General features: G+C 33.2%; 9 protein-coding genes and 1 non-coding gene across 15 annotated transcripts; 3 read left to right on the top strand and 7 right to left on the bottom strand.

Annotated features, from left to right (window-relative positions):
• Positions 1-777: 777 nt before the first annotated feature.
• LOC114754880 (uncharacterized) lies at positions 778-6,093 on the bottom strand. 2 transcript variants are annotated; one of them, XM_028943717.1, is made up of 9 exons: positions 6,033-6,093; positions 4,597-4,733; positions 3,535-4,502; positions 3,301-3,407; positions 3,125-3,201; positions 2,684-2,750; positions 2,106-2,196; positions 1,970-2,029; positions 778-1,491 (listed from the first exon to the last, which is right to left on the bottom strand). In XM_028943717.1, the coding sequence occupies exons 3-9, from the start codon at positions 4,372-4,374 to the stop codon at positions 922-924; spliced, it is 1,812 nt and encodes a 603-aa protein (XP_028799550.1). In that variant the 5' UTR covers positions 4,375-4,502; positions 4,597-4,733; positions 6,033-6,093; the 3' UTR covers positions 778-921. The 2 variants fall into 2 exon arrangements, with proteins under 2 accessions (XP_028799550.1, XP_028799549.1); XM_028943716.1 differs by lacking the exon at positions 6,033-6,093 and adding an exon at positions 5,919-5,999.
• A 13,255-nt stretch (positions 6,094-19,348) lies between these two features.
• LOC114754898 (auxin-responsive protein SAUR71-like) lies at positions 19,349-20,064 on the bottom strand. The gene has a single exon (XM_028943745.1). It carries the CDS (start codon positions 20,004-20,006, stop codon positions 19,599-19,601), a length of 408 nt encoding a protein of 135 aa, XP_028799578.1. The 5' UTR covers positions 20,007-20,064; the 3' UTR covers positions 19,349-19,598.
• Positions 20,065-25,957: 5,893 nt separating this feature from the next.
• On the bottom strand, positions 25,958-26,539 carry LOC114754886 (protein EPIDERMAL PATTERNING FACTOR 2-like). The gene is made up of 3 exons (XM_028943726.1): positions 26,440-26,539; positions 26,295-26,344; positions 25,958-26,155 (listed from the first exon to the last, which is right to left on the bottom strand). Exons 1-3 carry the CDS (start codon positions 26,537-26,539, stop codon positions 25,958-25,960), a joined length of 348 nt encoding a protein of 115 aa, XP_028799559.1.
• Positions 26,540-29,566: 3,027 nt separating this feature from the next.
• Positions 29,567-32,054, top strand: LOC114754878 (transcription termination factor MTERF4, chloroplastic-like). Its single transcript, XM_028943715.1, has one exon. It carries the CDS (start codon positions 29,800-29,802, stop codon positions 31,336-31,338), a length of 1,539 nt encoding a protein of 512 aa, XP_028799548.1. The 5' UTR covers positions 29,567-29,799; the 3' UTR covers positions 31,339-32,054.
• Positions 32,055-32,425: 371 nt separating this feature from the next.
• On the bottom strand, positions 32,426-32,499 carry TRNAV-AAC (transfer RNA valine (anticodon AAC)). Its single transcript has one exon. It is a non-coding gene; the product is annotated as a tRNA-Val (tRNA).
• Positions 32,500-33,876: 1,377 nt separating this feature from the next.
• On the bottom strand, positions 33,877-34,694 carry LOC114754877 (uncharacterized). Its single transcript, XM_028943714.1, has one exon. It carries the CDS (start codon positions 34,674-34,676, stop codon positions 34,053-34,055), a length of 624 nt encoding a protein of 207 aa, XP_028799547.1. The 5' UTR covers positions 34,677-34,694; the 3' UTR covers positions 33,877-34,052.
• Positions 34,695-37,064: 2,370 nt separating this feature from the next.
• On the bottom strand, positions 37,065-39,911 carry LOC114754894 (protein unc-45 homolog A). Its single transcript, XM_028943738.1, has 3 exons — positions 39,590-39,911; positions 38,393-38,581; positions 37,065-38,013 (listed from the first exon to the last, which is right to left on the bottom strand). The coding sequence occupies exons 1-3, from the start codon at positions 39,800-39,802 to the stop codon at positions 37,561-37,563; spliced, it is 855 nt and encodes a 284-aa protein (XP_028799571.1). The 5' UTR covers positions 39,803-39,911; the 3' UTR covers positions 37,065-37,560.
• Positions 39,912-41,730: 1,819 nt separating this feature from the next.
• LOC114754891 (cyclin-T1-5) lies at positions 41,731-48,432 on the top strand. Of its 5 annotated transcripts, XR_003741264.1 has the most exons (9): positions 41,731-41,926; positions 43,120-43,431; positions 43,821-43,902; positions 45,306-45,440; positions 45,862-46,037; positions 46,115-46,266; positions 46,594-47,693; positions 47,780-47,835; positions 48,190-48,432. XR_003741264.1 is itself a non-coding variant. In XM_028943733.1 (8 exons), exons 2-7 carry the CDS (start codon positions 43,205-43,207, stop codon positions 47,670-47,672), a joined length of 1,851 nt encoding a protein of 616 aa, XP_028799566.1. In that variant the 5' UTR covers positions 41,731-41,926; positions 43,120-43,204; the 3' UTR covers positions 47,673-47,693; positions 47,780-48,432. The 5 variants fall into 5 exon arrangements, 3 of the variants coding, with proteins under 3 accessions (XP_028799566.1, XP_028799567.1, XP_028799565.1); XR_003741263.1 differs by having other exon boundaries at positions 46,594-47,835; XM_028943733.1 differs by having other exon boundaries at positions 47,780-48,432.
• Positions 48,433-54,135: 5,703 nt separating this feature from the next.
• On the top strand, positions 54,136-55,809 carry LOC114754882 (zinc finger protein CONSTANS-like). The gene is made up of 4 exons (XM_028943721.1): positions 54,136-54,603; positions 54,706-54,846; positions 55,010-55,165; positions 55,492-55,809. The coding sequence occupies exons 1-4, from the start codon at positions 54,136-54,138 to the stop codon at positions 55,573-55,575; spliced, it is 849 nt and encodes a 282-aa protein (XP_028799554.1). The 3' UTR covers positions 55,576-55,809.
• A 6,516-nt stretch (positions 55,810-62,325) lies between these two features.
• Positions 62,326-67,086, bottom strand: LOC114754895 (LOB domain-containing protein 4). The gene is made up of 2 exons (XM_028943740.1): positions 66,688-67,086; positions 62,326-63,053 (listed from the first exon to the last, which is right to left on the bottom strand). The coding sequence occupies exons 1-2, from the start codon at positions 66,865-66,867 to the stop codon at positions 62,679-62,681; spliced, it is 555 nt and encodes a 184-aa protein (XP_028799573.1). The 5' UTR covers positions 66,868-67,086; the 3' UTR covers positions 62,326-62,678.
• Between the last annotated feature and the right edge of the window lie 3,502 nt (positions 67,087-70,588).

Here is a 70,588-nt window from a genome sequence, read left to right as displayed (position 1 = left end):
CTAGAGGAGCAGCGGAAACATGAGCAGGGAGAAATAATTTTACGAGAATCAGGCCTTGCCGATTTGCTTGATTAAATCGGTCCTATGTCTAACTCGGCCATAACTCAGCCCAATCAATGGGCCAATTGGTCAAATTAGTCATGTTTTATTTATCAAGTATTACGGCCTCTTTTTAACTGCATATTATTTTCCTTTGAATTTAAATGACAATTTTTATTAAAAAAAAATGACAATCGTATGCCGGAAAAAATGCTCATTTTTATGACTATAGATAATCATTTAGTTTTATATTAAGCATACATTATTTAAAATATACTACCTCTTGTCCTTAATATACGACTTTTTTATTTTTATTTTAGTCCTAAATATAAAACCCCAATCCACTTTATCTCTCATATTTATCTATTTTTTTTAAAGATAACTCTTCTAATAATAATAGTTATAATCAATACATTTAATTAACAAGGATATTTTAAGAAAGATAACACTTATTTATTATAAATAACTAACTTAACTTATTTCATTAATCTCCTCAAATTAATCAATTAACTCTTATATTTAAGAGCGGAGGTAGTATTAATTTACTCGTACCCTGTTCAACTACAATTTTAAACTCTAGCCTTACTATTAAACTGAGTCGGTGCTTAGACTGGCATAACGGCCAACCCAATTTTCTTAAACCCTATGAATTCCCTATGTTATTTTAAGCACTTTTTTTTCTTTAAAAAAAAAAAAAAGATTCTATATTTACGCGCACCTATCATAAAATTCCAAAGGTAGACAACGAGCTGTTCATGTCCCTCCAGGCAAAAATAGAGAGGTGTTCGAGATATGAAATCTACTAAACTAGATGAACAATATATAGCAGAGCTTATAGTCAAAATCTTTAATGCTAGAACCAAAGATATAGCATCATGGAGTTCAATCTACAATTTCACCTTCCTCTTCAGATTCTTCAAATTCTCCATCAGGACATTCCTCTTGCGGATTGACTTGCTCTATACAGTCATTTTCATTATCATCACAATCTCCATCTTCAATAACATCACCGCGTTTGTCATTTATCAAGTTCACAAGGTCTTGATCACCACCTTCAGGACCATTTTCTTTGACCATAACAGATGGATATCTAAGTGGCTTGTCAGGCCATTCTTGGAAAAAGGAATTCATTACCATGAACCTGAAAGCCTGAAATAAATGGCTCTTATCCCTCTTTATATCTGCACTCAATAGTTTTTGCAACAAAGTTGGACTTCTCTTGTCTGATGAAGGGTCTGGCGCCACATCTTTGTTTGCAAATTTCTGCTTCTTGGAATACCTACCTTTTCTGTCTGTTCTTTTGTCAAACTTGTTTTTGAATTTTCTTTTGTTAGAGGAATTCCTTTTCTCTCCACCCTCAAAACCCTTTGTTCTAGAATCCTTCAGATAGTAAGATGGTATTTCAGCAACTTCAACCCCTAACTCAGCTTGCTTTGCTAAAATCTCCTTGAGCTGCCACAAACAAAAATTTAATATATTACCAACGAGTTCAAATACTACTTAGGAACCAGGAAAAGATATGTCTATTTTCACTTTGATTTCATGCTAGAAATGGAGAAAAGCCAAACCAAGGGAGCGTTAGCTACAAAACAATTCAGTTGAACCACACTATTAAATTTGGAAATATCATTTCCCTGGAATATTGTCTTCAGGTGAAAAAGCTCGACTCTTCTGGGAAAAGGGATCTTCATTTGCAAATTTTATGATCCACAGTTGATGCCTCAGATTAATATCTTCTGGTTTTCGGTGTAAAAATTGTTTCTCTGTTCATATGAATCAGGTAACATAGCTAATCTTTAACAATTAGGCATGTCAACTGGGAAGGACTCGCGAAATCACAAACTTCTAGGTTAGTCGCTGAATGTGAGACCAATAATGTAAATGTAAAAGAGCACCAATAATTTGCGCATATAACTATGAAACAATATACCTCTCTTCGGAAAACCTCCCTATCAGTGACCTTCAATGCACTTTGTTGCTCCTTCTGCTTCTGCAGGTAGTATTTCAAATCTTAGACAACAGCTTTCGATAAATAAAATTGAAATAAATAAAGAAGTTCATTTAACCTTTTGAATGTTGCCTTTGGTAGGGTAGTTCTTCTTCCTTGCTTCACGCCACTGCTGGATTTCTTGGTCAGTGTATATCACTGACAAAGATCTAACAATTTGAGAAACAACCCAACATTGATCAGATACAAAATCAAGGTTCGAGAGTCAGATGATGTTAATAGAAAATGATGTGTCATACACTAAGAAACACAATGTTTTAGAAAGTTGTTGAAAGAGAAAATGAAGTTGTCAAACCAAGAGAGAAAGCAGACTTGATTTCTAATCTTTAAATTTGTTCCCAAAAGAGAACAAATATTTTTCATCTTCTATAGGAAATGAAGGCATCTGAAATCTTAAAATATACTGCCAACATCAAGAATGGTCTAAACCTTATTGATTGACTAGATATTGGAATGAAAAATTTTATTCGATTTCAGGACTTGATATGTAGCTTTTCAAGCTTGTGGACAGATTCAAATGGTAGTTAGAGAGCATAATATAATAGACAGTGAACTTATATGTAACGTGCAAGCATAAAAATTTTGATTTGGTGGTTCTGCAGATGAATATAAATTAAAAAGACTGGCAACAACTACCTTTTCAGTTCCTTGTTCTGTTCCTTATAGTTAGAGCCAGAATTTCCCACCTTCTCATTGTTGAACCCTGTTTGTTCAACCAATATTAAGTTAATTGTTCATACTAATAGCACCCTTGGAACACGAAGGACTAAAAACCAATCATAAATTCAGCACATCATATAAAACCACAGCTTAAGTGACCGTCTTTAGTTTTTTAATATAACTTTCAAATTTCCGCTCCATTATTGACATTGAATAATTGTTGAAATTTGATGAAAAGCAAACAACAAATTGATAAAGTAATTACAGAAGAATACAGGGGAAGTTGGAGTCTTACAACCTGTAGCAGAGCTATATTTGCAAGGCTCTGCATGCAGCATGGCAACATAGCAGGCTATTAACAACCATCTCAAAGCAAAATAGGCATTTGCCTTTGTAAGAAGGTAAAGAAATTCAAACCTTTGGGCCGATGTTCTTTTGGAGTCCCAAATTTCTTCTTTCCTTTGTTGATATCATGAAACTTGGACTTTTGAAACCTACATCAAAGGGATGTAGATTTTCGTTTGGTCAAATGATGCATATCATCATGTGTAAACAAAATAAATTAAGAGGAATGAAAGAAGACAGCTGCGTACCCTCCTTGAAATCTCCCTCGATTTGGATTATTTTTTAAGTTTTTGCTCAGTGAACCTTTCCAATTAGGGTTTGGAGCATTAGCTTTGACATTGTTCATAGGATTTGCCTGCAATAATCAGATTCATACTAAAAACAATAGCCACCACTATTTTACTATAGTACATGCGGCTGAGCAGAATATATGACTGGAAAAAAGTGGTGATTATTGTATTTAATAGAGAGAAAGAGGCTACCTGAGAATTTGAAAATGCAGGTTGGGAGTGTTTTGCATGCAGTTGCTTCAAACCATTAGGATTAGGTGGTGCCCGAGTGTTCCCCTCCAACTGCTGAGATGCAAAAGGCGATGATGTGAAAGCATTTGTTTTTCCAGGTGAGAACATGTTTTTCTCATTCTGGTTAAACTGTGGCCTAACCTGGTTTCCAGGCACATGATTTAATGGCAGATTTGCGGAACAAAATGGATTTTGAGGAACCATAGCCTGAGGCACTTGGTTTCCAGGCACATTATTTAACTGCATAGGTGCAGAAGAAAATGGAGTTTGAGGAATCATAGCTTGAGGCACTTGGTTTGGAAAGCTGCACATAGGATGGGAACCTGGAGGCATACCATATGGAATAACTTGAGCTGGGTTTGAGACCTGCATAGGTAACTGTTGATTCATATTTTGCAGGGGCAACGGAGCACAAAATTGTCCATTTTGCATATTCATGTTATTTTGCTGAAGCAAACTCGCAATATTTTGTGCTAAAATATGCCCCTGGGCCTGAGACAAATTAAATTGACCTCCATTCACCATGTTTTGTCCCTGAGCGGGAAACAGTGGATTGCAATTCATATTGCCAACACCATTCTGCTGACCAAGCAAGGTCAAATGAGGTGGAACCAGCTGATTGTTTTGCAATGGATGAAAATTATTAGCAGCTTGCATGAAAGGAAGTGGATTGACCATTGGCTGCATATTGGTCATAAAGGGATTCATGTTTTGGAGGATTCCTGCACCCAATGGAGGGCGGGTTTGTATGCCCAGATTATTGTTTGGCAAGGGAAGCTGTTGCTGGTTACCGTTAGTCATGAGACCAGATTGACCTATGGATCTTGTATTGTCAAAGCATGACAGGAACAGAAACTCAGAACTCTTACACCTCAAAGTCCAGAGGGAATTGCAGAGGCACAAAATGTTTTATGTTTGGAAGATATAACCTGTACATTGACAGAGCATTGTTCTGGTTAAAAAATTTACTTATCAACACAAACAAGTGTGTGCACGCACGCACAAGGGAAAGAGATAACTTACCAGATGTAATTGAGGACATAATGAGAAAAATCATGGTGTTGCAAGGGAAAGAAAGCTCTAGAACCAAGGGTGAGCTACCAATGGACCTATATGAAGATCATCATGTAAAGTTCAGCCTAAACACGTACTCAGTAATCCTGAAAAGCAAGAAGATCAGCTCAGTTAGAGCAACTTAATAAAACTTCAGAGAAAATAAGAAAGCCTGACTGTGAGAAATTGATTAACAAATTAAAAACAAATGGCATAAGCATGTTGTTGTTGAAAAATCAAGCAAGGAAACCATAACTTGGCCACAAATACAAAAGTTATTCCCCAAATTTTCAACTCAATTTACGTTAAAGGATGCTGTCGCTACAAAATCAGAGGCATAACAAGCTCAAGCAAATAAGCAAAACCCATCATTAAGTGTTTATTTCATAAAGTGGCCAATAAAAAATGACACATCAACACTTAAAACCATCGCACCCCAATAAGAACAGGACCAAGATCCAAAATTGACAGACCCCGCAAATTCATGGACAGCATTCTGAAAAATGAATTTCATGAACATATGCTGAATGTAAACCCAGCGTGTGCATTCACACACATATATAATAGCTTCCTACCCCATGCACAGCAGCAAGAGTGACAAGGTTGCTTTATAATTGTCAATAACGTTGGGAATAACCCATAAGATATGTAAGGCCAAAGAAACAAACTTGAAAATGTGTACAACTGCTCCAATACGATACACTAAAGAACAGCAGGAACATCAGGATTTGCAGAAATATTTACAGTAGAGTGTCACAACTTATTTCCAATTAGTTAATCAACTCTGAAGAGAGAATTTATAGAACTTAGGAGAATTGCAATTATAATGACTAAAAAGTAGCTCCTCAGTTGTTATAGGGACTTTTGGTAATTATTTTTCCTTCTTGGGACCTCATAGCAATTCTTCTTGGATCTTATTCAGACTCACTTATACCTCACCTTGAAATCTAACACCTCAAACGGAATAACCGGGGCCGGGCGGAGGATTCTATACCAAAAAGCATGAACTTCTTTCATCATTAATGGATTCACACATAGAAAGCAACCTATTTACTATAAAAACTCCAGTCAACAAAGCCGGGTCAGCAATGCAGCTCTCTCCCTCCCTTTCTCCAATATTTCAACTCTCTTCCGGCCGTTTCGTTTCATTCTTATGAAGCCTTCATAGAGAGGACAAGAGAAGAAACCCACAATGATCCCTGATGCTGCTAAGCTCAGGGTTTTACATATTACTGTATGCTTAAAATGTAATCCAGTAGTAACAAATACATGAACAAAACCTCAGACAATACCTTTTGAGCTTTCCTTTATTTCCTTGAACAAGACTAAAAGAAGCATCATCTGTGAGTAGGATGGCATGGAGTGAGAAGAAGAAATAAAAAAGACGAGACTTTGTGATGTTTTACCTGATTCTGTGAGTTTGCTTCCCTTGCTGTGGCGAGGCGAGCTCCTGAGGCATAAACCCTCCGTATTTTGGTTTCGTGGCAGCTCGGGGAAAAAAGATCCCGTAGTGGATGGTCTTCCTGGAGTTTCCCAAAGAATTAATTTTGGACCGTTAGATTTAATGAATGGCCCGGCACGTTAAAAATAAAAATTGTCTTCTAAATAAAAGGCGAGCTTGAACTAACGGAATTGAATCCAATAAAAAGAATTAGTTCCTCACAAAACGTGAAAAATCAAAATTTGAATCTCTATTAGAAGAGGTGCCTATATTTAGTATTTGATAGTATCTCAAATATGACTGCTTCTAATTTAAAAAAAAGAGAGCTTAAGCTAAGGCATATTTAAACTATAATATAATGAATTGTTTGGTCCTCAATTTGAGAATTAATGAATGAATCCATATGGCTTAGCAATTTCTTCTTCTCCCTTCTCAATAGGAACTTTCCATTTTTTTTCCAGGCACGTGTATTCAACATTTTTTTATTAGAGTCAATTTTATTCAAAACATTATCAAATACTAAATGTCAGTACGTTTTTTAATACAAGAAACTAAATCCTTCCCTTAGGCTCAGCTCTATCAGTAATAGGAACTTTTTTTTTTTTAAGCTCAAATTCTGATAGGCTTTTTATTGAGCCCAACAAGAATAATCTTGGACTAAACCACTCACGCATTGGGTTACGTATGAGCATGGGCTTCTCCCACTTGGCCAGACAGAAATCGAGCGAAAAGAAAAAGGAGCCACTGCTTGAGTCCCTTGTAGAAGATTTGCAAGTTAAATGATGATATTTAAGAGGTGTTTGACAACCTAAAAAGTACTTCTCAGAAACACTTTTTTGTAAAACGAAACAAACTCCTTCACATATTTACTTCGTAAATCGTAAAAACACTTTTGAAACCATGGTTTGGTTTCTATCCAAACACCCTCTTAAATAAAGCAATAAATTACTTAATTTAAAACTACTTGAATGTTATATAGAATTTTTTTTTGAAAAAATTGTAAGAAATTAATAAATTTTTAGGTCAAAAAAATAAAAGCATTTACATAGAGAATTCATCAGTAAAGAGGTGTGGCAATTTAATTTATGTGAATAACCCCAGCTGCGAATTTGACCCTTCACAGCGAAAATTAAACCATTCCCCCTTCTTTGTTTATCGTTTAAGAGAATATCATAATTATGCCTAATTTACTTCTTTTTCATAGTTTTCTAAAGCGTGATTATGTCAAATCGGTCAATATTAATGTGTAGTCTACATAATTTGATTGTTATTACTATCTTGGATTTTAAATATAAGGGCTAACTAGAAAATTAAGTTTGATCCCTAAATACAAAAATTCAATCCGTTTTGCTTCTCATACTTTTTTTTTTTGAACTTATCCCTATTTATTACACATATTAATGAAGTTTGCATTGAATGATTTTAAAAGATATTTTAAAAAAATCAACACTAGTAACTAATTTAACTAGTTTTTTTTATCTACTAAAATCAATTAAATGGGTTTATACTAGAAATTGGAGGTAGTAATTTACATTGCCCACAATTTTTGAAGATAGAGCATAGAATTATAGCCTTAATTATAAAAAGGATCGATCGGAGAAACACAGTGCAGAAAGTTAAATTAATTAGAAATTTAGAACAATATCACGTGACTTGAGAATCCAAAAAAATTCACATTGATTAATTGAGATTTGACATTGCTAATTAGCTTAGAAAATATAACTAGCTAGGATCAATCAATATCTTAATTGGGCGTAAACGTACTTATATATGATTTAATTTAAAAGCTGAGCTAGTACAAAGTTAAGCTCATAATCATAACTAATCTTATCATGTGGCTAGTAAATTTATATATTATTGGAACTCAGATAATAGAATCAAAGTATCAATCATAATATATATATATATTGTTGCCATGGAGGAATATGATTTTTGGGTCATTATTGTTGGGCATGTGACCTGTACAGAAACTCACATGCAGCCTCCATTAATCTTCAAGGTGGGTAGGTGGATGGTTCGAATTTCCAAGTCATGTAACAAAACGTTCGAGCACAAAATAACAAAATGTCTACGTATTTTTTTCCGAATAAAAAGGCTCTACATGTACTTACGTATTTATTTTATTGAATGTGGAGGGTCCGAATCAAAAACCGTATCATTTCTTTAAAACATACGCATATATGTAAATCCAAGCATCAAAAAGTACATATCTATATATATGGTCTCTCGAATATAATCATGATTCCAAATTAGAAATAGTAAAAGGTGTGAGAAAGGACAATGATTTCTGATAACATGACCACCTCGTACCATGTGCTTACGGCGTTAATACAGGTGCATCGCACTACTACTTCATGATTATCAATCAGATTCTGAGTTTATATATATATATATATATATATATATATTCTTTTTTTGTTTTAGGAATTAATCCCATTAATCTTGTGCAATATCTCTGTGTATAGGCTGTAAAGTTATGGACTTGTTCTAATTTTGAGCATCGTGCATGGAGCTTCTTCATGGATCGGAAGAATATTATATTGTTCTTCCAAGTTCCAACTTATGCGCATCACATTCAAACAACTTGCTTTTGGATTATTTTTTTTACTCCTCTCTCTCATTGTTTTTTTGGCAAGTAAAAAGTATATATTTTTATTTATATATGAATCATTATGGGTAAGTAAAATTTGACATCATTTTGATCTTCGTAAAACTCTATAGTTCATGAAATAGTGTTTTTGGTAAAATAAGCTTTTAAGGATCAAAACAATTCGTTTTAAATTTCAAAGTCAAAATCAAAATGAAATCAAATTTTGAGGACTAAAAATGATACTATTAGTCTAAAAAATTTTCAAGCCCTAGACTCAGGTTAGGTTTAGGACGATCCTATTGATCACAGGAAAAAAGAGTTGTGACACCCAATCTTTTTTAAAAGTACTTCTCCGTAAAAGCTACATGAGCACACCACGTTGCAGCCGCACACACGTTGTTAAAGCATCTGATGCAGACGAGAATGAGTTTCTTGTTCATACTAGAGATATAAAATTTGGATACTTATATGTGTGAACTTGGTTGTGGTTGATATTGAAATTCAAATTAAGTAATATATGTATATGGAGACTGCAATCCTATAATTGAGTCAAAGTTCATTAATTTAATCGTTTAATTTTCAAAGCCTATGATTAATCCATAGCTAGCGTGGCCATTACTGACCCACATTGGATTGATTATCTTGCGTATGCAAGTCAAACATTGTGTTTTGTATCGAACTCTTAAGCCATGTGGGTTAAGTGTGTGCATATAATATTTAATACTCCTCCTCTGCATAACGTTGGGCTTAATTGGGGAATTGATATTAGTCCTATATATAAAATATATTTATCAATTTTTTCTCAAATTAACTTTATTGATATTTTTCCAACAATAATCAGGTAAAAAAGGGAGTGAAAAGATTAAAAAAACTTGGAGTATTTTAGAAGAAAAATATAATATTAACTAATTTGATTAACATCCTTAATATACTTATATTAGTTGGTTAAATCGTACATTAAGGACCGGAAGAGTATTTTATATGTATGATGGCTTGATCGAGGGAATGAAACTAAAGGAAAGTTTAATACAATAGTGGTTGCTTTTCACTCTTAAATGATACTATTGAAGATTTCGATCAGGACGCCAAAAAGAGAAATAATATTAATTTGAAGCGGTCAAAGAGTCAAAAGAATAATTTGTTTGTATAAATGCAACTTGGTGTATATATAATTCATTGAAATTATAAATGGGGCGTGCTTAATTATTAATTATATGTATGAATGATAGTATTTCTAAATTAAATTAAGAAGAGATAATTAAAAACAAGTAGTATATGGTACATCCAAGTAAGCGGGGCTTAATTATTGGGCATGCGTTCATGTGACGCAATCGTCATCAGCAACTCTATATATCTTGTTGCACGTTAATTGATATATATATATATATATAATTGTTAATTAATTGATATCAATCAGTGAGGAGGCTCCATTATAGATAATGGAGCTTGATTATATTAGCCCTATTGATGATAATGATCGTTCACTTTCTAATTCCATTATCTGGAATTCTCTCGAAGCAAATCATTCCAATCAAAACGGCTGTTCATTTCAATTAGTTGCATAAATTAAAAAATAATAATTCTGAACTCCATACTTTAATTTACTTAATTACCTATATTTATGCTCCTCAAACACACGCACATATGTGTATATGTATATACATTGAAGCATTCACAATCACTGTTTTGGTTGTGTTAACTGTTAAGACTGATACAATGTTTCGAATTATTTTTGCAAGTGTATTTCCATCTTCAAATATTTTTTAAATGTGTTTAATAATTTAATATTTTAAAAATATAATTCTGTTATAAAATATTCTGTGTTATTGAACGCATGTGAAAAAATACTTCAACATACTTAAAACGAGTTTTAACTTTTTTCTTTATGTGGTGCGGTCATGCGTGCGTGCAAAGAGCCAAATAGAGATAAAGATGATTCCTTTGGCTAGTTTGCAATCATGCATAGGTGTCACACCATAACCTACTCCACCTAACCCTATATTCCTGTTCTGTGTAGTTTACCGTTATTATGAACACTAAAGATACGAGTTTCATATAACTTTCATAATAGATGCTCTTCCTAAGTATGTGTACTTGTTAAGAGAGTTGAGTTTGATGCTAAATGTTACTTTACCTCTCAGATTTATTATTTTCTCACAAACTAGTTTTATAATCTAATGTTACATCATGCTGATATTTTATAAGGAGATCAAATCACATGTTTATTAGAATTAAGTAATTCATTTAATATTTTTAATTAACACAAATTAATTATATAGCTGCTACATTATATGAGCACCGGAGAAGTATATCGATTTTCATGAAAACAAATTCAACAACATGCGCGTTTTTTAAAAAATAAATGAGTATGCGACAGAAATTTGCAGTCTCACAGTCACAGACACATGCCCTGTTAAATGTGTGGGTGCACGGTAGACAAGGGATTTTTTTTTGTTTTTTTAGCCAACGGTAAACAACTAATATGTACTATATTAGATTTTTAATATAAGAATTTGTTTGATTTTTATTTTAGTTCTAAATATAAGATCTCAATTTACTTTGTCTCTCATATTTATTCATTTTTCTCAAAGTAGTCCTTGTAATAATGGTAGTTCTAGCTAATACATTTGATTAGCAAAGATATTTTTAGAAAGACAACACCTATTTATTACAAATAACTAATTTAACTAGTTTTCTTAATATATTCAGACTAATCAACTAGTTCTTATATTAAGGACCATAGGTAGTAGTATATAAGCTAAAGGATCTTAATTTATTAACTTTTATATATATGAGAAAACTAATCCCCATGGTGTTTTAAATAAATATCACCAAAAACCTTAATTTTATATTACTGGTTGCATGATCTATAATTGGATTTATAATTATACAGTATTGACTTGAAAATTAAATATATCGGACTACTTATTTTTCTTCGTTGAGTAAGAAATCCCAGGCTAGAGACCTCTTAATAAATTCCTCGTTCCCATTTCCTAATCAATCAATTTACTAGGTGGCCCCTGACTTCTTAATCGAAGTTTTTATATTGATGCCAATCCTAGTTAGAAGAAGTTAATTGATTACTAATAATTACATGTTGTGTATCCGATGATATTCTTTGCGTCTTGCAGAATGGGTCAATTGCTCATAATATAACAAATTAAGATTCAAATTAAATTTAGATATTCACATTTAACAATTACTACCTTTCGTCATAATTATAAGATCTCATTTATATATTGCAAACAGGATCTTATAATTAGGATCAGAACTTTCAGTATGAGGATAACTATGATCAACCATATCAGCAGCAAGAAGTACCTTTATAAACAGTAGAGGTGAAAATGGTTGAAAAGCCAGGTAGAGCCAGTTTTTTCACCATGTTATAATATTAATGTTGAGGTGTGGTTGTTGAGATATTCAAATCGAGAAAGCAAGAGAGAGAGAATAACAAACGTAGAAGAAGAGAGAAGCGTATTAATGACAATATATGAGTAAAATGGCACGGAAGCAAAATAAATGCAGGCATGTGAAAGGAATCAGAGAGCCCATGCATGTCTCAATCTCCAAAGCTAGCTTGCTTGCTTCTTTCTGGGATCTTCAATCGCTTTCCGGGAAGACTAAAGACACAGAGAAAGTTTCGAAGAAATTAAGAGACATATCCAATAATGAAGCTATAACTGGATTAAACGTGGAGGCCGATCGCCTGACATAATGCATGCATGTACCAAGGAAAGAAGAAATGAAATCAATGGTGAGAAATGACTTAAAAGAGAACGTGATGGCCTCTTGTTATTGCCAGATTCAGATCGATATTGACGTGCCATGTGCATGTTTTTTTTTTATTTTTAGGTCACACGTTAATTTATGTACCATCATGTCTTTTTTATTTTGTTTTATAATTTCCGTGCATCTTCCTTCTATTATTACTCACAGACACGATTCTTTCCACGCATCTCTTACAACTAAGACAAAAATGCTTTACGCCATAATTCAAGGATATATATATTTATACATATATATATATATATATATATATAGAGGGCTAATCAAGCAACCAAAGTATTTTTCTAAATAAATCCAACATTATAAAGCATTTTGTAGTATATCTAATACTCTGAAATATTTTTTTTTAAATGTGTCCAATGCCTTAAAATATTTTTTGATGCATCTAGTACCATAAAGTATTTTTTTAGGTGCATCTAGTATCTAAAAATATTTTTGTAGTGCATTCAGCACAAAGACAAAAAAAATATTTAAAAATACTAAATATACCACAAAATACTTCAAAATGCTAAATATATTTAAAAAAATATTTCGGAATACTGGATGTTGCTAACTATCTCCTAGGTCTTTAATTAATTTGCAAAATAACAAATATTAAGATAGTTATTTATATTTTTTTTTACTAAAAGACAATTTTATTCAAATAAGATAATTATTTATAATCAACATATTGAGCATATTTGTGATATATTTTAGAAGTATTCCTATTAACTAGTTATTAAAGTTTAACATCCGGAGCAATATATGCTATTATTATTAAAAAGGAAAGGAAAGAAGGACCAGAATCAAATCAAAACTATGGAATGAATGTTATTCAGCATTAGAAAGAGTGATTCTTTTTTGTGGCAAAAAAGAAAAAGAAAGATTCATTCTTTTTTAAATTTTAGTTTTAATTTTTTAGTGATTAAAAGTATTATTTCGAGTAGATCAATTACACAAGACCGGCGTCTTTTGGTTTGATTTATTAAATGATTTTATTTTTAAACTGAATGTAATTTTTGTGAATAAAAAAAGATAGAGAATGATGTTAGAATTTTTTTTTTTGCTTCGTTAATTAATTAGTTAGTCTATCTTCCCAATAATTTGACTCATATTATTCATAGTCGATTTCAGCTTCTAGATGTCCAATGATTTAGTATTGACCATAAACAGTATTGTTTATCCCATCTTCAAGAACATTGTCGATTGATGACCAATAGATCTTAACTTATCGAATCAAGATATATTATTTATTTTTCATCTATTTTTGTTTTAATTTCTCGAGGACAATTAAGCTGACTAATTAATTGAATGAGACAACTTTCTTATGCTACACTTCCTTTTCGTTTAGGTCCAAATTAGAGACCTTTCGGCCAGTCTTTTGACTGGGCAGCCGTTTCGATTGACATGTACGTAAATCAACCCCCTCTGGATTGTTTTATTTTAGGGAATATGAATATTTCAGTAATTTTTTTGGAGTTATTAAATTAATATTAGTTTTTTATTTTGATGTGAACAAATAAGTCTAGAAGGATGATTTGTTTTGAAAATGAAGACAAGGAAGGAGGGGACAAAACTGTTGTCTGAATGAGAAGTCAAGTGGTGGGGGAAGTTGGATCCAAGATTAATGAAATGTGGTTGGTGGGGTCAAAGTGAGAACCAACAAAAATACAAAAGAAAATGAACAATTGTTCCAATCCTAATACTAAATTGTCCCGTGACATGCTGTGTTTTGTGCTATGAGTTGAAATTCCTTGAATCCATTCACACATGCCTTCCAATCAAGAGCTTCCTTTGTCACATCTATAATATAACTCGGTTCTTAAAAAAATACTTAATTTAAAACATAAATCATTTAAAAAGTACTAATTAATGTTCATTTATCAATTTTATCCTTATAATTTATGCTTAAACATAATTCTTTGTTTTTCTTCACTCACAACCTCATTTAACACAGGTAAAGTTGGAGACGAGTTTCAATTTAAGACAAACTGCACAAGTAAACTACTATTTGTTGGTATTGATGAATTAATTAAAGTAATTTTTATTGTGATGAGAATGAGTTTATTTTTTTTGTATCCATTTTTCAAAATTTTCGCTCATCTTCTTTCCTTTTGGACCATTTCTTTCTCCCAAAAGCCACCTCAAATAAGCCCTTAGGGTGTGTTTGGATTAGCAGTGGAGAAGTAACTTTTTTTTCAATCTGACTTTTACAGAAATCAGATTAGATAAAAGCAGCTTCTTTGAGCTTATTGTATAAGTCCGTTTCAGTCACAAAAGTCAGATTGCAAAAATGTGATTCCAAACACATCCCAAATCAAAAAAGCTCTTTTTGCCAGTAGAGAAGTCAGTTTGAAGGTCCAGATGTGATTCCAAACACATAAGTTTTGTTGTTCCTATAATTAAGTACTGTATGTTTGCCTTCCCCCTAGAACAAGTCATCATTAATGCATTCCCATGTAGTATATTGATGATATGTTGCGGATCTCAGTAACATATAATATTTGATCCTAATAATAAATCATAATGTTAAGATAATTTTATGATTATTATAAGTGGTTGATGTTTATAAACTTACAATAATGGGTGCTGGTAAAAAAAAAAAACTTACAATAATGGGAAAAAAAGTGAATTAAATTTTTAGACATATACAAAGTATAACTCATAAAAAAAAAACCAATTCTATCACAAAAATCGTAACTTACATATAGAATCGGAGGAAGTAATTTTATAAAATTAAGAGACCAAACTAAAATTTTTTATAAAGTTAGAAAAAACAAAAATGATTTTTTGCCAAATATTCAAATATTAAGTTTGGCAGCAGAAAATTGACCTTATGTATGATAAGTGAACAAAATTACAAAACAGTACGCTATATTCTATGAATTTGTCATGTACATTCATATATCCCTATCAGTACTTCTCGTCTGCGGAAACCTAACCACATGACGTATACCCTAAATTAAATCCAGAAAAGAAAAAAAATTTCACATTGTTCGTAGTCTCTCGTAGACGCACCAAACCCTTTGAATATATGTCATAAAAATTGGATATATGGAAATGAAGACTCACACCAAAACAATTTGACCAGAAATAGTAAAACCCATAATTATAATTTAGGAGGTGATGATGCTGATGAGATATATAGGTTGCTCACATTAATTACTTCGTAAATTATAATTAATGATTCTACCTGCAGCACTGATTATGGATGTAACATGCCAGGCAACACCAATTCAAGCCTTCTTCCTTAATATAATTACTTTTTCTTAATCATAGTTAATTGGAATTAATGAACCACTAATTTAATACGCTCACTCCTCATCTTTGTCTTTATTATAAAAGCTTATTAAACACTTCCAACTAAAAGTGTCTAATTATATACGTAACACATCTTTGATGGGTACATTATATATATCCTTATACCAGTTATATTCTCATCCGAAACAATAGAGAATAAAACATTAATTAGACTACGTACTCATCCAAAAGCAGATAAAACTAAACTCAAGACAAGCTTATTGAAATTAAACTCGAGTAATAATATACAAACAAAATTGAAAGTAAATTGGGTGATGATATACAAAATAAAAAGCTAAACTCAAGTATTATTAATTTACGAGAGCAATTAATTAAAGTCCAAAGAAATATAAAGAGAACGATCAAATTGAAACCAAGAAGTTTAGTAAATAAGTAAAAAAAATTGTCAAATTAACAAGAAATTAAGAAGCAACAAGAGGCATGCTGATCAATATTAATATACAAACAAATGATGGGGGCATGCTCTGATAGATTTTGATCTTAAAATAAGAAAACATTCTTGGAAGGCATTAATAATATTGTTGCAATATGGTTCCCCTTCCGTGAAGCAAAATATATATATATATATATATATATATATAATTTGTGGTACATTACACATAGAGTGTTTGAGAGATTCACACCTACACTTAACCTAATTTTTCAAAATACATATAAGTAGCTGCCTTCCATTATTTGTTCAAAGAATTCATCCTCCTTATTAATTGCAAATTAGGTGGCCGATGTGACCACCTCTTCCTTTGTCCATATAAAGCCAAGCTTAAGACATTATTGGATTCCTCTGGGTAGGTTTTTCAATAAATTTAGCCATCTCTATCTATCACTCGCCTGCTCTTTAGCTTCTTATATTATATGATGCTCACAATTTAAAAAAAAAACAAAACACGTTTAGGTGCACGATTCTTTGAAATCACGTACGGCTTAAACAAATTTTAATGGAAGCTCCCAAATATGGCCGCAATTTATGAAAATGAAAACGAGATAGACTAACAACAATATGCTAATAATTAATAACAGTTTTGTTGAATAGATAAAATAATTATCGCGAGTGATTAATGAAAATCATTGACAAAATTGGTGATTATTCTTCTATTTGTTGGCTGTTTACAACATTCCAATTGGACTGCAACTAAAACACTCAAACATCAATTAAAACTTTAACAAGAGTTTAAACATATGTTTGGTTTCTCACGTAAAAATTTTCAATTATTGAAAGAAAGTACAGCTACTTTAAAGGATTTTACACTCGCAAAAAATATTGATGCTCGAATCTAAGTTCTTGCGGCCAATAAATTTTTTAAACATGGTCTTTTCACTAACTTTTTCTTATTGAAAAAATGCATTTATGCAGGCATTGCCTCTTATTTTTATTAGAGATTACATCACAAGTTTTTACCAATGAAACGCAATGAGCGATGACATAATCCAACATGTTTTTGCTTCTCTAACAGAAGCATTCAAGTATTAAGGGTCCGTTTGGATCAGCGATTGGAAAAGCAGTTTATTGAAAGAGTAGCTTATAGAGAAGTGAAATTGGATAAAAGCTAAATTGGATAAGCTGAATTGTGTTTGAATTAGAGTTCAGAAAAGCTAGATTGCAAAAGTGATATTGGTAAAAGGTTATTTGGATTATGATTGAGTAAAAGTAAGTTTGGTTGTAAAATGACCAAAATAGATATGAGTGTTAATAAATAATGAAACATGATTAAAAAAATAATTTCACATAATACAATGAAATTAAAATAATTTAATATGAAGAAGTCATAAAAAATATTTTAAATATAAAGTGAAACATGAAAAAATAAAAGTATATTTTTAGGAGTATATTTAAAAATAAAAATATATTTCTAACTTATTCATTACTTTCAACTAATTTTAACTGATTTTTTTATTATCTACAAATTAGTTATTTGAGGCTTATAATAAGAACCAAAAGAGGTAATAAATTTCTTAACTTCTTCTCTCTCCATATTTCAAAAGCTATAAGCCATAAGCTATAAGTCATAAGCTGTTAATTTTAGCTTATAGCTTATTGTAGCTTTTCAGACAAAAGCCCGATTGTAGAAAAGCTGATCCAAACAGACCCAATTGTGTCAATCGAGCTTATAAAGCTTATAGAGCTTATAAGCTACTTATAAGTGATGCCAAACAGGCACTAAGATGGTTTAACACAACAACAAATTAGTTACATCTATTAGTTGTTTATTTCTGAAATGTTCAAAAAAATGACAAATGTATATAAAATTTTCCAATTCAAAACAAACAAAATATATAATATCTCTACAAATGAAGTCAAGTTTGTGTGTTTGCGGGCCGGTGTAAGGTATTTAATAACAAAATATACTGTTCCGATCTTAATTATAAGACCTCTTTTATAGATTACAAATAAGGTCTTATAACTAAAACTGAAACTAATATATCACACAGGTCGATAGAAGGGCGAATTGGCAATAAGATTTATTAATCAAACTATTCACGTGCATAATGTAATGTCTAGTTATATAATTAAATAATATATATGTCGTGTTCTGATATAAATATAATATAAAATTAGTAGCGTAAGAATAATGCAATTTGGGAGAGATTATGTTCAAAGCACTTTCATTGGTATAAAAGGCAGCTTGTTTAGGGCCTTAGACCCTTATTACAGCATCTTTCAATAATGTTCCCGGTCCCAGTCTAAGGGCTCTGAAGGGACCAGTTGCTTACGTCACATTCTCTCCTCTCTCTCTCTCTCTCTTTAAATTTTATTTTAGCCAATGCCATGTCTATGTTACGTTACCATCTCCCAAAAAAAATAAAAAATAAATATGTCTCTGGAATGACGAAACAGTCCTCCTCCCGAAAGACGAAATGACGCTGGCATCCTCAGATCACGGAAATTACATTGCTGACCTGCCAACGTCATTGGCTATTCGGCTTAATCATTACTATTTATCTAATATATCTGCTCAACCCACAAGCATTTACGTTTTGTTCCATGTTTCCTTTCCTCCTTCCCACTTCTTGCAATTTCCCCCCGTGAATTATAATGTCCATACAAAATGAGAAATACTCATGAACTTTAATTTTAATAAAATTAATATCATTATTAGTACTTATAGTTCAACTAAATTTTGATTGCAATCCTTAGAGTTTTATAATTTTTGGATCTCAGTTTAACAAATAATTCCTCTACTTTTAGAAAATTTTGATCCCGATTTTTATTTTTAAATTTAGACCAAATTCTTATAAAATTGTAAGAATTAAAAACCAATTATTTGATATCAAAACTCAAAATTTGATCAAATTATAAAGACTAATAATATATTAATTTCTTAATTTTTCCCAATTCAACCTATGAATGTTTTTTAATTTTCACTCTTTCGCAAATTTTCCCGCCGGCAACCGTACCACGACCGATTGTTTTTTTATTCTTTAGAAAAAGAAATTAGTGGATCATCAGAACTGTCTTCCGTTGGAAACGGCAAGCTCGATCGAATGAAACTGAACTGATGCATGAGGCGCAGCTTGGTGCTCCGTACAGGGCATTAATTTTCAGGTTCACTTTTCCGTTTGTTTCCCGAGAAAGTAAAAATTCCCAGAAGCAAAATGGAGAACGAGGATGGATGCAAAAAGCAGACAAGAGACTCTCATTTCTTAGTTGCTTTTCCAGTAGCGAAGTGATTATATCTTCGCATTTACACTGAGCAACAAGAAGAAAAACGGAAACTTAACAAACACCTAAATTTTTCTGTGCCTCTTTCAAGATTGTAAAGTATATTTACAGGGAAAAAAAGATCCCACTAACATACTGTATTCACCTTCATCACCCTCCTAATTTTCTGCAACTTACTTTTCCTTCTTCATCCGTTCCTAGCAAAACTCTTCAGACGAGGAAGAAAGCAGATCGTGGATGTCACGCGCGTCGTCGAGTCCCAGACGAAGAGCTTCGAGGACACGCTCGAAGACGAAGACATGGCAGGGGATTCGGAGCACGCCTTTCTGCTCGTACCCGTACTCCTGAGCTGATTTGTTCAGAAGCTTAACGAAGATCGGGTGGTTCAGCAGCTCCGCGTTCACCTCGAATCTCCTCATCTCGTCCCCTACGTAGATCGGCACGTGCCCTTCCAACGCCGCAGCCGCCGTCCTCGAGCGATTCCGCCGGCTCCTCCCTGCCGCGGTGAGCACTCGGCGAGAACGACGGCTCTGCGAATCGGATCTGAGGAGTGTATACTGAGATGAGTCGGCGACTCGAGCAAGCCTGCGAATCAAATGCTTCATCGTTACTTTTTTCAGCGGTGGAGAGAGAAAGCTGTGAAGATAGAGAAAGAGACTGTGTGTGATTGAGTTAGGGGAGTAGGGAAGGAGAAGAAAAATATATACAGAAAAAGAAGGGTAAAAGGGTAAATTCAGTTGCGTAGACAATGGAAAGGTGATGATGATAGAAGTTGGGGGTGGAGGTACAGGTAATCGTACTTGGCAGGTACAAACAGAGAGAGAAAAATAATAAAGGTTAAAGATGGTTATTTAATTTGATATTTATAAATCTGATTTTTTTTTTCCTTGGCCAACTAAATCTGGTGTTTTTCTTATTTAAATATATTGGGTTCTTTGTGTGAGTGTGATTTTTTTTTTTGCTTTATTTTTTTCCCTTTGATATAGGTATGGTTTGGGGGGATTAGTGGTTTAGGTGAGAAGTGAATATTTGGTGCTATTTCTAAATCAAATTTATTTTAGGATTAAATCTGGTTTTATTATGAGCCGCTCAGTGACGTGTTACCAACAAACAGATTCAAAGAGAACGGTTCAAAAAAAAAAACCCTTTTTTTTATTGTGTACGGATTCTCTTTTCATTTCTTATATCAATGGATGCTTCATTAGTTTTAGTTATAGGAAAATTGAACAGGAAGGGTTGAAGACCAATAATTCACTTGATTTTCCCCACAAATTATCTTTATAATCTGCTCATATTAAAGGAAGGTTTCCATCAATTTTAGATTATTTTCAATACAAATGAATAAAAAAAGAGTATTTTAGAAAACTAACTTACAATTTAAAAAAGTATTTACATTTTCTATAAATGACTAATTTTTATAAATTAGTTGCATATATAATGTTTAGATTTAAAATGGGCGGTTTCACTTGGGTATATCGGTTAAATAACACTAAGAGCGTGATAACCATGACACAACCCGACATCGGACCCAAGCTGATCCCATCCACTCAGTTCATCCGTTAAAGCCAGTCACTAATCTGGTAGCTTTTCCCGACCGCATAACGTTACATTCCCTTGTCATTTTTTCCCTTCTTTTTTAGTGTCAATTTGTATATGTAATTTGAAATTTTAGTATTTCAATGCGTGTGTGTAATTTCAGTCGCGGGATTATTATTTTTAAACAATCATTTGGCAAAAATAAAGGTGAGCCGATTGTTTCAGAGCCAGGTTGGGAAGAGTTTGGAAAAAAAAAACTAATTTATATCTCATGAGATAAATTTTTCTCATTCAAAAAAAAATTTAAAAACAGCTTTTTAATTATAATTTACGAAATACTCATCCGGTCCTTAATATAAGACCTATTTAACTAATTTGATTAAATTGAAAAAGTTAGATAAGTTAGTTAATTATAAGAAATATAACATTTTTTTTAAAACACTATAATCATCTTTCTTAATATCCTTTCTCCCTCTTCTAATTAATTATAGTTGAGGGAGTATCCATAGGATAATTTTAAAAAAATAATAAATATGATGAATAAATCTTATATTTAGAACCAAAATTAATTTAATAATTAGGTTTTATATTAAAAACTGAATAAATATAATATAAATTATAAAAAAAAATTATTTATTTATAATTAGTCAAATGGTGCCAAACAAATTTTACCGCCAGAGATGGGAACGGAATCTGCTTTTTCACTTTTGACCTTTTACTGTTTCCTTGATTTCTTCTTTTTTTTTTTTTAAATCGATTTTTTTTCCTGCCAAACTTAATCGATGTTATTGCGACTCAAATTAATTAAACAAAGCAGATTAATTTTCGCGCATGGTATACATAATAGTACCCTCTAAAAATTGCATTATATTTTTAGTATAGAAAATTTATTTTGAAATCAGAATCTTACTGCAGATTTAACATTGTAAATAAGATAAATTGAGACGGTGTGACGGAACAACGAAAAGGAATACTTTAATTATATAGTTAGAAGCAGACAACCGTCAAGAGATGAAGATACAACTGTACAACTTCCATTATTATTCTGTTTGCAGGACTCAGAATATTATAATTAAAATAATTATAATTTGCTGTAAAATAATATATAAACAATTTTTTTAAAAAAAATAATATGAAGAGAAAGGAAGAAAGAAATAAAAAAGAGAAGTCGGGTGGAGGAGTGAGCTGGTGTTCTGACAGATGACTTGGCATCTGGTAGGATTGAGGACGCGTCGCTTTATACGCGGCACCGCGGATCACCGTGTCCCGTTTCAATCATTCCTTTCCTCCGTCTCTTCCCACATTTAACGTAACATAAGAGTTGTTTAATAAATTTGAATATTACTAAGTAAATCAGCTTAGGGAAAAAAATTAAATTATAAATATGAGATAAAATATATTAAAGTCTTGTATTCATGATCAAATTCAACACCTAAATTAGTTTTGTGTATTGAGGATCATAATGGGTATATACCCATATTTTCTCTTAATTTTTAAATTCGGTAAATATGAATATTTATGTGAACAGAAATTCAAATCTCGATTCCATCAGTTTTTTTTTTAATTACACTCAATACTAGTTGCTTGATAATGTGAAACTCTATATTTAATTATACATATAAGTTGTTTTTTTTTAATGTAAATATGATTTCGTTTATAGTTATGAATGAAGAAATAAGAACTGGAACAGAGGTGGGGGCATTTAATGCACATGTCAGAGTGTAATGTAATGATTGGAAGTGATCGGGGAGTGGTGGAATCGCGGGTTTCATGGCGTGTGACCAGAAATTTAAAATAAACACACCCAGCTTTAAATTATTTTGAATCTAAATCAAAATTTATGAATTAAATTAAATTGATAAGTGAAAAAAAAACATTTAAAGACAAAAAAAAAAAGAAAGGGTGGGCCTTACTTACAAAAAGCAAACTCGTTCCTATCTTCTTCATATTTAGTATTGTACGTAGTTATCTATGTGGATTTACTTCAGCCGCCTTCCATACATGATCCGCCATGTTTTTTCCATTTTCATCGCCAAATTAAAACATTTTCAAGTTTCGTCCTCAAATTGTTATTTTAACATGTTCTGTTATGACTTATGAGGCCAGTATTGGTTGCTTTATTATATATCTTTGGTCAATGTCGACGCAAAAAGCAAGCTGGCCTGATGTAAAGGAACCACTTTCCACCGGGCTCCACGTGGCCGGCCCATGATCCTGCTTTTTGTGCAATTTGAATTCAACCCAAACACTCTTATCTAGTCACTATTCCTCCACTTTCCTCTCAAAAGGCCCACCCCACAACATCGCCTTTTTTTAACCTCAAAGCAACAAAATCATTTTTTCCTACTCAAACTCGATGAATATTTTAACCCACCAAAATTTAAAAATTTTTTTTTTTTAAATATTTAATAGCTTTTCAATCTAGTGATATGAATACTTCCTGCGTTCAATCTTTCTTATCACTTCACATTGTTAGTGTTTGGTACTTTAATTTTTTTTCAAAAAAAAAAAAAGGAATTGTGCTTTGAGTATTCCTCCACTTTCCCCTCAAAGGCCCACCACACGACACCGCCTTTTTTTTTTTGACCTCAAAGCAACAAATCACTTTTCCCTGCTCAATACCGGATAAATATTGGCCAATGGGATTAGGTATAGTAAAAAAAACTAATCCCTCACAGCATAACGAATCAAGATTTGAATCTTTATTAGAAAAGGTATTCACATTTAGTGTCTGATAGTGCTTCGAATAGGATTACCTCCAATAAGAGGATATATATGTTTTAGCAAAAAAAATTGATAAATATTTTTACCGACCAAAATTTTTAAAAAAATCATTTTAAATATTTAATAGTTTTATAATCTAGTGATATGAATACTTGCCGTGTCACGAGTTCAATCCTCCTTATCACTTCAAGTACCTTTAGTTTTTTTTTTCAAAAAAAAAATGGAATTGTGCTTTGAGTATGATAGTTGATTGAGAGACGTGGAATAAGTTGAAAAGGTTAGGGCTGCTTAGTTAACTAGGAAGAATGGGGAGGCAACTTCATGCACGTTCATGGGAATAAATTAGCAAAGCTGGATTCTCCAAGCAAAGTAGAATCTTCCACAAGTCCTGTAAGGATTTTTAATTACCCACTGCCTGTCACTCGCACAAAATTAATTCGCCCTTTCTTGCCTCCCCCCCCCCCCCCTCCGGGGTGGTTGGCAATAAAGCTCCATGTCTTTTTTTTTTTTTGGCCTTTGATACATATATGTAGATATATACTTAAAACCAGCATTATTCCCGTTGTTTTCTTGGTTTGGAAACAGGGAAAAAATGATATATTTATATAAGGAAAATATTTAAAGGTTATATTCTTGTTCTTGAATGATGTGCAGTTTTTTAAATTTTAATTATTTATATAGTCTTCCATGGTTTCATTGCGGAGGTTCAACGACTTCTACTCATGTGATTTGTTTTAGCTTCAATGTGATCTGGTTGAACAAGTCTTGATCAATTGATTTAGCCTCCCCTTTCTTTATATATATAATTATATGGTATTATTCTAAAATCAAAAAAAATATAATTTTTTATAACTTGATTGTCATACTTATTAAGATTTATTCAAGAAAAACTTACCCAAAAATATCACTTGAAGTTCAAGATGATAACAAAGTGATACTAACACCTGAATATCTTTATAAGAATAGTCAGTATTAATTTTAAAATTCAAGTGGTGGTCAGTATTAATTTTAAAATTCAAGTGGTGTTTTTAGTCATTTTCCCTTTATTTGATATTTAATTTCTGTTAATTTTTTATTCTCTGCTTGGTTGGAAAGAAACGAAAATGAGGATAAGAAAAATTTTAATGAATTCAATTTTTGAAATAACATGAGAAATTGACATAAAACCTTTTAATAAATATATATAAGAGGTAAAGGGGAGTAAATAAAATTAATTAAAAAAGTTTAAACTCTTTGTCGCTTTCATGTTTCAAGTGGAGTGTTTGTGGGTCGCACAGAGGACATAATGGCGTAATCCGGTACGGAGGGTACTAAGTGGGGAGCCCCATCCAACCGCTTTATGAGCCTTCATCTATCTCTCTCTGATTCACCTTCCGTTCTTTCTGACTTGGAATTCCTCCCAAGTCCCAACTGTTCCCCCCCCCCAACCACCTACCCTTTCTCACTTTTATTAATTACTTCTAAAACATATTTTTTGGCCAAATTCTAAAATATGGTTGGGATTCAGGTTCTTTTGTTTAAAAACCTAAGAACGGTTAAAAAATTGGATTATATAATGGGCAGCACTGAGAGAGTGGGCCAATGCCTCATTATTTGCTTCAGTTGGGCCGTCCTTGTACAATCAGGCCCGTATACTGTGGTTGTCCTGATGTTATCTCCATCAAATTAATTAATTAATTAATTAATAAATTATGTTTGTTGAGTTTGGAGCTCTTTAATTATTCTTTTCTTGCTGCCCATTATACCCAAGAAGCAATTCAAATTGCTCCCTAAAGTGACAAATCCACCCCTGCTGCTTCTTATTGAATGTCATTAAATTAAATTAAGAGAAAATCATTGTGATGTCTCAAAAAAGAAATATGATTACAAAGAATCTGAATAACAAGTGAGGAGATCAGAACATGTCATTGCATACTACTCATTTGTTGTAGAACTTTTTGGTGTTTATCTTTTTTTGTCCCCCCTTGAGATTTCACAGTGACTCTTACTTTACATTAATGTTTATGTTTTTGGTTTACAACAGCAGCTGTGGCATAGACCAAAATGCAAAAGCATGTGCCAATGTTGTTATCTACTAACAATGCACACATTCATAGTCCAAAATGGGACTGTCAAAATCCAGTTATAGTAGGAAAGGGGGAAAATCCCACTCTATCAAAGATATAGGCCTAACTAGTCACTCTTCTTCTTCTACTTCATAAACAGAAATCATCATGGTACCAAAAAGCTGACATCCTAAGAGTCACATCAATATTATAATCCTAAACTAAGGGGGAAAAAATCATAGTTGAGAAGATCAATTGGAGGGTACATGGTAGTATTTGCCTTTACAGACACACCTGTAAACTACAGGGCAAGACTCTGCCATGGAGCACTTGAAACTCACCATCGCCCTCTTACAAGGAAAGCATGGCCCACATGCATGGGAACAATCTGGCAAGCTTGATCCTGTCTGGTAAAGCTCCATTCCCAACTCTTTCTTCCCACCTTCTTCCTGCAAATCACAACCATCCACTTCATCATTCATTCTTAACCTGATATATATATATATATATATCAGTATTTTAGTTGTTTGTGTAGCAGCTAAATGAGTTCATGAAGCAAAACCATGAAACTGTTGGAAACAAACAAACCTTGTTATCTGCACTTGCGGGTTTCTGTCCTTGCAAGTTGATCACCTTATCTTGTAGATGAAAGAACAAAGCTTACATAAATATTCACGAACTAACACTGATGATTTAAGAAACAATAAGACTGGACAACGAGACAATTAATTACCTTGACTAGGAATCACCCTAAGACTCCAAGCAATAGAGAGAAGCATGAAAAACATCATGAGAAGGAAAGACTTGTGGATTGGAAGAGAGAAAGAGTTCATAGTTGCAGAGTAAACTCAAGCAATTCGCAGATCAGTTTTCATCAAAGAATAAATGAGGATGCGAAGCAAGCTAGTGAACAAGAAGGAGATATATGAAGATGGAAGTAGTTGTAGCTGAGTTTAAGGATCATATATAAGATGAGTCTTAAATGTGGAGTGAGGTACATCTGATGCGTTTCACATGATCCACAGTTGTTGTTTCTGCTGCTGTTTTTGTTTTATGGGGGTTTTCAAAGTTTCACAAGTTTTGGCGAGTTACCCAAAAATGAACTACACTTATTATCTGAAACTATAAATGAAGGAAAGGGCATTGATGAATTTTGAATGTGGATGAAACCTCTAGCTTTTATTTGATACATGTAGTACTGATATATAAGACAGGGTTTTGGGCCAAACTGATTGGGGAGTTGGCTGTCTCACTGGGACGGTCTCATCATTCTGGTGAAAGAGTAAGTTTGAATCACACACACACACACACACACACACACAGAGCATTTAATGAAATGCAATCTCAGAAGTCAGGGGGAAATCATTCCAGTGAATCTGCAAACATAGCTTGAATAAAAATGCATAGGCTCAACCAACAAAGCCCGGCACAGTTGGTAGATAGCTGGATCCCTTAAACATGATGTCCTGGGTTCGAACCAGGCCGTGTGCATGGAAAAGGCTTTGTTGGGAGAAGTAAAACCCACTTTGGTGATCTCTACGCCTCGGGAGGATTAGTCTCTGGCTATCGGCTAGGGGATACCACCTGGTTTCTACCAAAAAAAAAAAAAATGCATAGGCTCAAATCTTGTTATATAAACTAATTAAACTTTATAATGAACACATCCAATTGTGCCATTTATTACTTTTTTATTTTCAATGTAGACCAACAAGCTGAGAATTCTCTATTTGACAAGTACGATGCTTTGTAAAGAGAGACTAGTATATGATGTGGGGTGAGACTCACTATAGATAGCATCCATCCATCTGTGTGTTATTTTCTTTACACAAAACATACTACTTATTGAATATAGAATCAGAAATCATGGTTAGAAATTTTCTCATCTTTTACTGCCTCAATTTATTTATATTGGTGACTTGGTGTCATCAGCATCCTACTTTAGATGTCCTCAACAAGCGTTGGTCAAATTAAAATATGATACTTAGAATGAGATAAATAAATAAAAAGAGGTTTGTCTGACTAATAATTACAACCTTTTTCCTTGTATTGAGCATGGATTTGTCAATTAAAATCAAAGCCATATAATCATGGTTTTGATGTTTCAACAAGATACTTCCTTGAAAGCATGTCTTGGTAAAGAATTATTAGCCTATTTACCATCTTGCCTTGACAAATTCCAATAGAAATTAAGCAGAAATCAGACTGCAAAACATGACTCTTGGACTTTACTGTCAAGAAGATTGCATTCTTGTCAAACATAATGACCATTGACATAATGATAAGAATCAAAATATTCAATTTATATGATAATTATGATTTATGAAGTCAATGATGTTTTGTCATTATCTCTGTGTCCAATGCTTTTACATATTTTTGAACATCTTGCCCTATCCATCTTATTGATTCATTATGAACCACATGGGTTTGCAGTATCTCTCTCTGTTTCTCTTCATCATATGATTATTGCAAGCATTGATATAAGAATGTTCGCAGGTACTTGTTGCCATTTCTATATCGATTTTGCATCAAACTTTACACAAAAGAGCATTCAATTTGGTGTTTAAAACTTGGGGAAGAGAATCACGAAAATGAAATGAAGAGCAGGAAGCATGATTAGGAAGTCATAAAGAGTAGTGAAAAGTGATGAGTGTAAGTTGGCGATGGGCAATGAAGAAGGAGAAAGTTCACGAGAGGCAATTCAAGACGGGTCTCTGTTTTCTGAGTCTGTGTCTGACATGAACGTGAACCATCACTTCTTCGCCATTAATGAACTGCCTTCGCTTTTATGTATATGTGTGTATATATTATATATTCCCTTGTTTTATTTATTGCTTAAGTAATCACTGTCTCTTTTAACAAGGCATTTTGATTCTTCCTTCACTCCCTCCTAACCCCTGATATTTTCAAATTTCAATTCATTTTGTCCGTACAATAGCAACAGGGCATTTTGATTCGTCCTTCACTCCCTCCTAACGCCTGATATTTTCAATTCACTTTGTCTGTACAATAGCAACAAGGCATTTTGATTCTTCCTTTACTCCCTTCTAACCCCTGATATTTTCAATTCATTTTGTCTGTACAATAGCATGAATGTGATTAAATGTATTGGACTCATTCCTTTAGACATAAGGAGTTGGATTAGCTCAAAATTATTGGCCTCTAGTGTTTTTTGGGCCAGGGTCCCAAGTTTATTTAGCCATTCATAACATTATTAAAAATTGGGTTAGTATTTATATTAAAAAAAATTGAGTTAATGTAAATTTTGATCCATCAAGTTTACTCACATTTTGATTTTAGTCCATTATATTTCAAACTATAGGTTTTGGTCTCTTAATAGACAAAATAGTTCAAGTTTTTATTGAATTATAAAGAATAATGTTTTAAATGAAAAGAAACTTGAGGGACCAAAACATATAGCTTAAAACTTGAGGGATTTAAACTAAAATAATGCCACTGATGTAAGGGCATCCTTAATGAGCGATTTGTAAGTACTTCCGTAAGCGTTCTATGATCCTGGAGGCATGTTCTGACCCTGATGAGTTCTCGAGACCTAATTCACCTAAATTTTTTTGTATAAATTTTTTCAATAAAAATAAAATTTTTTTGCTAGTATAAATATTTTTTTTTATTAGAGACAGTCTTATTTAAAGTACCTTGAAATGTGAGAAACATTTTTTCCCCGTCTCAAAAAAAAAAAAAAGCCTTTTGTTCAGCGACAGCCTTTCAGGTCTACAATCTAAAACTAAAACCCTTCACCAAAAAACAATAAACTAAAACCCCATACTTCTTGTTTGGGTCAGAAAATCTTTAACCCATTACAAATTTACAGGACTCACCCTAAAGGCCCATCATTTTTCATTTCCATAGTGCTGTTCTCGGTGCGCAATCCGTGAGCACCCTCATCTTCCTCCTTCCTGCCTCTGATATGCCGAATCCCGTGTTTCCTAGCGTTCTCTGCTATGCAATACGGCATCTCTTCATATTGTATGTCAGGTAGAGCTTCTTGGTTGCTAGCCTGCGCATTTGCAGTTCTTGTATTCATTGTTTGCATATATCAAACTTATCCACGGTTCCAATATCCTTCTGATGCACGATGTCGATGCTCAGAAGAAAAAAGATCATCAATTTGTTTTCAAGCTCTAAACTTTCCCAATTAACTTCTCATGAATTCGGTTTGATTCCTCAGTCAAAGCAATATCCTACGCACCCTTCTTCTGCTTTCCTTAAAACCCTGAACCCTTTTAGGGTTTTGCTATACTATGCACCGTATTCAACGCAGGCCTCCAAATTTCCCGAGTATGAGATGCCATCTGTTACCTGGGGTGTGATTCAGGGACGGAAAGAGAAGCTTGTTTCGAGGGTAATCATATTTGATTATCTAAAGGGTTTAGGAATCATTCCAGATGAATTGCATGACTTGGAGCTTCCTTCCACCGTTGAGGTCATGAGGGAGCGCGTAGAGTTCCTTCAAAAGTTGGGTTTAACAATTGATGACATTAACGAGTATCCTTTGATGCTTGGATGCAGTGTGAGAAAGAATATCATACCTGTGTTGGGGTACCTAGAAAAAATTGGGATTCCAAGGCCAAAGCTTGGCGAATTCTTAAAAAACTACCCACAAGTTTTACATGCAAGTGTGATTGTTGAGCTAGCTCCGGTTATTAAGCTCCTAAGAGGACTTGATGTGGAGAAACAGGATATTGGATTTGTGTTGCAAAAGTATCCTGAGCTTTTGGGGTTCAAACTTGAGGGTACAATGAGTACTTCAGTGGCTTATCTTGTTAGTATTGGCGTCAATCCCAGAGATATCGGTCCCATGGTGACACAGTACCCTTATTTTTTGGGGATGAGAGTTGGGACTGTGATTAAACCTCTGATTGATTACTTGGTCTCGTTAGGGCTACCCAAGAAAATTATAGCTAGAATGTTGGAGAAGAGGCCCTATATACTTGGTTACGATCTTCAGGAGACTGTTAAACCTAATGTGGATTGTTTGATTAGTTTTGGAATTAGGAAGGAATCCCTGCCTTTAGTTATTGCTCAATATCCATCGATTCTTGGGTTGCCTCTCAAGGCCAAATTGTCTTCACAGCAGTACTTCTTCAGTTTGAAGCTTAAGATTGACCCTGAAGGATTTGCACGAGTGATAGAGAAGATGCCTCAGGTGGTTAGCCTTAATCAACATGTGATAATGAAACCAGTTAACTTCCTCCTCGCAAGGGCAATACCATTGCATGATGTGGCCAATATGTTGATCAAATGTCCTCAATTAATAGCAGCAAGAGTTGAGCTTATGAAGAACAGTTTTTACTTCTTCAAGAGTGAGATGGGGCGACCCATAAAGGAGCTTGTGGAATTTCCAGAATACTTTACATATAGCTTGGAATCCCGGATCAAACCCAGATACCAGAAGATGAAAAGCAGGGGGATAAGATTTTCATTAAATTGGATGCTAAATTGTAGTGACCAGAGATTTGAAGAGAGATTGCAAGGTAATTACATTGAAACTGAAACTACAGGTCCATCGTTTTGTATGGGTGGGAAGTTAGAGCTACCAGGTAATGAGATAGTGTCAGATGAGGAAGAAGAGAGTGATGACGAAGAACTATATAGACGAACTGTCTCTCTTTAGTTATTTTGATCAAATTAATGAAACATCTACAATATTATAACTGTCACTTGGCGGACAACAAATTTGTATTAGTCTGTCCATTTTATGTTGTTGTCTCCAGCATATCATGCCAATGATTGACATGTGAAGTTCTGTCTATTCATTGCGTTCCACTGTCTTGGTGGGTGATGAAGGTCTGAAAGCAGAATATGAGATGATATACATTTTTTACTATTGTGCCCTCAAACTTATCTGTTATTTTGTGCTAATCATGCCCGGGTTGAGTTTGGACTTCCTGCGATCAAGCCATTCCTGCATCCTAATTCAAATTCTTAAGAACCAGTGTGAGACAAAGAACATTGAAATTTTTATTTCGCCCACTGCTCAGTCTAGTGGATCGGCATGAGCCATGAACATCATTCCTCGTAGTGTTGAAGCAACAAGAAGCAAGAGAGTACTCTTATTTTTCTTTTTGGTCATATTTCACAAGTCTTCTTACTGTAAGTTACTTTTGGGGCTCTTGGAAGCCAAGTAGGGTTTTGCCACGGCGCAATGGATACATGATCAGCAGCCATGGCAGGGCTTTACTTGTAACCACGCAGAATTAAGGCTTTTTACAAGGATTTTCTGCTGTTTCTTGTATTTATATTAAGTATGTATCTGAAATGAAAAGAATATAAAGCCCTTCCTGTCACTCTTATTTTCACGTAGTGATGGAGGACATTTTATTTTTCTAATTCCATTGTGCCTTAAAAAGTTTGGAAGCAGTGAATTGGACAAACTAGTTTAATTGGCAGACGCTCCTTTGTCTGAAGGCCTTTTTATTATTTTCCTCAGTACAGTTCCGAACATCAACAGAATTATTAATTTCTTCGTCACCTCCACGTATGCTCAGAAATGAGCTTGTAATTTTGTCGAATGTTTCTGGACTTTGTCACTGAGCTTCAGAATATCCCCACCCCGCGAAAAAAAACACGCGCGTACAAGCACAAACAATTGGAGGCTCCTAGGATCTGAATTCATGTGGTTGTCGGGCAACAGATCATTCCTTTGATCGCATCGGCAAAACAAGAAGTAAAATCGAAAAATAAATAAAAGTGGCAAAAGATGGCGTCGCCCGGACTCGAACCGGAGACCTTCAGTGTGTTAGACTGACGTGATAACCAACTACACCACGACACCTTTGATGAAATGGTTCGTTCGTCTAATTTCATTGCCCGACCAACGCCCATTCATTCACACATTGATAGGCATGTAAATTTTGCCTGCCATACACCTTATCATTTTTTTTCTCTAGCATAATTCACATTCTAATATGCTTATCATTGCCTATTAGTTGATAATTTAATTTGGTTCTAAATATACTATTTTAACCCATTTTGTATATAACATTTATCTGTTTTACGCAAGTAATCCCTATGATTATTTCACATGTTAAGAATTTACATTAAGAAATAATTTCAATTCACATAATTAATATAAGAGCTTATTTCACCTTTAATTTTTAATATAAGAATTAGGTAAAAATTTAATTTAGTTCTAAACATAAGATTTCAACTAATTTTGTCTCCAATATTTATCTATTTTACCCTTAAGTAATTTCTATGATTATTTTAAGGGATAATTAATCTCCAGGTCCTTATAGTTTTATCTGATTTTTAATTAGGTCCTTATAAAATTTTTTCTTTTTATCATATCCTTTTACTTTCATGTGTTTTTAATCAGGTCCTTCTATTCTTTTTTCTTTTTATCAGGTCCTTATAGTTTCACTTATTTTTTAATTAGGTGCTTTGTAGTTTTTAAAAAATTATTTATTAACTTTATTCTTTAAAATTAATTTCATTTTTAAATTAATAATTATATAATTGGACAAAATAATTAATATAATCATTTAGTAATTAATAAATAATCAGAATAATAATTATACTTAAATATAAATTATTTATAATCATATTTTAATTTTAGAAAAATTTATTATTATAATTTGAATTTTATAATTATAAAAATTCGAATTGAAAATAAATAATATATTTGTTTAACTAAAAATTTAAAAGAACATTAACATAAGATTGTTACAATAATTTATTATTTTTAAAATTTTATTATTTGTAAAGTAAAGAATAAAAACTACAAGGATCTAATTAAAAACAAAGTAAAACAATAAGGACCTGATAAAAAGAAAAAAAATTATAAGAACCTAATTAAAAACCAGTTGAAACTATAAGGACTTATATATTAATTATCCCTTATTTTAATATCAAGAAGTTTTCAATAAGAAATAATTTTAATTGAAATAATTAATATAGATATTTTAGAGAATACATTAATTTATTATGAATAAGTAACTTAATTCCTCCCTATCAGCAAATTAGTCTAGCTCTTTACGTGCCAGAGATATGGTATTTTCGTTTGAAATTAATTAGCTCTGCAAATCTGATCTACTTGAAAAGCTCTGTATAAATCGCTCGCCAGAAACATGATCTGCTGCTTTGGACTACGAATCTAAATCTCAATCAAACAAATCCAGCTTCCAAACAGGAAGAAGGTAGTAAACAACACAAACATGATATACACCGGACTTTGAATATTAGATCCAGCTTATTTCATAATCTGACTTCAACTATCTTTCACATTGCAACCCAAAAAAAAAAAAAAAACGCAGAATAGAACATTCTGCACCGTCCTCCCTTCCCCATCTAAGTTTCAAAAGATATGAATCGATCAATCAAAGCATACTAACTACACAAAATAACCCTTACGACTACAAGACACAAGCAAGACAGAGTGAAGAAAAACAGAGAAACGAAGTCCCTGGAAGACCATTTCCGGACCTCCTTAGCTTCCACCCTCAAGCTCTTGGCCCTCCTCAAAGCATCAACCTCTTTCAGCAAATCAAACTCCATACCCTTCTTCTTCAGCTCCTCCACACACTTTCCCAACAAGCTCCTGTCCTCCTTCTCTCTCTCCAGAAGCTTCTCCATGTGCGACTCCACGTCGCTCTTGTACCTCACCGCCCAGATTAGCCCCAGAGAGAATAACAGAGAGCACACAGATGGGATCCACGATCTGTGACAGGCCTTTTCCATGTGGGGTTTGGATGAAGACGCTGTGTTGAAGAGGAGCATGAGAGATGTGGAGTGGAACAGGAAGAAGAAGATGTAGAGCATCGTCATTTCTTTGCGAACAGAGTCGATTTGGGTCTCTTTGAGTGCGATTCGATTGAGGATGAGGTCTTCCTCTTTGAGCCATTGTTTCAGTAGAAGCCTGTGCGTTGGGGTTTCTGCGATTTGGTGAAGTGGGTGTAGGTGCTTCCATTCCATGATTGAAGATCTTGTGCTCTGGGGATCGGATTCAGCCATTCAGAGAGAAAAGTGAGAGACGCAGAGGAAATGAGTTAGTGAATCGAAGAATAACAGAAGAAGGAACAAGGGCTGTGGCTCCTTTAAACGGTCCCTTTTTTCGAATCTCGTAACGGTCATATTGGGAATGAATTTCCAGGATTGCCCCCTCGATTACGTCCTTGGCCTTGGACGGCAGTGAGTTCTAACGGCTAGTGACGGTGATTATCATTAATAATCAAGAGAGATTAATTTTCGAACACTTTCAAAAAATATTGTTCTAAAGCTGCTTAAACATGAAAAAGGAAAGTTCTAGTTTTAAGTGGTTCTCACTCCTCAACAGTCAACAGCACTGAGATGATTTTTTTTTTTCCCGAAGGATGATTCTTTTTTGTGCAAGAAGCCTCTTTTTAGTTATTATACTTTTCCCTCACTACTTTTGCATTATTACTTAGTATTTATAGAGTTTTTACTCTAATACATCATACTAATAATTTAGTTAAAAATTACTATATGGACGCTCCTTGAGGAGTTTAATGAGTTTCACTCTTTTTCTCTGATCCGTAACGTATGACGCCAAAAAAAGACATATTTCAAGCTACTGGCCACTTTCTAATGCCCCAGAAGCCCCCCAAAATAAAATAAAATAAAATCCAACGGTAGTATTTTGCAAACCATTCCTTCAGTTGGTTATGCTGTAGAAAAGAGATAGTGTTGTTGGATGTATCATTTCTTATTGTATTCATTACTTTCCCTTTTGTATTACTCTATCTTATTTAAAATATAAGATAAACTTTATCTATTTATACATGTTAAGAAATTAGTTAGAATCAATTTAAAACAATAAATGCATAAAATATGTAATTTTTTCCTCAAACATACCCTTATTAATGAAGAGAATAAGTAAAAGATGCAATAAATAAATTAAAGATTGAAAAAAATATTGAGGACCCCATTAAAAAAATTCATTAAATGCTCAAACAAAACTAAAATATTATCTTATATATAAAAAAAGGACAAAACTTAGGTCCAGTAGCTTAGGTCCATTAGGTCCAGTTAGCCAACCAAATACTGCCACCTCAATTAGTTTGACGCATCAGCACTTAACATTGTTAAACCACCGTTATCCTACCAAAACTTCTCCCTTCTATCAACATTGTAACTAAAGAGCTGTAACCCGGAAAAAAAAAAAACATTGCAACTAAAGAGCAGCAACGCCTCCCTCTCCAACGCACCCTTCGATCTTTTCTCCACGCCCTTGACCCCTCTACAACTCCGACCACCCACTTTCCATGAGGCTTGATCTAGAGAATCAAACCTTTGACTCAAGTTCATTACTCAGCAACAACAAGAGCTTGATTGTCTAGAACCCAACCCACAATTAGTGACTCCTTTTTTGGTGAAACTAGTCCAGTTTCGTTTGAGTTCGGAGAGAGAAAGGAATGGTGCAAGCCAAACAAATGGGGTATGCAGAGGATACTCTGTTTTTGGTCGGTCTGTGTTAGATTTCTCAGCCCCAACATTACAGAAGGATAATCGAAAGCCTACGAGTACCGCGACGCTAGCCAAGAGTTCTGAGAGTGTCTAGTCTGGATGGGAGCAAGTTAGTGAATAATGCAGAGAAGAAGAGGGGTGGCAGTGTTCCAATAGTAAGGGAGAGTTACCATGCCATGGATGAACTCAGAATTTCTCTTCGGCAGTGGGTAGCGCCATTGCCGATGAAAGCAGAGGAGGAGGAAAGGGGACTTTTCTGTGAAGTCTTTAGGTTAAAACAATTACACAAAGGAGAGAAAGAAACTTTGGTGCGCTAACGGCGGTTTGATGTGGAAAAATAATTGAGGTGGCAATATTTGGTTGGCTAACTGGACCTAATGGACCTAAGGTACTGGACCTAAGTTTTGTCCATAAAAAAAACCAAGCCCCTTCAACACAGTTTATCTTATATTCTGAGTTGGAGGGAGTATTGTGTTAACTAACATCCTCCAAGAAACATGTATTTTTTGTTTACAATCTAGGATTAATATAATTTTTTGTCTCTTAAATTCATTCTTATTTTGACTTTAGATCCTCGAGTTTTACATCTAGGTTTTGGTTTCTCAAAAAATAAAATAATCCAAATCTTTATTAAATTATAGAAACCAATATTTTAAATAAAAAAAAACTTTATTGAACCAAAAAAAAAAAATTAATTTAAGAGAACAAAAATTATATTAACCCTAAATTTCATTTTAAATTTCACCCTCTTTCTCTTTCTGTGGTTTAGATGAAACTATGTCGTAACTAGTTTATTTTGTTTAAACCTGAAGCAGCGAAGCTGCTGTTGTAAATATTGACATATGTTCCAATCATCTGGTTGATCGATGATCGTCTTTTCTGTCCTTGATTATCAGCTTTCGAGTTTCCCAGGCATGCAATCAGGTAATGGCTCATTTATTTGCTAATACACAAACTACCAATGATAGTTTCTGGGATTTTATTACAAACTCGCAACTGCCACCTTCGCAAACCAAAATCAACAGCTCTCCAGCTCAGAAACACCACGATGATTACAACTAGAACATTGAAGGGCAAAAAAAAAAAAAAAAAAACTAATTACAACGGTTGAACCACAGCAACAGGAAAATTTATCACCTCCATGGCCATACAATATAGGTCTCAAGTCTCAACTGCTGAAACACTCTTTATACTTGATCCTATATATGATGAACTGACTTAATTTGTATCACATCAGATCATGAAGGGTATGAGAATTTCAGAGTCAGGTAACTCATCTGACCATGAAAAGCCAGTACTTCCCAGGATTCAAAGTTCTCCATGACAGAACCCATGAGCAACATCAACAACCCATTCGGTCCACGAGACTTCATTCTGTACACAATTGGACCGGAACAGTCTTAGGCTATTCTCACTTTACCGATCGTACTCCTATGGTTCTTACACGAAATCGGTACTGGGGTTGAGATTCTTCTTCATCTTCATCATCGTCGTCGTCATCTTCTTCACTGGAATCGTCTTCAACACTGTCCCATCGTGCATAGTTTAAAGCTGAATGCCCTTTCGGTTTTGGAATCGATTGCCATGCTTTGGAATGTTGCTCAGCTGGTTCCTCCTGTGGTGCTTTGGCAATCGTCTCTGGTGTCGAAGTTTTTGGCTCAGAGTTTTCGTCTATTCCTTGTTCAGATGATAACTTGTCGTCTGTTTCGGTATTAAAAGTAGGCTTGGCAAGCTCATCTTTATGATCTCTCCCAACATCATTCTCTTGGGATTTTTCCCATTTATTGTCTCCTTTTACTGTCACCTCGTCTTCATCTCCCTGTTCTTCAAACTCCTCTTCTGACTCTGGTATTGGAGCAAGTGACTTTCCTTGAGCAGAAGAAAAAGTAAACAATTTCTTACTCGTAGCTGAGAAAGTATTCCAATTACAAACTACATTCCAGGCCAAATTTACTTGGTAATAGGAAAATCTCCACAAGTTAGCTGTGTTTTGGACTTTGTTACCTATCAACCTAAAAGTTCAGTGTAATCCGAAAGTATACAAAGGAGTAAAACAAGCTTGAGTTCTCACAAGACCTCTAATTTTTGATAAAACTATATTATAATTTATTTCATAGGGAATTCATAGCAGGTTTACTAATACAGAACTTCGATATCAAAAGTCAAGACTCTTGAATAGCAAGTTACCGAGCAATGCATTTAACTGCAATGATAAAAAGGTCGAGGGAAAACTAAGGCCCTACCAATTGCGTCCTTAAGCGAGCTTGAAGATTTTGATACACCTCTGAGGATGGATCCAACTCTAACAGTCGATTGACATCAAAAAGTGCTGAATGGTACTCCTTAAGGGTGACTAATGTTTGAGCCCGCAGCATCAAAGCTCCACTGTGCTTGTGATCTAGCTCAAGCACTGAGGTACATTCTTCTGCAGCCTGAGATGGCAGCACCAACAGTTAATTACACCCCATGAAAAAAGAAGAGTGTAGATCATACAGCAAAAGCTTGCAGTTAGACAAATAAGGACAGTGACAAACATGGAAGTGATAGCAAAAGTTTAATTCTAAACCAATGTTTTAAAATATCTATAACACGAGGAAACTAAAGTTTGATATCCAACTCTAGGAATGATAAGACTAATGATTTGGCATTAATAAAGCAGCTAGGCTTTGAAAACATCTGTTGCAAATTATACATCTTTAGACAGATAATCTAGAGAAGAAGCCAATACATTCATTTCTTTTCTCATTCATAGTTCAATTGGTGGAGGAAATTTGTATCTACAGGCCTTGTTTGGTACATGGATTTAATACTGATTTTACGCCTTCAACAAAGTACAAGCATGATTATCGGTCAATCCAAATAAGATTTCCTCTGTGCGCGCTATTATGTTTTCCATCTTCCTCTAGCAGCTTCAATACCTCCTTAAAACTTGGACCTTGTAGCTTTCCAAGGAAGAGGGGGGAGGGGAGTAGCTATTCTCGAATCTGGAATGGCAAGATACAAGAGACTGAGCGCAAGCAGATATCCAACCAGAAACTACCACTGATAATTTTCTAAATTTTGAAGATGGTTTTCTCCCAATTGAACAAGTTATCCTCACCCTCAAGCATCAGAACAAGCTGTACAAACTAAAGCCCGTTGCTGCCCATTTTCCACATAGTAAAAAATATGACAAAGAAAATAAACTTCACAGCACTAAAAATGTTTCCCCAAACATGGTTTTCATTCTTGCCATTATCAGAACTAGAAAGAAATATAATAGAGACGATTCAATTTTAATCGTCATTTATCTAAAAACTCTAACTTCATCTACATATCCAACTCAATTGAAAATACAGCCAGAAAAAATTAGCACCCTGACTTGAAGCATTCATCAACGAGTAATAACGTCACCAGCGTTATCAGTAGATTTATCCATAAAAGGGGAAAAAAAATCGAACCTTCTTGAAATCGTGAAGCTTCAGATAACAGGCAGCTCTATTGCTATGCAAAGCGATCTTTTGAGCCTTAGTCTTAGCCATCCCAATAGCCTCCGTGTAGAAACCTAGCGCGTCACCATACCGTCCATCGCGGTACAGCTGGTGGGCGTGTTCGATCTTTTTCAACGGCGAAGTGGCCATGACGATCGTCGATCCAGCGTCGACCATAACCATAGAAGAACTCTAAACCACAAAATTCAAACTTTTCAGAAATTTGAACTTCGGGTAGTTCGCTGCTCAGCTCAAAATGGCAGAACAGAGAAAGACAGCTAGAGCGATCGAAATAAGGCGCAATTATATATGGGCGCATATCAACTCTTCCTCCGACACGCGCATTTGCTGTATTTGCTGAATAATTTACTGCATTTTCTTTCAAGGAAAGGATAAAGAAATCTTCTTTCTTTTTTGTTAGTTTGGCTTCTAAAACTTGGACAACATTCTTCGCATGACAAGAAGAATTCCTGCAAATTCACCGTTAAAAATAATTTTGTATTTTTTTTTTACCGAATATTGATTCATAGGTTTGAAATTCTCACTTAGAAGCAGCTTTTTTATGGAATATGGTGTAATAAGTATATAAGAAAAGTTTTATGCTTAATTGTTTATAACCCACTCAAAGTGACCCCACTTAAAATATTTGGTTTATGGCCAAAATATATTAAGAATTAAAAGAAAAATATTCGTATATTAATGAATTATGTTCAAGAATCTTTCTATCATTGTAAATAGTAAAAATGTTATAAAAATCATTAGTGTTTCAATAAAATTATTGAATGGTATTTATCTTGAAACAAAGCTACAGCTAAAAAAATATTTTGAAATGGGATAAATGTAAATTAAAATGACAATTAATCTATTTTTGGCCAACGAAATCCATCTCTATTTAATATATTTTTCTTAATTCTTTTTTTTGGCCAAATATTTTTCTTAATTTTTAAAAAGCCAGTTTTCTTGAACAATAAGATGATTGGACAAGGTAATCGAGGACATCACCATTGACATATCATCTCTAATAACCGCGTTACAATGTTAACTGAATGAAAATTAATAAGACTTTTTAAAGCTATAAAGTGAACCCTTTTTTGTTGTTGGTAATTTTATCTCATAAAAACTTATTTTTTTTCCACATAAAAATTATAGTATTATTCATAAATTATTATACAATCGAGGACGATTGAAACAATGCATGAATATGCCTTTTCTAAAGTGTTACTCTGATTACAGTGGAGAAAAAGATTACTGGGTAAATTTTTCTTACATGTGACAATATTCATGTGATTTAAGAATGTAGAAATGTTAAGACAACTTTGAGTAACTCAACACAACAATTGACCTAAACAAGATAAAGAATAGAAGATTGTTGTTTGACCCATAAAAATTTGAACTCCGTTTTTAAAAAAAGGAGCAAAACAAGAGGTATATTTTCTAACCCTAACCTTTCTCTGGTAAAATAATTGCTCAAAGTTGTTTTATTGGAATTTATTAATATTTAATACTATTTTAAATGGGAAGAATTCTATAAAAAAATTTAAAGTGACTAAATTCTAAATAAGAATTTTTTACAAAAATATGTTGTTATTTATATGTTTAATGTTATCAAAACCTGTTAAAGTATTGTTATCAAATGATTTAGTAATTTCAAACTTTTTTTTTGAGAATTATTCATTTTAAATATCTTTTTAATAATAATCAAAATGTCATTAGTAAATATCACATGATAACTTCATTAAGATTTTATTCATTACATTTTATTTCAATGGATTTAAAATTATCTAAAATAATGTGTTGGATTAATAAAATTAAAAACTACTATAAAATTACATATCTCACTTTGCTTTCTATTTGTTTAATTTCTATATCTTACAAAATTCTCTCCTTAAATGCATACAATCATGCAAATTTACCTGCCAAGGATCCTGCAAAAGGCGAAATCCATGCGTTTTTGCAATAAAGAGTCAAAATTTTCTTACAAAAGTGGAAAACAAAAAACTTAAAAAACCGGAAGAAGAAATATCGGGTGTTTGGTGGGTCCCGGCGGGGCTGTACGGCGTAGGCTATTTCTGTGTCTTCTTTTTTGGGTCGCCCTTTGTTTTGCCCCTCTCCACACTGAAGAACCCTAAAACTCTGATAGAAATAATCTTCCCTTCTCTTCCTTCGTCTTCATCATCTTCATATTCATCAGTTCTTACCCAATAAGAGCAACGCGGGTGCAGGGAGGCTCATAATTTTTGTGTTTTGTTTTTTGCTTGTAGATTTAACTGTATCGAAGCTTGTCGAACTCTTCTTCCTCACTGGAAAGTAAGTTTTTTAGATTCGTGCCATTATCCTTGTGAGTGCTGAAAATTTTAGTTTTTCTTATATGGTTGGGGTATTTATTAGAAAAAATTAATGTCGCTGACACCGGCTATCGGTTGACTGGGCCCAATGATGGGATTAGGGTTCTGGGGTTGCAAGACGATCTTGATGTCTGGACTGTCGTTTTCTTGTAATGAACTTAACATGAAATCGGGAGCTTTCCGAAGTTGCTCTCACATTCTAATTCTATATGAACAAATAGTGCTTTATGGTGAATGCCTTGTTTTTGGTTGCGACTCGTGGTTTGTCGATTGCCTGACTGCCTTCTTTTTTCATGTAGCTATTAATTGGCCATATGGAAGAGCGTAAACTGAGACTAGGCATAATATGATGTATCTTAGTAATTATGTGTTTCTTCAATGTCTAATATAAGCAAAGAAGTGTCTAGAATACAGTTTGATATGCAAGGATGAGATCTTGACTCTCAACAAGCGTTTATAACAAATTCTTAACCTTTCAGTTGTCATGTGATTGCATTCTATGTTCATTATGACATAACAGACCTTTCTACTCAATAAAAGAAGAGATTATGTGGTAAAGAGGGGAAAAAAAAAAAAAATCCCCCTTCCTTGCTGGTCTTGTTGTGTAATAATCGAGAGAGTGATGAATGCCATTTGTGAAGCAAGTTACCAAACTTCAACTAACTTATTCTGTTCTGTATTGCTGTGCTAGTTATGTGTTAGCTCTAGGTGCATACTGGAGTTTAATTTAGTGATTATAGATTGCTTTAGTCGTGGCATATAGAGGCACGGTGCCTTGGTTCTTTGATTGAGAGGATGCTGCTGCTTTAATATCTGTTCACAACGTATCTCAAACTTTTATATATAGCATAATGTTTGTTCATAACATTGGATGCGGAGATTTAATGAGCATTTGTGTGGATAAGGCTTAGTTAGGAGCATATTTAAGGGGGTATACCTTTCTTTTATACCTCAATTGGTTGCCCAAGAACTGGTCGCGTGTTTTTTTTTTTGGTTGAGAAAAGAACTGGTCACATATGAGGATATTTTTATTAAGAAAATTTTGAAATCGGTTAAGTATGTCTTATTTTCTGTTGGAGGAAAAATTTAAGGATATTTTGCTAGCATTCTTTTATTGTGTATGCTTGTTTCCTCATTCGTATAGTTAATGGGCAGGGAAGAAACTGTACCTTACAGTCTTGGCCGTTGCATTGTGATATCATATACACAATCTGAACAACTATAGTCATCTGTCAACACCATGGCTGGAGTGCTCTCTGGAGATGTCTCTCATCATGGAACTTATCAAGGGAGTTCTCAAAGACACACTCCAGAGAAGCAAGAGGATGGTTCTCGTTGGTACTTTGCTAGGAAGGAGATTGAAGAAAATTCACCATCTAAGAAAGATGGCATAGATTTGAAGAAAGAAACTTACTTGCGCAAGTCATATTGTACTTTTCTGCAAGATTTAGGCATGAGACTTAAAGTGTGAGTTCACTGTTATTCAGACAGCTTTCTGTTTGCCTGTTTTTCTCTTTTGGTAATGTTAAAGCTCTATTTCAACTGTAATTTGCACTTGTTATACTAGTTTAACATTTATTATGGATTTTATTTTCCTTGGTCAGCTAAATTCGATTCTTTGTTTGGTGGTACTTTCCAAAGGCAAGGTTGTGCTAGTGATGCTTTGTCTGTATAACCATATAGTTTATCACTGAATATCTATGAAAATTTATATTTTTTTGGCTACTTGTATTGAAAGTACTGTTAAATGGCACTGAAGATGGATAACTTAACATATCATGAAGTTGATTTTGGTTTTTGGTTTTTGATTTTATTTTATTATTATTATTATTATTTTTTTTTTTTTTGTGACACAGACCTCAGGTAACCATTGCCACAGCAATTATTTTTTGTCACAGATTCTTCCTTCGTCAATCCCATGCAAAGAATGATAGGAGGGTGAGTCTGTTTTCTGTTTCCTAAGGTTCATATTGCCATTGTGAGATAATAGCTCTCTTTTTCTTGTAGTAAACATCTTTATTGGATCTTGTGATATCATAGGTTCATCCCTTATCTGAATTATGGATGTATGCACTTGGAATTTTCTATTTTTAGGGCTCTGGTTCATTATAACTAATCGACTCTTTATTATGTGTCTGAATAATGCAATATTTAATGGTTTGGTATCTATATAGGTGAAATGGTAGTTCTATAGTCTTCTATGTCAAATCAATTGTTCGCCAGATGTTTGAAGGATTTGTTAAGACAGTTGAAAGAAACATGCTGAATTATCTCTATATTTTCGTGCTATCCTCCTCTGTTCATTTTCTATCTTATCTGTTGATCTTCTTAATATATACGTCTAATGATTACTCTTGGAATGCATGGACCGGTTATAAATAGTCTTTTGGCCAGAAATACGTCTTACAGTTAATGATAGATTCACCACTTTGTGGGCTTATAGTTTTACGTGAATACCCATTATTATGGATAACCCATTAGGTGAATCTTTCCTAGTACTTAAAAGAGCTAATGATAGGATGGAAGAATAGCAGCATCTGAAGGAAAAATAGTAGCAACCAGTGAGAAAATTGTAGACAAGGTGAAAAAGGGGTGTTTGAGGGCAAGAATGTTAGAGAACTCAGTCATTTAGTGCGACATTACAGAGTATCTAGGCTTGGTGCTGTAGGTGAGCCTGTTCCCGTATCTTTAGCAATATCTTCCCATACGTGGGATGGAATGGAAAGTTGTAATAAATCTGTTTGATTCTTCATACTTGTGCTGTCATCACATTGAACTACCAATTATTTAAGTCTTCAGGGCCTCCCAAAAACATCAGAGTTGTGCATCTGTCATAAGTGCGAAGAAACCCCAAATCTGGCCACAAAAAGAGGAAGCTTTATGCTGATTGCTTTGCAATAAGGGATTATAAATTTTCACTTTTTAAACCGGCCAAATCATACTACTGAGGATTTTTTTTCCAGTTACATGCATGTCTTGTGATTGTTGACCAAGTAGTTCGTCTGTTGGATAACTTTTTATTCGTTTATAATTCTACGTCATAAATTGCATTTTAAGGAATGTTTTATACTGGCCATCACCCTGCTTTTTAGGCTTTGGATGCGTTTTTTAGAATCATCCTATGCTTGATCGGGTTCAATCTTGTATCCTGCCAGTTATATTATGTCCATAGTCTTTGATAATCTTTTTCTGTGTTCACAAATATGATTGCTACACTTTGCACAATATACAGTGCAGAATATTTTTCTTTCTTTTTTTATTGCTTTGTGCAACTATAAAATATTACATTGGATAGGTGATACTAGTTAATTAGTTGTGTAAACCTGTTTTGCTTTTTGCAGACTATTGCAACAGTATGCATGTTTCTTGCTGGGAAGGTTGAGGAAACTCCTCGACCTCTAAAGGATGTAATTCTTGTTTCATATGAAATTGTACATAAGAAGGATCCTGCAGCGGTTCAGAGAATCAAACAAAAGGTTCATTTTATGTCTCTTGCTCCTTTGATTTTATCTGAAGAAATCTCTGCTAGGTGCTACAATCACTGAACTGCCTGTTTATGACATGTTTTTTTGTTTGTGTGTTTCAGTTCTTTGTATTTTTTTAATCTGAGCTATTATCTTCTACCTATCTAAGTGGTTAAAATTTCATTTTTACTTTCTGTAATAGATTAGATTAGTTCCTGCTTTGAGAATGAAACTGAATGCAACAATTTTGTCTTTTAATTTATATCTGAATTTTGTTTGCCGGGCTGAATCAAATCTTTACTTGCTTCATATTTGTCTTTTTAACATTTTTATCATTTCTTTGAAAATTTGGATTTTCAATTTTGTTCCCTGTGTGGTTTTTATAGTATGATCTTTTCTCACACCACTTCTATTTCTTGCGACTATGTTGCAGGAGGTATATGAACAGCAGAAGGAATTAATCTTACTAGGAGAGAGGGTTGTTCTTGCAACCCTTGGTTTTGATCTTAATGTGCACCATCCTTACAAACCACTTGTTGAAGCAATAAAGAAATTCAAAGTTGCTCAAAACGCCCTTGCACAAGTTGCCTGGAATTTTGTGAATGATGGGTATGGAGATAACAGCATTTTTGTTATGCTCAATTGCCTTTCTTTGTCCCTTCCTGAAATTAGGATCTGATGTGCAGACTTCGGACATCTCTGTGTTTGCAATTTATGCCCCATCACATTGCAGCTGGAGCCATATTCCTTGCTGCCAAGTTCCTCAAGGTGAAGCTTCCATCAGATGGTGAGAAGGTTTGGTGGCAAGAGTTTGATGTCACCCCACGCCAATTGGAGGGTTGGTATCCTTTTTATTGTTTTGATTTTTCTGCCAGTATTTAGGGATATAAGAAAATGGAAAGTGTATCTATATTTTTCATTTCTCTTTCTCTGTTACCTCTACCCTTGATCTTCCACGTTTCTCTTCCTCTTCTATGTGTGGAATGGTGTTTGAGTAAGAATCGTCTTGTTAATTGAGATTCCTAAGTTTACCAAGAAACACAAATGTAGCAAGATCAGTTTAAGCAGGTGGAACCAATCTAATAGCACATATCGTACTCAATCGCTTACTTCCTTATTATCTTGAAATACCCTATTGTGTACTTTCGCAATTCACTTTCTGCAGAAGTTAGTAATCAAATGTTGGAGCTTTATGAACAAAACCGACTGCCACCATCCAATGATGCTGAAGGAGCTGCAGGCAGTGGGGCTACTAACCGGCCACCTGCAAAAGGTCCAACCAGCAATGATGAGACTGCTACCACAAACAGCAATTCCCAGACTGGTCCCATGAGTTCAAAAATTGAAACCTCAAAATCTGCAGCTTCTAAGGCGCTTCCTGAGTCATCTGCTACTAATCATGTTGGGCGCCCTTTGTCCAACCACAATAGAGGTGGTGATTATGGAAGCTCAGAAATGAAACATAGGGCTGAAGATGAAGCTAAACACAATCAGCATCCTGAATGGGAACATCCTGTCTATAGGGAAAACTCGCAGGAACCTGCAGACAAATCCCGTTCTGGTTATGGTGAAGAGCAAGAAAGCAATGCTGGGAGAAGTGAAATGAAGGAATCTGGTGAATTTAAAGATAAACATACAAGCAGAAACCTAGATCACAGAGATGGTACATCTGGCCGGCCACCTCAGGAGGCCATGAAGAAAATTGATAGAGACAAGGTAAAAGCTGCACTAGAGAAACGGAGGAAAGCATCTAGTCAGGTAACTAAAAAAACAGAATTCATGGATGATGATGATCTCATCGAAAGAGAACTGGAAGATGGGATTGAACTGGCTTCCCAGAATGAGAAGAACAAGCAGGATAGGAGGCAAAGCTGGTCTAAGTCATCTGATAAATCAGATCATGAGACCATGCAGCATGGAAGGCATCACGATAATGATGACGAGCATCATCATGGTATGAAGGGGCTGTCATCATACCAATCTGATCTAAGTAATGTGGAAGAAGGGGAGTTGTCGGCACTTGATGACATTGGCCCAGGACTTCATTCACCCAAGTCAAACAGCCGCAAGAGAAAAGCAGTGAGCTCACCCGATAGAGTTGTGGAGGGGAGACAATGGCACAATTATGGCCATGGTTCTCATCATCATAATCGTTTTGATTATATGGATGACCGAAACAAAGTCGGCCGGCTGGGTCATACCGAGAGGGATGGCAAAAGGCACATACAAGAGAACCATGTTTGATAATGTGTCTGCAGATGCGGGGTATGTGTCACTTGTAATTTTGAAATATATCTGGATGTATACCTTAGCAAAGATCTTGGAAAGCTCTCAATTCTGTTCTGATGCAGATGCAGACCCTGAGTTGATGTTTATTCCCCTGGTCTAAGAAATCTCTAGATTGAAGGTAACTCTGGTATCCCTTCTTCAACTTGGTGGGTTGGACCAACATTTGTATTAATTTTTGCCCCCTTCAATTAATGGGCTTTAGTTTGGCCAAAAATATTTAATGGGCTTATAGGATAAACGGTATTATATGAAGCGAGGTATATCTGGATTGAAGATGGACATGCAATGGAACGTCCATTTTTCACATATCATTATCCATGTTTATTCTGATTGCCCCTCCGAGATTATAGGCATTCTGATATAAATCAAATCGAGTGATTAGAAGATGGAAAGAGCTTTTCTGGTGCTGTACTAATTCTAATCTCATGGATGAATATTATTCATGATCTAAGCAATTTCCCATTGTGGTTAGGTTGCAGAGGATGAATTATCCGGTGATCCTAAACTGGATATTTATTTCAAACTGGGACCATTGTTGAACCTCCGTGATGAAGCTAGTGAAATAAATGATTTACAGCTTTCCAAGTAGTGAGATTTGAACATCCATCTTTCTTATGGATTTTTCTTAATGCCATTGTACGATTCTGGAATTGATGTAAAATGTTCATGAACGCTTAAATGCAACCGGGGTCGCAGAAATTGCTGTAGGGACACAGTTACCCAGTGCTACATTTTTGCCAAGTATTATATTGAAGTTCCCAAGCCCTATGAAAAATTTCAAATTTCTTCGATTTAATCTCAATGAGTCCAGAATCGTAACAAAGCAAGTCTGTCTCCTGAAAATCTTTTGGCTCAAGTTTCACTTCTGAAATCAGTGCCAAAGGATAAAATGACTCTAACGTGCACAGTTTCGATTCTTGATTGTCTATTCCTGCCTCCACTGTCTCTGATCTCCGATCTCCCAAGATAATGAAAGTATTACGATTTACAGAAGAATTTGACTTGCAATCACTCATTAGAACTCCGTATCGTGCCAATCATGCTGAACACTTGTAAAACAACGCTGTATGACACACACAAAAAAAAAATAGTGGAACACTTATAGAGCATGGCAAATGCGAAGCACACAGTAAAAGTACAATTGAAGCTTTTGTTCCTGATCTAAATAGTCTCAGTCAAAAGAATGAGAAGTGAGAACAACAAAAAGCAGTGTGTGTGAGTGATATTAGCGTCCAGACAAAGGTCTCATGCCGGACTTGAATTGCATGGAGAAATTTGATCCTACAGATAAAAAAGTGGGAGTGTGCATGACACATCTTGTGGGAAAAGAGTGTGTACTAACTACTAAGGGAACAGAACAATCTTTTTAGTATTGGAAAACATGAAAAAGTGGGACTGGTGATCTTATGCTTCCAAAATCAGCCTCAGATTCACTTCCCTTCAAACACCCACCATTGACACCAACATGACCTTGTTGGCTTCAAACATCCAAAAAGCAGGTGTGAAACACAAACGTGTACCTCAACCAATGGAACAAGTCATTTCCAAGGATTTACGCATTAAAGTTTCAATTTTTCTTAAATTTTTTTGGGTATTATGTATACTCCTTTTGTTAAAAGAAATCATCAGTTTGTAAAGAGGAAAAGTTGCTTGGTTTCAAAGCAAGTAAAAGATTGTGCTTTTATAATTTTGATTTAGTCCTGAAAACAAGCCTATGAGGCTCCGTATTCATCATCAATCAGAGCATAAGATGGCCTTTCATGAAAATTAAGGCATCCAAACATAGAATCTGTCCCTTCTGATGATTCGGTCAAAAAGGTCAGAAAAAAATAATTAGATCTTATCATATCAATGCACTTTTGTTCCCAATTAATTACTCCTTTTTTCAACAACAGAATTCAGCCTTGTACCCTCCTCTTAATTATTTGTCGTTTCCTCATTCATTTTACTTATATATATATATAAAGGAAACCGTTCACATAAAGTTAGAAATATATAGATTTTCATTTTCTTTTTTAAAATATTCATAAATTCTTTTAAAAATAAAAGTAACGCCTGTAAAATTTTAAGAAAATTCAAGAGAGGTCTTTGTAATTTAGTGAGACATTAGGAGTATCCTCTATTAGATGAAGTTTAGGTAAAGATATATTTCTCTAAACTAGATTTGCTCCATACACAAAAACTAGCAATTAAGTCACAATCATTTTCTCCATACGCATCAATGTTTCTAACACTCCATTTATCCGACAAGATTTTAACAAAGTTTGTAAGAATCCCAATAATGATTTATTTTAGAAATATTTTTTAGAGGTCATGTAAGATAACCAGTATATTAGCAAAACCAGACAGACTCCCATATATATTGCATATGATATGAAAGATTATGGGTTGCCTTAACATGGATATAAACACATTTTCTCAAGTATTTCACAAAATTTGAGTTAAGTACTATTGCTTGTGACTTATGAATAGTCTCACCTTGTTATAGATTTGACGAGATATATAGAGGATAGCTTCTTACAGAAATGGAGAGAGGGAAAATAAGAAAAACGTTGGTGTGTTGCATAAGGCGGAGCAATAATAAATTATTGAGTTTAGAGAGAATCAAACAAGTGGGGAAGGGGGGAGAGAGGGAGGGAGAGGGAGAGGGAGAAGGAGAGGGTACCAGATACTCCGTACTGAAGAGAAGATAAGTGTTTGAAATGTATGAGAGTTATATAAATGGATGGATGCTGTATGTGGCAAATAGGCCTTGAAAAAAGATGAATTTTGATGAAGAAGCTACCTTTCCGTGATACCAAGTGAGGTAAGGAAGCCGGGAATCTTAATTTTAATTTAATTTCTCACTTAACAAAACATCGATCGTGCCACACTGCCACTGAATTTGAACCCTATTCCTCTTTTTATATTACCATATCTGATCTACAGTAACATTGTTCCCAATAACCAGCACATATATAAGTATATCTATCATCCCTCTTCCTTTTTATTCTCTTGCATAACCAATCTATCTATCAAATCCTAAATGCTTATATATCATAAATTACATCACGCTCTATGTTTATGTAATTGTGATATTATTTGTTATAAATACGACGAAGTCTATGTAAAACTCTCTTTTTATCTGAAATATAAAGAGGCTATAACACTTGACTCTTTCTTTTTCTATTACTCAATTTTTCAAGGCCTTTCATGAAGTTTTTTTGCTCCTGAGGATTAAAACTCAAATGTCCTTTTCATAGGGGATGTATATGATATTCTAAGCTTGAAATATCAGTCGGTGGGTTGCAGAAAATCACGCACCTAATTAAATTCACATGAATTATTAGATAGGCTTAATTGAAATTGTTAGCTGGAATGATGTACAAGTAGTTTAGCTTATAATAAGAACAGAGTTTAGTGTAGGTGGCAACGGAATAAAGTGAGATATGTAGATATAAAAATCAAGTCCAAATCCTTCTAATATACTTCCTCTGATCTAAATGTGCACGACAACTTTTAGAAGCATTATTTGATCCAAAATGCAGGACAATATATGTGATATTAACTAATCTTCTTCCCATTTTATCCTTCATTTTCTCATTTTTATTATAATTAACTAACTACTCTCAACATGCATGAATTAGTTAGACTGTTTTATATTTAAGATCATCAGAAGAATTAGCATAATCCAGGTATGTATTTTTTATTTATTTGATCAAATGTTTCCTCTTTCAAAACTTAAACTGCAAAGGGTTTTCGGCTCTCCAAATAAGTGCACTTCCTAGTATTCAAACTTGTATTCTCCTCCTTACGGGAACGAGACAGCTTACCATTCTAGCAAACAACTTATTTGTTAATCCAGGTATGTATTACTATTAGTAAAAAGAAATTATCTTGTGAAAGGACAAGAGAAGACACTGTAATTAACGTGAGGATGATATTAATTTGAGAATTGAACACATGAAACAAGAGAAGCTGCTTCTTCGACATGAAATCAAATCAAAGGAATATATGTGCTGTCGTGGTATAAAATTAAGTGTCCATCCAATCAAAGGGGTGTCACTTTGGCCTACGTAAGAACTAATAAGTTCCATATATATACCACTGTTATCGTCGCCAAGGGGTAGGTTTTCAACAAACATCAAGTCAATGTACTTGTGTTTCGACTAAAATGTTATGCAAGTCCCATCTGGATTCCCTCGAATAATGCAATTCTTGATAACTGATTTGGTGCATACCATAAAGTTTTAGAGAAAAACAAGCATACTAATAAATTTTATTTACATGTGAAACCTATTAATACACATACTTAGTTTTTCTAATGACATGTAGAGCTATATCATTGAAAAAGAAGTTCCTTAAATAAGTGGTTATGAGTTTGAATCTAAGCCCTTAATCTTTCATATAGACAGGAACTTAGTTGAAAGAAATTTATCTTTTTACATCAGTTGTTGCTAACTGGTATAAAAAAAAAAGTTGTTTTGACACTCATTGTAATAATAAGCGGTAAGGAAAGTCAACAATCTATCGCATTTTATTTACAAAAATGTTACTCATCCGGTCCTAAATATAAAACTTATTTTGTAGTGTAAAAATACACTGCAAAATGTGTATTGTATTTAGGACCAGAGGGAATACCTATTACGCTTTCTACATTATTCTTGCCACAATTTGTGTGCATAGAAATAATTTTTCTTTTAACTGTTGTTTAAAAAATAAAAGAAGAATTTTCTTCAAAATAGGGGAGAGATTTGATTATCCGAAAAAAAAGGAAAAAAAATTTGGGTGGAGGGGGAGATGTGGGGTACTTGATTTGTTTACAAGAAATGTAACAAACCCATGTGGTAGATTCTGAGTCTATTACCATAGGATGCGTCTTTTGTAATAGTACCATGTGGCCAACTTTAAGCCTTTAAAGTCTTCAACACAGTATTATGCACATGACCCCCTCTTTCTATTCTACTTTCTCCTTTTTTCTCTCCTCTGCTTTTCTTTCTATGTTTCTTAATTATTCATTTCTCTTTCCCTTGTTGGCTCTAATTTGCCCAGTTTCTCAATTACTTTACTTTATTCTACCTGTAAAAATTCTTATTCTTTTTCATCTTATTTCCATTCACAATACACGAACACACATAATTCTGTCTCTCTACGTGTATTTTGCACATGTAATTACAAACGAAAGAAAAAAAAATCATATCTAACTATGAGGTTTAGTTTTTCTTTTAAATTCTTAATATCCTCCAATGTAAAGTACTCAAGAATATAATCAAGTTCTTTTAGTCTTTAAACAGTTGAAACATTGTTTGAAAGTCGCACATATTAGAACACCTAATTATACTTTAAATTAGAAGTGGTCTAGAATAAAAAGTGATCATAATTCAACTTAATAATTCGGTAGATATAGGGTAAATTAAAATAATGATGTTATTAACTACGTATTTTATATTGAAAAGTTGCAAACAAAAATATCACAACTAAATTTAGTTGCCTTCTTACCTTGTTTACGCGTTTACCGCAAGGCGGCATAAATAGGGAAAAACATTTGACTAGTTTGTGGAAAAATAACCATCAAATTCGAAATATTATGTGATTTTTTGTTTGGCCTAAGTAATTATATTGGGTATTGGCCCTGTGCTGTGATATGATTGACTTTAAATTTAAGTAAACATCTTTTTAATTGTCTCTAGTTTGATAAATATAACATTTATTTTTTTAAAAAAATTGTTGACTGGACTTTGCCTTTTAATATACAAGATAATAATCTACAAGTTTCTTTTAGATTTATAATTATCCTTTTAACATGTAAAAGCTCATTAAAATATAAAGAAGTGAAGAAAATTAAAAGAGTAGAGAAGATTAACAATTCATGCATGGCATACTTACGATGAATGATACAGTTTTTATAAATTTTATATTTATATTTATTAAAAAAGAGACCTAAAAATTTAGTAAGTTACTATATTAAAAAAAAGTAAAATGTAATTATTGCAGAAAAAATAACATTGATTAGTTGCAAATTTAGATGAGTTAAGAATAGTGCCACTTATTTTACATTTTAGTTGGAATTATTTATTTGAAAAGTGAAATTAATTTAAAATTTTAATGAAATTAGAAGAAACTAACCAAAGTACTATTTTACTTGTGAAAACCAATAATATGCAAACACTTAAGAATGTACCAAAATTCTGTTTAGTCATGTATCCAAGCCGCCTAATAAGCTATTTTTGACATACCCCCACTTGCCTCAACAACTTGCCTCAGCCTTACCCCACTAACACATTCACCTATATTCCCCTATTTCCATATCTATCTGTCTATATATATGTATATATTACTCACACACCCACCAAACCAAAACACACATACACATACACATAAAAAACCAAAAATCTCTCAATCTCTCTCTCTCTAGCTGTCTATATATCTTCCTCTTTCAATGGCTTCCATGCCTCAGTTCTATTCAAACCAGACGCTTCCCAGTGATTTCACCGCCTTCACCACTAACAATTCACTGATGAATGGAATGAATTGTTCAGTTATGGAAGATAATACAATGTGGGGTGATCAGAGATATGGCTTGGTTCCATGGCTTGATAATAGTTTTGGTACCTATGCTCTTGATCATCATCATCGTCATCATGATCATGTGGTGTCGTCGCCGTCCATGCGTTATTCCGACGCATGGTCTCCGGCTTTTCCTTCGGACCACCGTGCCGCCAGCTGCATGCCGGAAGTCCAAAGCCACCACAGCTTCTATGGCATTAACAATAATGAAGGGTTTCAGAGCTTCAGCGGCGGATTATTATACCAGCAACCATATATTAGTGACTTTGCAGATGAAAGTTGTGGCTTCGTGGAGGACGTCAAGCCTCTTTCTTGTCCTAAAGCTTCAAGAGAAAACTGGGTATATGCTTGATATATATAAATATATATATAGTTAATTGAGATCATGAAATATATTGGTAATTATGTTTGAAACTGAGGATTAATTAATGTTTTAATACAGGGAATTCAAGGGAATAATCAAGTGCTAGGAGTTGATCAAGAGAACATTAAGGTGGGAAGGTATTCGGAAGAAGAAAGAAAGGAAAGAATTCTGCGATATTTGAGGAAAAGAAACCAAAGGAACTTCAACAAGACAATCAAGGTGATCTCTCTTTTAATTAACTTTTTCTATCTCTAAGTCAAAGGGAATATAAAGTACTTAGAATTAGAATTTATTCAATTGCTTTTGTCCTTTCTCTATGAACATAGGAATTTGATTTCATACATTTGACTGATACAAAATTCCACATATTATATACATACAGTATGCTTGTCGGAAAACCCTAGCTGATCGCAGAGTCAGAGTCAGAGGAAGATTTGCAAGAAACAATGAGCTTTGTGAGGATGAAATGACAATGAAAAAGAATATTGAGAATCTGCAACAATACGACTCGTATGGTGGTGATTCTATCCAGTTCCAGGTACATACATATAAATAAATTTCATTACACTGTTAATATGGATTACTAAACTTATAATTGAAATAGAATAAGAATCATAACATGATTACAACATTTTTATATCAATTAATTTGGGCTTCTTTTCATCTTTTCTTTTCCGTCTGGAATTCTTTCACCCAGAACAGTTTCAATATATATTGAAAAAGGACATACCTGCAACTACGATATATACGGGAAAAAAATACATCATGTTGCATTAAAGTTTATATATTTCAACCTCATATATATATATATATTTATATCTTCCATGTCTGATATAACTCTTTTTTATGTGTGATCTGTTGCAGTTAAGGAATGAGGAGGAGGATTGGCTGCAAGAAGCCATGGAAAGTCTGGTGTTTCTATCTCATTCTTCACCAGAAGATATATAATACAATAATAACATAGAGCTTAAATGGAGATATACATGGACGTGGCAAGCTGGATTCTAAAAGTAGATGCGAGGGCTCTGAAGAGTTCAGAAGGAGGATGATTTGAAATTATTGGTGCAAGATTAGTGAAATATATTATGTATGCTATAATTTTGTTCTTTTTTAATAATTAAGGACGTAGGTGTAAGCTTTAATATTATTATATTGCATGGGGATCGATGTAATTACTTCATACATATAGTCATCTTCAATTTTTAACCGAGGGATTTGATGGGTTTTCACAGCTTCAATTGATACTTGGGGTTGCTATTGAATGATATAATATTCCCTTTTTATTTTTTTTAATGAATGTTATAATAATACACGCATCATATTATATTCCATTTTGATGGGACACGAGCCACGATCTCTTCTATATATTGATGTTTTATGTTCAGTCATACATTGTGATGATTATTGAAAGCAACTAATCACAAGTTTCAGTTCACATATATATAATTTTCTAGAAGCATACATGAAACAAGTTTTCAATCTAACTTTATAAAGAAGATCTTCATCATATATATTTTGATCAACACTTAACATTACGACCCATCATTTACTATATATTAACCAAAATAAACAGAGATTTTTTTTCCAACAAAGATTGAAATAAATAAATGTTAATTAGTTAATGCTTACCATTTTATCAAAAATTATAAATTAGAATGACATTGTATATGTTTAGTTAGTTAATTATATAGATCAAATATATGTCAAGGACCACTGTGCGCTATTCAACACAGAATCAAAGAATCTTCAATCTGCAAAGGGCAGACGATCTTTCCTGTTTTGAAAAGTGAAAGAAAGTTGAAGACAATGAACAAGTTCTCTTTCCTTCAAGAATATATGAGAATTTTAAATTTTGAGGAGGTGAAGATAAGAAAGAGGAAGTATCAATTCTTTTTTATTATTAAGAGCTAGAGAATGGAATAAATAGTACATGAAAAAGTATTTATAACTTAGGGTATGGCAAACAATCATTTATATAAGTTTCTATTTATTATATATAGATGCAATTAATATACTCTATCGGAACTGAATAATTTTGGAAAGAATCTGAAAATGTTCTCGTACTTACTTCATGATAAAAGCCCCCAGACAGAAATTAAAGTGTGAAATGAAATACTATCCCCAGTCTGAAATATAAGAGTTAGTTAACTTATTTGAGGGGATTAAAAAAATAAGTTAAATTAGTTATTTGTAATAAATGGGTATTATCTTTTCTAAAATATCCTTGCTAATCAAGTGTGTTGGCTAAAATTACTATTATTAGAAGGACTACTTTGAAAAAAATAAATAATTATTAGAGACAAACTGAATTTGGTCTTATTTTAGAATCAAAATAAAAGTCAAACGAGATCTTGTATTAAGAACCGGAGGTAGTATAATTCAACAATATTATCTCTGGTAAATTAACTTGATCTTCCCTTCTGAATCGTTAATCTCAAAATCCTTAATTTAGTTTCACTTAATTTGCTTCTATACATTTGTTATGATTATTTACTTCCTTAGCTTTATTTTCTTGTGAAAAATAACAAAGAAAACATCTTTCAACTTTCTCTCTTGATATCTCAAAATACTTCAGATAATCAAGCGGAACATAAGACAAACCAAATGTAGAAGTTTAACACAAAATGCATAATCACATGGGGAAAACTTTGTGTGAATGAGTATAATGTGAAATCTCTTATCTGTGTACATAAAAAATAATAAAAGTTTATCATTTGAATTTATAAATTAAAAAAGAAAGAAAGTATCTTTGTTTTGTGGTTATCAGATTGGAAGTATATATCCTAGGGTCTGCATTTATGATGAGATGAACAGAATCAAAATCTGCTTGCAACTGTTCCAAAATTGGATCCTCTGGTCCCAACTTGTGGAAGTATGTTTTGTTATAATCCAATGAGTGAAGAAATATAGATGTGGGCTACCATAATTTTCTGGGTACAAATGGATCCCCATATTGCTTTCGTTTAAAGTTCAAAACTATCAACTTCTTCATTTTCATATATAATTCCTTAGTGATGTCGTTTTCCAACTTGTCATCTCTCTCCAATCCTCCACTCACTCTCCATCATCATGTTCTTCCTAGACTTTTTTATGCCCATTTTTATATGGCCTTCCATCTTTCGTCTTTGCTTAGATCCTTGTAATTATTACACATGAGGTGTCACTGACATAAGATAATATGATGGTTGCATAGGAGATTTATGACCTAATTTAATTAGAAGAATAATATGAATAGATACTCATTGGATTTACAACTTCTTCACCTTCATTTTAAAATCAAAACTATTATGGGCTTATAGGACAACATTGAACATCAAGGAAGACATCATTAAACATGTTTGACATTGGATTTCAACTCAAAATCTTAAGATATTATCTCTAGTCCTTAATATAAAAGCTAATTTGAGATTGAATTTGGTCCTACATATATGACCTCAATCCACTTTGTCTCTTAAATTTATAATGTATGCTTTGTCTATAATATTCATCTTGACTAATTTTTTTAATCTCTCTATATTAATTATCTATCTCTTATATCAAGGACTGGAGGTAGTATTATGTTTATGATTCGTATTATTTAGATTCATATAATTATAATATATGTGATGTGTATCACTAGGTAAGAAACTATGATGAAGTGAGAGATCATGCTTCTCTCATTTGATATATTTCCTTCTTAAAAGGGGTTTTGCATGCATTCAAATTACACTCTTAGTACTAAAACATAATTAATGTGAAAACCAGTACCCCGTACATGTGATTAAAGTAAGGTTTTGTGCATACGCATGCATGCACACGCATATTTGTTTGTCAATAGAGATGCGTGTTAATTAAAGAGATGAAAAATAACAAAAGATAACATTATGTAATTAGAGAATTGAAGTTGGGTTATTAGATGCTAGACTCCCAAAATATTAAAAAAAAAAAAAGTACAAGTCAACCAGATTGGACAGCAAGTTTATTTAAGCTGCTTGTGCAGAAATGAGAGTCCAGAAGAATGAATCAAGATCCATCAAGTAAGGCAAAATAAAATGGGTATCACAAGCAACCATTCTTACAATCGTAAGAACCCACTCACACACTAAAAACAGTCATCATTATTTGAAACATTGATTCCGTCTATATATCTTCATGCTTTTCCGTCATTCTGACTTTTCGATGCATGATTTGCCTTCCTCGTTTTCTTAAATAGCATTAGCAATAACGTGAAGATTAACCAAAATAAAACAAACAATATAATATATATTGAGATTATCCACCTTAATCAGCACATGTTATGTTATGTATGCATATATGATGTTTCTTCACGTCCACCAAAAGCATCAAAATAAAACTTCATGTATGAGTCTTTTGTGCTCGGGCTCAAGAAGTACTTACATATTTATGTACAATCTTATGAGATATAGAGTAAGCATTATTACCAATTAGACAAATTTTTGTCAGAAACACTATTCAATGTTCGGAAACTATCCGAAAACCTTAATGAAAGTACATAAACTGAGACTTTTCACGATTCAAGGTTTAATTATGTTTCAAAATCTTGTTTGTCCCTTGAGGTCAATGGAGAGCTAGATATATAGTGCAGCGTGGGATCATCAAGAGCAGTAGAATTGATCCTGAATTTGAAACCACAGAAACTGTGTTTGCTGCTTAATCTTTGAGACTAAACCCCAACACAAATTTAATCGATTACATTGGTCGGTGAGAATGGTCTTGTCATGCCCCCATGTGTGACTTACAGGAATGAGATTGAAGAAGAAAAGAGAGCCACATATTGAACTAAGTGGTCCCATTGGATTGAGGAACAGAAATTAACTACAGCTATATATATATATATATATATATATAAGTATATAATGGTTGACTAATTTCTCACTTGTTTTATATGTTATCTAGATACTTGATCTCAGTGTATAAGACAAGTCCTCGAGTGACTTAAAGAAGCTAGTGTAATTGATGGAGAAAGCACTGTGCTTTATGGTTTCCCTACTCATTCATGGTGGCATACATATCAATGTTGCAATAATTATAGCTATCCCCGTTGAAACTACTGCACCTGACATTATCTAAATCCACACACTCCAATTTGCTTCGAGCAACAAAAGTATTCCCAATTCTTTTGCTGTTTCTCATCAATCATCTTCAGTGGTTCCCCCCCCCCCCCAAAAAAAAGTTTTGTTTATAGCAGAAATAAACTAATAAGTGTGAGAAGAAATGGTAATAAGACGTTGGAAAAAAGGAGAAATGGATAGCAATGGAAACTCTTGACAGATATATGAAGAAAGGACTGAGACACACACTTTTACACATCATGTGATGTCATGAAATATTGGCAGTGTCTTAATTCACCGGATATATATACACACATATATATAGTGTGTGTGTGAGAGAGAGAGAGAGAGAGATTATCTGTATTCTGTATGATTTGCAATCTGCAACCTATGCCTGAATAATTGAACTATAGTTTTTTTTTGTTAAGTATTGGTATCCTTCTAATAGAAGCAATCTTGTTCAAGACACTGTTAAGTCCTAAATGTAGATATCTCTCCAAAGAGAGATTTAACTCTTGATTTGTCACGTTATAAGAAATTAACTTCTTCCACTGGTCCAACCCATTGGTAATTGAACTACAATTTTAGCACTCAAATTTTCGCTCATTTTTCTCCCGTGGACTTTACTTTATTTCTAGGGGGGAAAACAATTAATGGGCCCATAATAGGCTGTGTAGCCCAAATAGGTTTAGAATGGGTTGGCTTGTGATGCAAGATTCGGTAAAATACTCTTTGGGCTGTTTGATTGCTGGATTTGGATTTAGCTTGGGCCAGATAGGTCCATTTTCTTTCCCCAAAAACAGAATATGCATGCATAACGACTTTAGAGGACATACCCAAAAAAAAAGGACTTTAGGGACAATAATTTCCTATTTGCTATTTTCTAAAAAAATAAATTAAAAACGATATCCCTTTGTCCTCTTACCTCAACATGAGTTCAAAAACTGATATCCCTTTGTCCTCTTACCTCAACATGATTCATTAGTTAATTGCGTAGCATTGTCCTGTTTATATATATATATATATATATATATTCTCTAGTGTCTTACTGTAAAGACCCTTTGTGACTTGGCCTAATGAATATCAATAATTTCACTTAAATATTATTTCACACAACAAATAATTTTAATTAAATAACTATGGTGGGAGGATTTTGTCTTGGAATATTTGTGCTTTTGGTGCTTCCAGATATGGTTGTGATGTTGTTTTCATGCTTTACTATAAATTATACCAAGCGGGGGCATATTTGATATGGGTAGTTTTAACTACCCTAACTAGTTTTTTGAGCTTGTATTAGAACAGAATTTTTTTATTAGAAGTTTTAAACTAAAATATACGTAAAAAACAAATGGTTGTTAGTTGAGACAGTTTAATTAGCTTCGAAATAAATAAATTTCAGGACCCAAACAATTAATAATTTCTAAATCATCCACACTTTGATTTTCTGTGATTCTATCAATATATATTGTATTAGTTCCTAATAAGAATATAACACGTGAATATTTTCTATTATTTGATGCTTTATGTTTAAATAAGTTCATCCACATTTTTAGTTAGACCAAAGAAAAAATTGCTAATTTTTTAGGGAGAGACATCAGGCATGCACGTTTACTTATTAATTAATGAGCTAATTAAATATAAAGGACGGTAACATATTTAAGAAGTTTTTTTTTATTTTAATTCATATATATATATGTCTGTTCTTAATTAAGTGGACCTGAACGTCGGTACATATTATCGTCCCCACCCGAAAAGGAGAGTGCTTACAAAATCATCAATACTACTAATCCATAAACATTAAGTTATAATTAACTAACAGCATTATATTATTCTTTTGAGAAAGGAATTCATACACAAACATGCATGGTGCCCATAATAGTACTGTTTCCCTTTAATTTGCTGTTTAATGCTTCAAATCATGTGACATTTGTAATGAGATCATTGATAATTAGTCATAATTATTAAGCAGTTACTCCATTCTTAGTATTTAAGGAAACTTAATGACGATCATTATGTGTAGTGGGGCTTTATGTTGGCCTACTTATTAGTGCCTAAATATCCCAGATTTCACAAATCTCTTATCATTAAATCAAGCTGGCTTCCACCTTTTATCAATTGTGATCACCATCTCAACTTGTATATATATCTTGGTTAAGCTGCAAAAATTGAATAAAAATATAATCATACTCCTTTTTTTTTTTTTTAGAACCTACACTTTAAACATTCCTAAACATTTAACATATTACCTCTAGTTCTTAATATAAGAATTGGTTGGAGATTCAACTTTCTTAATATTCACAAATGAGTTATCTAGCTCTTATATTAAGAACAGGAAGTGGTAATTTTTTTTTTCACCCTTAGTTATATATTCTCTTTCTTTCTTTCTTTTTCACTTAACCTCTCTGGGCATATTTGGGAGAAAATACATTTCTTACATATTTATTACCTTTAATTTTTTTTTGCCAACCATTTATTACCTTTAATTAATTTTAAGTGATTTCTTAATCAATGTAATTTGATTGTATCTTATAAAAAGAACGAGAATTGAGTACAACGCTAGATCAAAGTATCTCTTGCATCATGCATGAGCTTCTTTAAGCCAAAGAAGGTAGTAAGGTAGATGGATGTGTGTATAAACACATATATATACAGCCAACTTAATACTAATCCATATATAAGATTACTCTTAATTACAAGTTTATACATTTACAATCAGGTTAATAACACTAATTAATCATCACCAGCATGATGGATCTCTCCAGAGAGAGAGCTAGGTGTGCTTTTAAAGTCATAGAAAGAGAAAGGAAAAAAAAAAAAAAAGCAAAAGGGAGAGCAGCAATGAGGCAGACAAGAAAAAGCAAGCCCGTGATAGTAACAATAATCATAAGAGAAAATAAAAAAAAGAAAAGCGTGCACGCCATATAATTAAGCTGATAGGCTAAATTTTTCAGCAGAGATCATCAGAAGAAGCCCATGCATATCCAAAAGTTCTATCTGTATCTAGCACGACCACAAAGACTCAGCAACGTCCATGGCAAAAAAGGACCTGGCACTGAGCCTGCTTGAGGGCGAAGGAGACATAATATTATTACTGAAGTTATTACTGTGATGATGATGATGATGATCTGGGGATGAAGTGGAAGGCAGAGTCACAGTTGTTGTTTGTGGTGGTGATGATGAAGAAGAAAATTGACTCAGTGATCTCATGTGAACAACTTCGGCTTGAGCCAGAGCGAGTTGAGTTTGAAGCACATCGACTTGGTGTTGCAGAGACGATATGGCTCCCACGCAGCCATACACAGGGTCTCTCACTCTTGCGTTTGCTTCATACACCATTGAACTCACTGCATCGCTGCGTTGGTGCTCTGGAAGTTCCTGCCATTGATTCAAAAACTTCCTCAATTCTCTAATTAAGATACTACACACACCCATATATATCAGTTATATATCAGTAATACTCAGGGATATTTAAATTCTTCAGTTCATTTCTGTGTTAACTTGAACAAAAAGCATTGTGTTGATGGGTGACACTATATTCCTGGAAGTTTATGATAAAATGGACGTAGCCGCAGGTTGAAGACAAATCATATATAAGTGATCTTAATTTCTCACTTTTGCACTTAGCTTTTCCATATCTATATAGGAACTTAGGGTCATCGTTATTGTGTAGAGTCTGAACAAGTTTTAGTATTCATATCTTATAAATACTTTACTTTCTATAAGTTTTATATTATAGATATATGGATGATTCTCTGAAATGAAATCCTCATTATTCAATCGTTTTTTTTTTATCTGCCTATCATAAAGTTATGTCATCTAACCTAGGCTGTAATATATATAGTACTCATCCGGTCCTAAATATAAGACTTATTGTGTAGTATAAATTATATTACAAAATGGATCTTATATTTATGGCTAGAGAAGTATCATTTCACTAAATGCAATAAGAAACTTGATGTGACTACACATATAAGAGAGAATAGAGTCCCAAGGAAAAATAATAATAAATGAGCCGTTGTTATTTTCTAGATTAAAACTTATTATTGCTTATTGAGACTTTTTGATAATTATGTGTTTTTCTTGAGACTTTATAACAATTCCCCCCTCTACATATAACAAGTCAAAATGAATGATGAAATATTGGACTGAAAACAAACACAGATTATATTGAATTCCTTTCTAGTTCAACACATCTTATTATTCCTCCTAACTAAACAACATTTCAAACTTTACCACACCTTTAATTCCAACAAGTTCAAAAGGCTTTGGTATGTGTCCGTACCTAAAACTTATAAAGAAGGTGTGAACGCTAGGTTATAATCATAAATTATAAACTTTTTTCACGCAACACTACCTAAAACTTTGACATGCAGCAACTAAGTAGCAACTTGAATGAGGACAAAAATTACGATTGATCGACGGGTTTTAAAATGTCACAAAAACACACACAAAAGGTCAAAAGAGGGAAAAGTAATTAATTTCAGGTTAAGGCTATATGCTTTCCTTATTGTTGACCTAAACACATAGGCTTAAAGCTTTTTAAAACTTCAAGTGAGTGTAATGATTAAAAACCTGAGACTCTTGCATGGGCATAGTAAAACAAGACTCCATCCTTAGTCAAAAAGGAGCTTTAATTTTGTATTTTTAAGAAGGTAGGTGCACAAGTTGGTTTTGGTTGGAGCCAAAAAGAAAATTTATCAATGCATGGTTTGACTACAAATAACATGAAAACACTACCAAAATCATTATCCTAACGTGCCTTAATTGGATAGCCTGCTGTTGAATACGGTTCAATGGATTGGAGCGATATTAGACACATCGAATAATCTTCATATCTCTAAAACGTGGCCAGAAAGATAGGCCTCGCACATGCTAGCTAGACTTTGCTATGATATATAAGAAAGTTCACTAATTAAGGATTAATTGAACCTTAAAATTTTTGAATGAATTAGCATTCACAGAAGACTTGTATATTAGTTCTATATGACGAAGTCTTGTGCAAAATACATGTTATATTAAGGATTAATATTATTTTTAGTTTCTAAAATTTGACCTTCTTTTAATTTTGATTCCTAAAATTTAAAACCAATAATTTTAGTTGGTCTTTGAAACATTGTTTCAAGGGCAAAAAATCTTTAGGTGGACCAAAGCTATCAGTTTCAAATTTCTGAGACTAAAGCTAAAATGAATTTCATGAACTAGAAGATGATGTTAACCCTTATATTAACGAAAGTGGTTTTATCATCAAGATGTCATGCTGATGAGAAAATTAATGAAATTATGAGATGTTAATAATTATTTTACAAGATAAAACATCTTTATCTAGGGAATCAACGTCTCTTTTTTGGACATATATTAAAGCCGTCTCTATCAATGTAACCCCCATGATTTTAAAGACAAAAGAAAAAAGATGATAGATGAAACATTATCAATTATACTTTTGATCTTTTTCCCTCTGAAGTTGCATTGAAAAACATCAAGAAGAGAGCCGAAGGCTGAACGAAAGCTAATTTAATTTAAGTGAAGGTCATAAAGGAAGAAGTTGAACAAATTGGAATACACACACGACACACTCGAAGGCCTCGTCTTTTTTTGTTTTTTAACTTTATCGTCTTCACACTGGGAATGGCTTCAACAAGTCGTAAAGCTAATTTGTACGTACGTGATTCTTTTATGCTCTTTATATGTGCTGAGGAATCATTACGAGAAATAGTAATGCTATAGGAACTTGCTTTTAATAAAGAAGAATGACAATTATAAATTAATTTTGCCCCGGGGGGGCCATGAGGCCTGCAACTGTAAATAACAACTATAACGGAAGTAAAGGTGTTAAAAAACAAAAGAAAGATGCCCTTTTCACTTTTCCTACAGAAGATGAATTTTTTTCCTGTAGAAATATAATATAATATTTTAGAAAATTTTTTACTTTTTTTAAAATTTAGATATTTTTATTCAGTTATCAATAATTTAAATGTAGCCTTATATATATCGTTAAATTTTCATTGGTATATATTCTTTTAAATTACCAAACGTTATACAACATATATGAATTATTTAATTTCATTTTTTTAATAATTACTACTATAACTATGATGAAGACATCATGGAAATATTGTTAAATTTTAATAACATTAGCTAAATAGAAAAATTTAAGCTGAATTAAGAATCAAATTGAATCATAGGGACCACAACATGTAGATTATTTCAGCCTGTATTTTGTCATTATTCATGAAAGATTAACATGTCTATCAAGGAACTAGTTGGTACGGTAAAACACAGCCAGCTAGATGTTTCAATTTAAAAAAAAAGAAAGAGAAGGCTGGCTAGATATTAACAAACACTGCAATACATAAAGCTAAGATCAAAGGCTTATAAACTAAAGTTTCTATCCTAATCCGAAGTGGAATTATCATACTTTTGAATGTTTTGACTAGCTAGAACAAATTATATTCTCAGTTTTATTCCAGAAATTTCATGCAAAGACTTGCAACATTCTTGTATACTTTGAAACCCATCTCTCTCTCTCTCTCTATTTAGATATATAATAAAAAAATTTCTATTGATCAAACCCCTACTAATCTTGCAACTAATTAATGAGGTTTAGTTCAAACGGTTTTCTATCTACTTCAGAACTGATGGGGAAATAGCTTTCTACCCAGCTGAAACCATAGATGTGTTCAGATCTTAATTTCTTTAGAACATACAAAATAAAACAGATGATTCAGCAGAGGGGATCACTTTTTACGAATTATTGCTATTTAATTTTACTCCAAGTATATATATATATATATATATATATATATTAGAAGAAAGGATATTGGCCTCTTTTGTCCTCTGAAAATGACTTGAGCAAATAAAATAATATCAAAGCAGTATCCTACTTTGATTTCATGAAAATGACAAGTAATTAAATTATCTCATACGCGTGCACACATGATCATGATAGTGATATGGAAAAGAAATTAAAATGAAACAATATGAACAAATAATACTGATAATCGAAGCATACCTGTAACATTTTGTTGACATTGCTAGCCCCAAAAACCTTATGAACACTGGCAAATTTCTGGGGTTCATCTGCTGGAAAATAAGGAGCAAACACACAGTCCTGTGCACATCTTCTTCGCAGAAGCTTGCACGCCGCACATGGCGACATTGTGCCTTGCTTTGATCTCCCACCTTCTCTCATTTCTTCCTAATTCCTAAGAAGAATTAAAGAGTTGGATATTTGTGTATGATTATGTAGTTTTTGAGGCTGGTATGTGTATGGATTTGCTTATATGATGGAAAACCCAGAAGAAGAAGAAGAAAATACCAAGTGGAGAGCTTGTGGGAGGAATAATGAAGAAGAAGAGGGGAAAAGGTAAGCTAGAGAGAGAGAGGGTTTGAGAGGAAGGGAGCCGTATGTGGTATTATATATAGAGGAAACGTATAAATGTTATGGCAAAATCTTTAAAGGGCCCCACAAAAGAAGAACCCTAGATTTTGCTGGGGAAAAAAAACATCGTTGTTGATAAGATCTTTGCCCCACCCTCATAATATTTGTTCTTGTCTAGGCGGGTTTTTTTTTTTTTTTTGCTTTCCCTTTCGGAATTAGTTTGCTTATTGTACTTTCTCACTTCATTCTTTATTTCACTATTGATCAACTGATACATGACTGTTTAATTTTCTCTATCTGTCCAGGGCTAGCTAGAAGAAGATAAAACAGTTAAAAAAGCCAATGATTAAATGATTAAACTAAAAGTCTTGCTATAGAAGAAAATTTCGTTATTATATACATGCATAACAAAAGTAAATTGTGAATTAGACGGTTTTGATGGGGTTTTCAAAACATCATATCTCTGGTTGAAAGACAAATATTGATTGAAACATCGGCAGTGTTGGCTACAGTAAATAACAGTAAATTGTATGGTCTTCTCCTAGCAATCAAGTACAGTTAATCTAAATTAAAGTGACATTTATTCTCACTTTCTCTGTTTCTCGGGATCTACAATAGCATATATAGTACGTACGATATTAAGATTAGATACTTAATCAAAACCAGACAAAAATTAACAAAGAATAGAAAAGAACACGGAATTCATCATCATGAGGATGATGAACATGCAAAAATAAGATGTGAATTTAAAATATAAACTACATGAAATGTTTTTCCTCGTTAGGTGAGTATCTCATAATCTTATATGAATAAGTGAAATCAATAAGCAGGATGCGATAAGTGTGGTTTGTTTCCAAAATGTCAGCCTCATCTTTAATTACGTTGTTTTATGTCAAAACATGCTTGTGTTGTATAAGACAACAATTAAGTAGTTTCGTCTAGTTGTCTAACTAGACTCTAGAGCCTGACCCTTTTTTTTCCAAATATTATGTTCACCCTTATAGGGTTATGTATATAGTAGAAATCAATATAGATTCTTGATTCTTAATTAACTTTCTCTTCCCAAAGATCAAAACTATATGTGAACGTGTGAAACTGATCTCTCTCTCCCTCCCTCTCTCTCTCTCTCTCTCTCTCTCTCTCTCATACATGGATATTTGGATTCCATCCCATTCATGATACATGTTCAATTCATCAACGGGAAAATTTTTGTCAATTTGCTTAATATGACAAACGTTGTCGTGTTAAATCATTTGTTACCGGCTCCAAAACAATGATGTTTCATTAGCGTTATAGATGACATAACGTGATATCAGTCATCAAAATCATTACATGGATTAAATCTTTTTTATTGTATTTATTTGAAAAGTCATAGAATACATACAAGATGTGTTTGCATCACAACCCCTCGCAACTTGAACTAGATGCAAGTTTAATGAAGGGTAGCTAGCTAGCAATAATAACAGTCGTGTGCGTATGATAACTTTTTATTTTTTGTCATTTAAAATACACAGTAATTTTAATTTGGAGATAACAAGTCAAAGCAGTTTTCAATTAATTGTGAAATAGTCACCAAATTTGGATTCTCTTTTGAGAAGCCAGTGAAATTGAATGCAAAATACTACTACTACCCATCATAAATAAAAAATCTAATTTATAGTGTAAATTGCATTACAAACTAGATTTTATATTTAGGATTAGAGGCAGCATTACAAAAAATATTACTGTACTATTTTACATTAACTCTTTACCAACGGAGATTCGTTGTCATCATCATTAATTAGAATATTTGAATGCGATGTATAGCAAAAAGAAAAAACAAAATAAATATGTGTGTGTGTGTGTGTGGGGGGGAGAGGAGAGAGAGAGAGAGAGGCGTGTACATGCACCTAAGAAAGGACCAACATGATTATATGTTACTCATACATGTACTATGGCCATATAGCCATATTTTGAGCGGTTGACAAAAGTAGGGTTTTGATGATACGCAATTACTTATAATGACAAAGACAGATTGGAATGTTTAGACTTAGTCTTCAACAAACGGAAAATAGTTTATGGCCGCCTAATAATGAATCTTAACCATATGAGATACGTGGCCCATTCTTAAAGACATTATATATAAATATTAAAGTTAAAGTATACATTTCGTCCTTTAACTTTATATATAGTTTCAATTTAGTCTATTAATTTTAAAAAGTATATTTTTAGTTCTTTCACTTTAAAATTATTAGTCTTAGATGATAATTTAATATAATAATCATGATTATTTTGAAAATTAAATTTAATATGTTAGAACTGGAAATTTTTTTTATCAATATTTAAGATCTTAATATCATCATTTTTTTATTAAAAATTTTAGAATTAAATGACTAAAAAATAGTTTAAGGGACCAAAATAAAAATTGTGTAAAGTTAAAGGACAAAAGTATATTTTAGCCTAAATATTAATGTTGTTAGTTGTTTGAAATTATAAATTTGGGTTGGATTTTTGATACCGTAATATAAATGAATCCGGTCTAGGGTTAAAAATCAACGAAGATGAAGATTGCTTTTTTTTTCCCCAACAAGATGAAGATTGATATTACCTCTAATCTTTAATATAAGAACTAGTTTAATATTCAATTTGGTCATAAATATAATATCCCAATTTAGTTTATCTCTCACATTTACTCATTTTCTTAAAGTAATTATCATAATAGTTGTATATATTAAAGATTTCATCAAATGAAGTAGTTCTAACTAATACACATGATTAGTAAGGGTATTCTAGAAAAAATAACATATATTTATTATAAATAACTAACTTAACAAATATTCTTAATCTACTGAAATTAGTCAATTGGCTCTTATTTTAAAAACCAGAGGGTAGTATTAAATTATAGTTTTTCTACAAGTCATGCGTATTTAATTTATATGGTTTAATATAGTATATGTTTATAGTTAATTGTTTTACTCCGTCAAATAAGGGATTAAGGTTGAAGAAGGGAAACAATATTCAGCAAGATAAGTTTTTTTAATCTTCATTTGTCTTCCTTTATGTAGTTTCCTTGGATACTTAAGCTACGTTGTGTCTTATTACTTTCGCCAATGTTAATATATTTTATTTACTTAAGAATTTTCCACTGTCCCATTATGAGATTCTGCGACACTAGCTTTTTTATGCAGAGAGAGAAATTTCTCTATCACACAAAGAAATTTAAACCCAAAAAAAAAAAAAGGAACATGACAAGAGAAGAATCAAATTTTTGCAAATGTAAGACATTCACTAAGGTCCGATTACAGGAAAATATATTGCCAAAGATCATGTTTTAATTTTGCTTCGTGATATCTTTGATTTATATATATGAAGTGACTTTTGAGGGGCAAGTTACATCATTGAGAGTAAGTGCCTGCTAATCTTGACACTAATTGTGTAATTAATTTATTTTTAATTTGTTTAATTAATTCCAACGCCATCATCCACTAACCAATACCGAATTAAAGAGCCTCAAAGATTAAAGTTTATAATAATTAATGTGTTATGCACATGC

This window comes from Neltuma alba, unplaced genomic scaffold (assembly GCF_004799145.2).
Source record: "Neltuma alba isolate B1F8T4 unplaced genomic scaffold, ASM479914v2 tig00010223_pilon, whole genome shotgun sequence".
Lineage (NCBI taxonomy): Eukaryota > Viridiplantae > Streptophyta > Magnoliopsida > Fabales > Fabaceae > Neltuma > Neltuma alba.
The sequence above is the reverse complement of the archived record's forward strand: the minus strand, read 5'-3'. Positions and strand labels throughout refer to the sequence as shown.

Coding starts and splice junctions, on each gene's coding strand:
- LOC114754877 (XM_028943714.1), bottom strand. CDS start 34,676: ATGGCTGAATCCGATCCCCAGAGCACAAGATCTTCAATCATGGAATGG.
- LOC114754880 (XM_028943717.1), bottom strand. CDS start 4,374: ATGACTAACGGTAACCAGCAACAGCTTCCCTTGCCAAACAATAATCTG. Junction 3,408..3,534: donor CTGCATTTTCAAATTCTCAG/GTAGCCTCTTTC, acceptor TGATTATTGCAG/GCAAATCCTATGAACAATGT. Junction 2,030..2,105: donor CCAAAGGCAACATTCAAAAG/GTTAAATGAACT, acceptor TACTACCTGCAG/AAGCAGAAGGAGCAACAAAG.
- LOC114754886 (XM_028943726.1), bottom strand. CDS start 26,539: ATGAACTCTTTCTCTCTTCCAATCCACAAGTCTTTCCTTCTCATGATG. Junction 26,345..26,439: donor TAGGGTGATTCCTAGTCAAG/GTAATTAATTGT, acceptor TTCATCTACAAG/ATAAGGTGATCAACTTGCAA. Junction 26,156..26,294: donor CCGCAAGTGCAGATAACAAG/GTTTGTTTGTTT, acceptor TGTGATTTGCAG/GAAGAAGGTGGGAAGAAAGA.
- LOC114754895 (XM_028943740.1), bottom strand. CDS start 66,867: ATGAGAGAAGGTGGGAGATCAAAGCAAGGCACAATGTCGCCATGTGCG. Junction 63,054..66,687: donor ATGTCAACAAAATGTTACAG/GTATGCTTCGAT, acceptor AATCAATGGCAG/GAACTTCCAGAGCACCAACG.
- LOC114754882 (XM_028943721.1), top strand. CDS start 54,136: ATGGCTTCCATGCCTCAGTTCTATTCAAACCAGACGCTTCCCAGTGAT. Junction 54,847..55,009: donor ACTTCAACAAGACAATCAAG/GTGATCTCTCTT, acceptor ATATACATACAG/TATGCTTGTCGGAAAACCCT. Junction 55,166..55,491: donor GTGATTCTATCCAGTTCCAG/GTACATACATAT, acceptor GATCTGTTGCAG/TTAAGGAATGAGGAGGAGGA.
- LOC114754891 (XM_028943733.1), top strand. CDS start 43,205: ATGGCTGGAGTGCTCTCTGGAGATGTCTCTCATCATGGAACTTATCAA. Junction 43,432..43,820: donor TTAGGCATGAGACTTAAAGT/GTGAGTTCACTG, acceptor TTTGTGACACAG/ACCTCAGGTAACCATTGCCA. Junction 43,903..45,305: donor ATGCAAAGAATGATAGGAGG/GTGAGTCTGTTT, acceptor TGCTTTTTGCAG/ACTATTGCAACAGTATGCAT.
- LOC114754898 (XM_028943745.1), bottom strand. CDS start 20,006: ATGAAGCATTTGATTCGCAGGCTTGCTCGAGTCGCCGACTCATCTCAG.
- LOC114754894 (XM_028943738.1), bottom strand. CDS start 39,802: ATGGTTATGGTCGACGCTGGATCGACGATCGTCATGGCCACTTCGCCG. Junction 38,582..39,589: donor AGCTTCACGATTTCAAGAAG/GTTCGATTTTTT, acceptor CTGCCATCTCAG/GCTGCAGAAGAATGTACCTC. Junction 38,014..38,392: donor CTCGCTTAAGGACGCAATTG/GTAGGGCCTTAG, acceptor GCTCAAGGAAAG/TCACTTGCTCCAATACCAGA.
- LOC114754878 (XM_028943715.1), top strand. CDS start 29,800: ATGTCGATGCTCAGAAGAAAAAAGATCATCAATTTGTTTTCAAGCTCT.